The sequence below is a fragment of the Paroedura picta genome, chromosome 3 (genome assembly GCF_049243985.1).
Source record: "Paroedura picta isolate Pp20150507F chromosome 3, Ppicta_v3.0, whole genome shotgun sequence".
Taxonomy (NCBI): Eukaryota; Metazoa; Chordata; class Lepidosauria; order Squamata; family Gekkonidae; genus Paroedura; species Paroedura picta.
Genome location: NC_135371.1, coordinates 156,487,966 through 156,558,981, shown reverse-complemented (window position 1 = coordinate 156,558,981; position 71,016 = coordinate 156,487,966). Strand labels below are relative to the sequence as shown.

At 45.7% G+C, this 71,016-nt stretch overlaps 2 protein-coding genes and 1 long non-coding RNA gene across 3 annotated transcripts in view; 1 reads left to right on the top strand and 2 right to left on the bottom strand.

Moving 5' to 3' along the window:
• Window positions 1-5,006, bottom strand: part of LOC143833270 (keratin, type II cytoskeletal 75-like) — a 25,682-nt gene extending 20,676 nt beyond the window's left edge. The window contains exons 1-2 of the mRNA XM_077328881.1: window positions 4,308-5,006; window positions 1,426-1,640 (exon numbers count right to left, since the gene is read on the bottom strand). Of these exons, the coding sequence (XP_077184996.1) occupies window positions 1,426-1,640; window positions 4,308-4,907 (815 nt within the window). The 5' untranslated portion in view covers window positions 4,908-5,006. The remainder of the gene's footprint in view (window positions 1-1,425; window positions 1,641-4,307) is intronic.
• A 7,417-nt stretch (window positions 5,007-12,423) lies between these two features.
• On the bottom strand, window positions 12,424-28,387 carry LOC143833271 (keratin, type II cytoskeletal 4-like). Its single transcript, XM_077328882.1, has 9 exons — window positions 27,711-28,387; window positions 25,014-25,228; window positions 23,017-23,077; window positions 20,367-20,462; window positions 18,319-18,483; window positions 17,146-17,271; window positions 16,453-16,673; window positions 15,463-15,497; window positions 12,424-12,817 (listed from the first exon to the last, which is right to left on the bottom strand). The coding sequence occupies exons 1-9, from the start codon at window positions 28,188-28,190 to the stop codon at window positions 12,612-12,614; spliced, it is 1,605 nt and encodes a 534-aa protein (XP_077184997.1). The 5' UTR covers window positions 28,191-28,387; the 3' UTR covers window positions 12,424-12,611.
• An 11,463-nt stretch (window positions 28,388-39,850) lies between these two features.
• Window positions 39,851-43,466, top strand: LOC143831357 (uncharacterized). The gene is made up of 4 exons (XR_013228848.1): window positions 39,851-39,949; window positions 40,691-40,805; window positions 41,508-41,591; window positions 43,399-43,466. It is a non-coding gene; the product is annotated as an uncharacterized LOC143831357 (long non-coding RNA).
• The last annotated feature ends 27,550 nt before the right edge of the window (window positions 43,467-71,016 follow it).

Sequence of the window (71,016 nt, the reverse complement as noted above, 5' to 3'; positions counted from 1 at the left end):
AACATTTTTTGGTAGCCGATTTGGTTCTCATAAAACTCACAAGGGACAGAAATATATGAAAAGGGCAATGACCTTTGTCCAGAATCTTGGCCCCCATCTCTGAGATGACATTTCAACTCCAGTCTTCCAGCCGCCCAACCCAGCCACATCAAGGGTCCGTCCCCTTGCTAAATTGATTTGAAACCACTGCCAATATGAAATCCCGAACCAGAGGAGATGAAATGGAAAGAAAGGATTAGGTCTTGCTCTGCTTAATCAAAAAAAAAAACAAACAAGCCCATAAATGGACTTAGCACAGTTCTGCTTGCATAAGGTCTTCTGCAACGCCACAGGCTTTCTTTTCCTATATCTTACCGTGCCCAGAAATTGCTTAAACAAGTGTGTGTGGGAGGGGAGATAGCTATGTTGAACCTTGTGCCAAGGACTGCTTGTGCAAGGACCAAGCACACGTAGAACTCTTCCAGTGGGTCAAAGTCAAACAGGTGAGGAGAAGCTGGGCAAAGCAGACCTCATGTCATGACAACAGGAGCTGTGTGCATGGGGCTGGGGAGATCAAGTCCATTTATGGGAATCTTATAACATCTGTCTGAAGGTTTTTGCCTTAAGGATGCTTGGGGGAAAGCCCCATGGCTCATTCTCACCAAGACCGTTTACATGCTGGGAACGTCACTGTCCCAGCTCCCATGCAGGAGCACAAATCGGGGGGTGGATGAGGCACACCGGGCCAAATGCTCCGCAGTGTGGGTGCAGGAAGAGGTGGGGCAACCTGCCACGACTAAAACTCCAGCCTGCAGCCCGGCATGAAACCTCCAATGCGTAAACAGTCCAAGACTGCCTTCTTGGTGAAGAGCATGGTAGGAAAGTTTCTCTGGCACATCTTCAGCATTTGCTTTTAATGGGGTGAACGATCATCTTCTATATGATGGTAATTACAGCGCCTGGATTTTATTGCCCTGTTTCACAATTTTTACAGCCATTTAAATGCTTGTTCAAAACACCTTCCCTTCTTTAACGTGCAGTGAAAGCACCTCCCATCTTCTCCACCACAGCCTGGAGTTCGTGCCAGAACATCTGAGATATCATTGCCTGATACAAAGTCCCTAAGGCTGCAGCTCCACCTCAGTCTCATCGCTGGATTGACCTGAGGAGTGATGATGGACTGCTCCATTTCATGTGGTGGGAGGGAAGAAGGGGGTAGGAGTGCCCAACGTGCTGAATACAAGCACAGAAGGAAAACAGATGGGCTATATCTTTTTCCCAAGAAATGCTTGGGAAATGTTTCCCCTCTCAAGAGGGCCCAAAAAATAGGATCCCTTCTGTCAACTCTCTCAAGTAGCATAGTCCGAGCTACCTCTCCAGAATTCTACCACCTTGTTCTTCTAAGTGTCTCGGCCAACTTCCTGTATCATCCCCAGACTCACTTACTTCTTTCTGTAATCTTCCACAAGATCCTGGACATTTCTCAGCTCTCCGTCCAGTCTTCCCCGGTCATTCACCAGGCTATCCAGCTGCCTCCGAAGGTTGTTGATGCATGCCTCAAACAGGGGGTCGATGTTGATTTTCGTGGTCATGCTGCCATGTTGCTGCAGGAGATTCCATTTGGTCTCGAGAACCTTGTTTTGCTGCTCCAGGAACCGAACCTGAAATCCATCAAGAGACAATGAGGTAGCCTCAAAAGCACAGTGGGAACCCAAACACACAATGGTCCATGCATACAACAGCCAAATGAGAAATCTGTGATGGGTTCACAATAGCACTGTGGCCCCCTAAGACAAGTGGGCACACTGACGTCTAATTCAAGATTGACCCATGTTAGAATGAGGCAGGAATGACACAATGGCTCAGGAATCATGGCTTGGATTTCATTGCAGATACTGCAAAAACCACAGAAACTTCCCTTAACCACAGTAACTACCTCATGGTGCGGGATAGTGACTAGAACAGAGGTGGTCATTCTGCAACTCACAGAGATCCACATTTGTGATTACCGTCAAGCACAAGAGCCACAGTGTCTTCCATCCCCAGCTGAGGCCTATCCTCAGGGAACCTCACATCTTACCCATTCCTCCTGCACCAGCTTCTTCAAGGTGAGAACCACCTGCCGGCCACAAGCCCCACTAAATAAAAGCTTGGCCCACTTTCCTAAAACACACAGGAAATGCCACACCAGGGACAGATGCTCAGAAGAGCCATGAGTGGCATGCCCAAAAACCACTGAGGAAGTATCACTGAGTTAGAGTATCAGACTAGGGGCAGAGAGACCCAAGGTCAAAGGCCTGCTCAGCAGTTCCCCCTGTTGGGCCAGAGAAACCCATGGAAAAGATTTTTTTAAGTGGTTGAAAGATCTACTGGATTAGTGAAATAAGGGATGGTTAAGATCACCTGGATAGCAATTGCCTTTCTAATTATTTGTTTATTTTTACATTTATATGCTGCCCTGAGGCTTGGCCTCAGGGCAGCTCACGACAGTCATAGGTAATAACAATAAAATGATAAAACCAAGTTATAAAATCCTAAAATATGATTACGTTTAAAGCATTACAATTTCAGAAGAGCCACCTCCTCCCTTGCACGAGAGGGACACGTAAAGTGCATTCATTCTTAGTCATCCATAGCTGGTGTTAGACGATGTTTTGGGAGGCCGGAATTTTTGATGGGATTTCTAGGCCTCAACCATAGGCCTGGCGAAACACCTTACAGGCCCTGTGGAACTGGCTGAGGTCTCAGGGCCCTGATCTCATTGGGTAGAGTTGAAAAAGCCCTGGCCCTGGCTGAGGCCAGTTTAACCTCCTCAGGGATCTTGAGCAGGTTTTGCTCATTGGATCTTAAACTTCTTGGGCGGACATAGTGGAGGAGGCAGTCTCACAAGTACAAAAGTCCCAGACCACCTTTGCAAACTAGACCACAGTCTTGCAAGGTAGAACAGTATGATTATCCCCACATTGCTGTGGGGGAAGTGTACATGCCAACCAAGGCTTATATCCATAGAATCATAGAATCATAGAGTTGGAAGGTGCCTCCAGGGTCATCTAGTGCAACCCCCTGCACTATGCAGGACACTCACAACCCTATCGCTCATCCACTGTAAACTGCCACCCCCTTGAACCTTCACAGAATCCAAAATTAAACTTTATTGGTCTTAAAGATGTCACTGGACTCATTGTTCTTTTGCTTCAAACCAACACCTGAATCCGGCTTCAGATAGTCACTGATAGAACTACAAATCCAGGAAGTTCAAATCCAGGAAGTTTTTTGGGTGCAAGAATTGGGCCACGTGTCATAAGCTTTGTCACCAACACACCAGGAAAATTGATCTTGCTTGCTCTTGTGCCTGATTAATCAAAGCAAGGCAACCAGCAACCTGAAAATGGCGATGTTTGATAAAATAACACCTTTCTTAAAAGTTTTTACATTCAGAACTTAAAAAAAGCTACGCTCCGCAGCTGATCCTAGTTGTCCTCATGTCAGTCTGCTTTCATATTTGCACTTCTGAGAGCTCTCAAACTTCTAACCTTCCAACAGAAACAGCTGGGTGTGTTTCTCTGCCTCTACAAACAGCTTGAGGTACAGAAATCATCAGTTAAAACTTTTCTCAGCTCTCAAGGGGACCATCTTGCACATGAAGCTGCTCCTGCAAGCACAGCTGCAGTGACTGGTTGAAAAGTTGGCAAACCTAGAAGATTTTGTGTCATACTGCTCTTGTAGTTATTCCAGTGCATGTCCATGTTCCTCCCCATCATGTGAGTGGCTTTTCTTTAATCAACTCAGCCAGGGAATGAACAACTTGTTAGAGACAAGCAGGAATCTAGGCCTCACCCCATATCATAACCAGGCCTACCTGCCACAAATCCCTGCTATTTGTGGCAGTCATGCCATAAGATAACCACACATGATCTTACTCCATAATACCTTTGATATAGAGATGCCAGCCTCCATGTGGGATCTGGGGATGTTGCGTAATTAGAGCTCATTTCCAGACTACAGAGATCAGTTCCCCTTGTGAAAATGAATACTTTGGAGGGAGGATTCTATGGCATTGCAGCCCACTGAGATCCTGGTCCTCCTCAGCCTCCATCCCCAGATCTCCAGAACTTTTCCAATCTGGGTCTGTCAACCCTACCCCACATCCCTCACCAGTGGCTGGGAGAATCTGGCCACCCTATTTGGAAGCCACCGACTCAAGCTTTGATATTTGCTCTTACCCCTGAAAATGGGCTCGCAACCTTATCCCGTGCTTCATCTCCCTCCGACCTTGGAACACAACTCATCTCCTTGTAACCCAAAACCCATCCGCATAATCGACTCACCTTGTCAATGAATGATGCAAACTTGTTGTTGAGGGACTTGATCTGCTCCCTTTCGTGCACTCGCACTTTCTGGATCTCTGGGTCGATTTCGAGATTGAGTGGCGACAGGAGGTTGGAGTTGACCGTCACTTGTTGGATGCCTCCAGGAGGAACCATGGGGCCTACTCTTCCACCTCCAATAAAGCTCCCCATTCCCATACCACCCCCATATTCTCCAGCCCCAAAGCCCCCACCTCCAAAGCCCCCAGCTCCATAGCCTGCTACTCTATAGGCTCCAGTTCCAAATCCACCGCCACCAAAACCACTTCCACCGCCCCCAAAACCACTTCCGCCAAACCCAGCACTACCACCATAGAAGCCGACAGGACCACCAGGGCAAATGGCGGTGCTCTTGGTGCCCCCTAGGCTGTAGAGGCTTCTACTACCAAAGCCCCCTACCCCTACACTTCCTCTCCCACCTAACCCTACACTTCCACTTCGGGACAATGAAACTGAGCTGAAGCTTCCTCTTGTCCCGCCAGGAATGGCGGTGCTGGAAGAGGTGTAGCCACTGGAAATCCTGACCCCACTCCCAGATTTAGAGCTGAACTGCCTGCTCATTGTGTCTGATTCAAAAGATACAGAAGAGATTAGCAAAGAAATGGAAGGAGAGCGAGCGAGAGAGAGAGAGGACTCCGGACCCCTCTCTGAGGTGGGTCCTTGGCCTCCCCTCTATTTATACCCAGATGTGAAGAGATGGGCTTGGCTGGGATTAGGTGATTAATGAAGACTTAGATCTGACAGCAACAAAATCCTTTTCAATGTTCTTAAGTGTTTCTTTGAAGTCAAGCGAGACACAAAAATTGCTTGGCTTGCAGGCTCTAATGCCACACACAAAAAAAATTTGTGTACGCTAACAAATTAATTTTCCCACCACCGACACCACACCTAAATCAAATATAATTACTGCATCTCACCAAAGAGGATTTTTGTTTTCTTAAAAAAAAAAACCCAAAAAAAAAAAAAACCTTCCACTTTAATACTGTTCTTCAGTACCTGACTTCAAAGGTTCATTTCCCTCCCACCTCCCATCCGTTTTTTTAAAAAAGAACTCTATCTTTGGCTTGAAATCTGTCATTCCTCAATGATAATGAAGAGGGCTGTGAGGCAATTTCGGTTTGAGGGAAGTCTCTTCAAGCACCAACTGTCCTTTTGGAACATGAAGAAGTACATTTCTTAGCCCTTGGCTATTTTCAGGATCTGCCCTAGGCAAAAAACAAAAAAAAATCTACTTCAGTTGCTATTTGGAAGTAATGTGTTTTTCCCCCCTCACCACAAACTGAGTTTATTCTGCTTAATTATTTATTCTGCTTAATTATTTATTATTATTATTATATTTATATTTATACCCCGCCTCCCCCCGAAGGCTCGAGGCGGCTCAGTCAACTGTGTTCTTGGCAGGGTGGCCAGCTATGAATGACCAAAACCAAGGATACCTCAGAGGACAACACAGAAACAATCTGATTTGTATTCATACATGCAGATTTGCGCATACTTATGTACATGAATGCTGTCAAGTCACAATGAACTTACGGTGACTCCTGCAAGGGGCTTTCAAATGGCAAAGGCTGTTTGCCATTTCCTCCCTCTGCAGAGTCTTCCTTGGTAACCCCCTATCTAAGAACAGAGGGTCCCTTCCCAGTAGATCCTTGAGAAAAGATATAAAAAGGGACATTTGAGAAAGGGAAGCTATAGAATGGATGTGGTTGGTAAAGTTCCACTTAAAAGTCAGAAGGGTTTTTGTTGTCTCCTGCTGTAAACTTCCAACCTTTGCTAACCCTGATGCAAGTGGGTTTGTATGAACAGGTAAATGAATTCCGCTAGCAGCTGATAAGTAAAAGAGATCTGTCTGAAATAACAGGGGGGAAATCTATTAGCAACCAGTTACTAAAACAGAATACAAAGGCAAGTTGAAAATGGCTTTTGTATCTTAGAGCATTTTTGCAAGGCCTGCAAAAATAAAGCTCTTCCGCCAGGCGTTTGGTTGAGGACAGGTAAAGCCTGCCGGGGTATGTGAATGGGCCTTTCCCTCCCCCTTAGCCCCCCTTTCTGTGATGCGGGCCAACATTTATCATTCTAATTAGCAGCCATTTTAATCATCTACACCAAGCTTGATGCCTTGAGGCGTTAGATGGATTCTATTTTAACCATGGTATTCCCACTGTCATGATGGTCAGTTCATAGTCTGAGGAAGAGTGCTTGCACTTGAAAGTTCATGCGTTGAATAAATCTTTGTTGGTCTTAAAGGTGCTACTGGACTCTGATTTTATTGTTCTATTTTAACCAGTTAGATACTGCCATCTTTTGTGATTGGGGTGTTTTTAAGGGGGTTTTACCGTATGTTTTATTGGTTATTATGTGACTTCTTTCATTTTTCTGTAAACCGCCGTGAGACAGTTTTTACTGAGAGCGTTTAGGTTTAGAAGCCTAAACATAAATAAATAAATACATTTCCCCAAATCCTCTCAAATGTGGTGAAGTCTCAGAACCGATGCTTAATGGTCTGTAAGCCGGCAGGTTGACATGGAAAAAAGAACAGTGTCAGGCTCTAAATCTTGAAGGCCACTGTTGTAAGAGACCGGTAGAAACGTCTGGTCAACGGATAAAAAGCTCCCCAAATGGCTGTTAAACTGCAGCAGGAACGCTCCAGGAGAAAGGGAGCACTGGGACTTTCTAAAGAGGTGGCTGATTGGCTGTTACAGATGCCCGTTTGCAAGGGCAGCATTTCCCCTCCCCACTTACCTCTCCAGGCCCGTTGCCCAAGGAAACGTGCACATTGTGGTACTACAAGCCTGTGGTTGATTGCCACCGGTGGATTTATTAATGTATACACAAATTTTAAATGATATTATAGGAATTACCATAGCAAAAGAGCTAGTCTTGCAATGTGTATTCTGATGTATGCCACGTGAACATCTACAGAAATGAAGTTCACAGACATTGGCAAGAAAGCTGCCTTACACAGAAACAGACCATCTTCATGGTCTGGTGTAACTGCAAACAGCTCTCCAGCATCAGAGGCAGAGGAAGCTCTTTCCCCTAGTACAGGGGTGGCCAGACTATGTAGGGACTCATGGGAATTGTAGTCCATGGACATCTGGCAAGTCACAGTTTGGCCACCCCTTACCTAATACTTTAGCACCAGTACCTTAGATCCTTCAGTTTTAGATGCTAAGGACTGAACCAGGGACCCCCTTCACACAAGGTAGATGCTCTGAGGATGAATGAGGGTCCATTCCCAGTAGATTCTTGAGAAAAAGATATAAAATAGAACATTTGAGAAAGGGAAGCAATAGAATGGATGTGGTTGGACCCCAAGGTAAAGTTCAACTTTTGCTGACTCCTGTTGCAAACCTCCAACCTTCCCCCATGCTGTTTCTGAGGGTCTCCCAGGGTTGTTAGCTTTGGGTTGGAAAATACCTAGAGATTTTGGAAGCTGAGCCTGAGGGTGTGGGGTCTGGAGAGAGGAGAGAATTCAATGGAGTATAAGGCCATAGAGCAGGGGTAGTCAAACTGCGGCCCTCCAGATGTCCATGAACTACAATTCTCATGAGCCCCTGCCAGCAACCGCTGGAGGGCCACAGATGCCATGGACATCTGGAGGGCTGCAGTTTGACTACCCCTGCCATAGAGTCTACCTCTCAAAGCAGCCACTCAGCTTCTACCCCCAAGTCCCAGACATGCCAGAAGTGGTGTATATAATAATAATAATAATAATAATAATAATAATAATAATAATAATAATAATAATAATAATAATGGACCTTTATTGCCATAACAATAAAAGGCAAATACAGCCAAGCAGGGTAAAAATATAATAGGGTAAAATAAACTATATTATAGACTAAAATATAGTAAAATCAGCTGATTAAAATATCTTAATTCTGGCTCGATAATCAGCCATTAAAAATTCAGCTGCACACAATGTGGTATCTGCAGAAAGATAATTAAGCAGAAACTGTAGCTTCATCATTTACTAAACCCCGGTGACTTCTGGGTCATGTATGTGCATCGTGTTAATTTCTGGCATTCTTCCCAGGTGCGTAATGGGAGGAGGTTCAGCCTGAAAGTGGGAGAACTAGGAGGTCTGCCATCCCCTTTTGTACATGATAGTTTTCTAAGTCTGCATATGTCCCTCAACTGTCCGTTTATCTAGACCTTCCCAGCGCCACCACATGTATTCTGGTCTATACCCCTGTGAGGTTGAGATCTCACAGATAGCAAATGAATAAAAGGAATGGCAGCTTCAGAGGGCAGGGACTACAGTATAGCATGGAGTCTAGGAGAAACAGATTATGTACATCAGTGGTCCCCAACCTTTTAATCACTGGGGACCGGTCAACGCTTGACAATTGTACTGAGGCCCGTGGGGTAATCTTTTGCCGAGGGGCATCGCCGCCACCTGAGCCCCTGCTCCACTTGATTTCCTGCCAGCGCCCCTGACTTCCAACCACCCGCTGGGGGGGCGCTGACAGCAGCAGCTGCCACACCAAGGGGGAGCCCCAGCCATGGCGGCCACTGGAGAACACCAAAGGTGAGCCAGCGGCAGAGTGGCAGGGCAGCCTCCAAGGCAGCAGCCAGGGAGGAGGACAAGGAGGAGCTGCGGCCCGGTACCGACTGATCCATGGACCAGTACCGGTCAGTCATTCTTATGAGTTCTTCTCTCCCTTTGTCATCTCCCTTGTGTCAAATATTTAGATTGTGAGCGTCTCAGGGCAGGGATTGGCTTTTTGTACCCTGTCCAGTGTAAATGAAACCAAGGCTGATTCAGCACCAAGCATTTATCAAATTCATTTGGGTCACAAAGACCGTTTATGCACTGGTGGTTTCATGCCGGGCTGCAGGCTGGAATTTTAGTCGTGGCAGGTTGCCCCACCTCTTCCTGCACCCACATGGGGGAGCATTTGGCCCGGTGCACCTCATCTGCCCCTGATTTGTGCTCCTGTCAAAGTCAGGACAGAATAACAACATAAATAAGGGAATATCTGAACCGCGTAGCACAAAAACAAAATCCAAATTTGTAGCATGGCGGGTTTACTGACACACATTCTCCAACATATATATCTCAGATCATGGTTTTCTTTTTCTTTTCTTTTTTAAGTGGCATATAATAACTAGGGGCTTGTTGGGTTTTGAATCAGAGTCATAAAATAGGTACCAGAGTCATTTATCATTTATATTTATTTATATTTCCATTTCTATACCGCCACTCTCGAGTACCCAAGAGGACTCTGGTTTTTAAGACTTTGTCAGGAATTACTAACATGTTTCTGAGTTTTTGTATGCATCCTTGAGGGCTAGAGAGATTAATCTTTTCAACATAAGAGGCAAGGGGGAAATGATACATATTGTTCAAATGGGTGTAAGGAAACCTTTACAAAAAAAAATGCAGTTTTGAGTAGCAGGCTGGGGGACAGAAGGATACACGACCCATTCCCCATTATTGTTCTACTTAGAACGCCCCCTTGCAAATCAGCCCTCCTCCATATTTAAGAAGGCAGCCATCCATTTGGAACTCTGTGTTGGCAGAGAAAATTGGCATTCTTCTTAACAGCCAGCAAGAAAACAGTTAGTCTACCAATCTCTTCCCTCCGTTGTTCCTCCACCCAAAACCGCATTCTGCTGAAGGAGCTTTTCGTTTAACTAATCCACTGGGGCTTCCTTGCATGGGTTTGCACGTAATGTACGGTTTCCCCCAAGGATCTTTTGGGATTCGGTGAGCGTCTTCTGATGTTGTGTGCTGAACACTCCTGTACTTGGCTTCTTAAGTAACAGGTAAAGATGCCTGTGCCAGTTCGGTCTAAAGAACTGGCACAAGACGTACACCTTGATAGAGAGATTTCAGGGAATTAATCTCCTCTTTTGAGACGAAGCCACCCTTGCCTTCAGCAATGCTTTCTCTGAGTATGCCGCAGTGCTGCAATCCGGCGCACCATCCGTCAGAAGCTGCCAAAAGTGGGCGATGGCATCACTGGCAGGTGGGTCTCCCAAAAACCACCCCGAGGCGTTTTCTTTAGCAGTTCCAGATTGGTGTTATTTCAAACTGTCATTTGCCTGAGGTGAAAAGCTTATTAAAAAAAAATCTAATGAGATGTGGGGGGGGGATTCAACACCTGTTGTGGCCCCCACCTGGCATAACAGCCTGCCTGATTGTGTAAAAAAGAATCACAGAATCATAGAGTTGGAAGGGGCCATACAGGCCATCTAGTCCAACCCCCTGCTCAACGCAGGATCAGCCCTAAGCATCCTAAAGAAGTGTTTTGTAACCTGCTTTGCACTACCCAAAGGAGTCTCAAAGCGACTTACAATCGCCTTCTCTTCCTCTCTCCATAATGGATACCCTGTGAGGTAGGCGAGGCTGAGAGAGCTCTGAGAGAACTGCGACTGACCCAAGGTCACCCACCTGGCTGCATGCAGAGGAGGAGTGGGGAACCAAACCCATTTCTCCAGATCAGAGGCCGCCGCTTCTAACTACTACGTCTACACTTCTGTCTTGTAAACTGTGTAAAAGTCGCATTTTTATAAAGGGAATAGGGGTGTAGTAAAGCAGAGTTTTGTAGGGAAAGGCTCTTTCTATTTGCGTAATAAAGTTTTCATTTAATTTCCTGTGACATTTTAGGTAACTTGCCTCCCACCCCATACTGCATTATTTCTTGAATGCTGCCATTTAGCATTGCCTCCTTGTGGAATCCATTTTATTGGTTTGTTTTTGTGAAATCCAGCTTTTGTTAGGTAATGTGTCATTTTTTTAAAGGTAATGGGCCTTTTTTTTAAGGTAATATGTCTCTGGTGGCGCAGAGTGGTAAGGCAGCAGACATGCTGTCTGAAGCTCTGCCCATGAGGCTGGGAGTTTAATCCCAGAAGCCAGCTCAAGGTTGACTCAGCCTTCCATCCTTCTGAGGTCGGTAAAATGAGTACCCAGCTTGCTGGGGGTAAACGGTAATGACTGGGGAAGGCACTGGCAAACCACCCCATATTGGTGTAGAGAGCCAGTTTGGTGTAGCGGTTAGGAGTGCGGACTTCTAATCTGGCGAGCTGGGTTTGATTCCCTGTTCCCCCACATGCAGCCAGCTGGGTGACCTTGGGCTTGCCACGGCACTGATAAAACTGTCCTGACCGAGCAGTGATATCAGGGCTCTCTCAGCCTCACCCGCAGGGTGTCAGTTGTGAGGAGAGGAAAGGGAAGGCGACTGTAAACCGCTTTGAGCCTCCTTCGGGTAGGGAAAAGCGGCATATAAGAACCACTCTTCTTCTTCTTCTTGTATTGAGTCTGCCATGAAAACGCTAGAGGGCGTCACCCCAAGGGTCAGACATGACCCGGTGCTTGCACCGGGGATACCTTTACCTATGTCATTTTTGAAATTTAATTTTTCCTTGCTTTGTGTGACCCAACATACTTTATGTGATCCAGTTTTCCTGTCTTTGGTGCTGTGGCCGGTGTGCACCAGAGGTTTCTTCCTTTGCTCCCTACACAGAACATATTGATACCATGGCATTGCATGAACACAGAACTTACCCCTTTTCCAGTAAAGTTTTGAAAAGTAACTCATGAGACAGTGAATATGAAAGCAACCTGCAAGTGGTGAGATTTCACCACCACTCTTAATTGGCTGTGAGTCCAAAAACTTGTTTACCAGAAATATTTGCTGTGGCAAGAACTGCCGAGGGGCACAGACTTTGCTTTTAGTGGCGAGGTACGCACATGCACATACATGCTCCCTTATCTTCTGCAGCATCATACCCTGGAGGCCCCAGCTGTTTGAAGAAGAGACAAAAGCCCCTGCCCCCCCCCCCTTGAAATCCTCTTTACTGAGTCAGCATGCGGGCCCACCCCACAACACTACAATGCATATGAAAACGAATTTGGCTGCATATTCTGTCACCAGTTTATAGGCAACAAGTATCCCCTTCTTCCAAAGCACCCTGGGAGTTGTAGTTCTGTGGACGGTTTGCTAGAAATACCTACCAGAGGGTTTAAAAAAAAAAAAACCTAGAATTCTCAAGGGTCATACTAATAGGTTTGTGGTAAACTATTACATTAAGCTGATCATTTCTTATAAACAAGAGCTATAGTTAGTTCCATGAAAATGCATTTTATTTGATACAAATTGCTTACTACAAAGCAGGGGGTTGTTTTTTTTTCTTTTCCCAAAGCCATTTAAAGAAGAGTTTTTGCACCCAGTGGACAAGCTACTCCACAGCACACATTTTGTCTCGAGAAGACCTAGAGCTTTTTAAATGGTCAACCTGGCCCTTCAGGGAGAGTCATCTTATGGTTGTCCTTTTGCTTGTAGAAGTTGTTATGATTTTCAGGCCGGAAGAGCAACCACCGCCTCCTCCTCCTCCTGTGCCTCCTCCAGAACCATATCCCACAATGCCCCGGCCACTTCCAGAACTGGAACCGCCTCCTCCGACTACTCCTCCGTAGCCTGGGCCACCTCCACCTGTGGGATGGTTGTTGCTGACTACAGCTGGAAAGAACAGGCAAAGAAAGCCACCAAAAAAATGATTACTCTTATTTGAGAGAAAAACCCACACAAAGGAGGGTCCTCCAACATCCCCCTCGAGTTATTCCTGGGAGTCCTCTGTCCCCCACGAAGAACATCTTTGGCTGCACCAAGAGGGGGAAGGCAAGGAACACTCTCTTAATTGGTGGAAATCTGTTTTACCAATATTTATTTAGAGCAGGCTTTCTCAGTCAGGGTTTTGTGAAATCCTGGGGTTTCTTGATAGCCCTGAAAGAGTTTCTGAATGGGTGGGAGTTGATATTTATATATATACATATATAATTTGGCAAACATGTATTGGGTGATATGACCATGTATGGTCATGTTGACCTGCCCTCCCCAAATGGCCAATGATGGACCTGATGGGGATGGGAAGAGGAGGGGCCCTGAGTGGAGGAAGGGCCCTGAGTGTACGCAGGAGGGGCCCTGAGTGTACGCAGCTATGCTTCCTAGCCATATTCTACACCAGGGGTAGTCAACCTGTGGTCCTCCAGATGTTCATGGACTACCATTCCCATGAGCCCCTGCCAGCGTTTGCTGGCAGGGGGCTCATGGGAATTGTAGTCCACGAACATCTGGAGGACCACAGGTTGACTACCCCTGTTCTACACGATTACACCTGAAGAATGTTTCAGGGGTATTTCAAGGGTTAAAAAGTTGAGAATGGCTGCTGTATACAATAGCCCTGGGAGTACTATTTTCCCCACTGGGCCACATGAGGGATTCAACCCACTTCTTGTTTAGAATAGGGCCAAAGTCTTGTTTCCTGATGATATCATTGCAGATCTGGGGAGGGCCCAGACCTGGTACAACTCAGCCCCTCAGTTAGTCCATGGCAAGGGAACACAGATAAATCCACATTTACTTTTTGACTCAGGCCTAAGGCATCCCGAAGGGGCGAAATGAAGCCGTCCTGGCCTGGCTTTTCCCCACCCTTTTTCAAAATAATGAACATGCCCCAGGCGGCTCTGCAGTGCGGTGTAGAATGACAGAGCTGCTTGAGGCATTTCTTTTTATTTTTAACAATGTGGTATTGCATGGTTACGCAATCACACATTCTTACTTTTTTTTAAAGGTTCACACTGCCCTGCAGCGTGGCGGAATCTCACCGCCTCAGCTGCCTCGTGTGGGAGTGCAAATCTGGGGCGGATGGGATGCAGGGGGCCAAATGTTCTCCCATGTGGTACCAGAAAGAGCCAGGGTGACCTGCCCTGTGCCAGAAGCCAGGCGGCAGCGCAGCAGGACACCTCCCATGTGGTAACAGTCTGAGACTCCATGAGCTATGATGAAGTACATGTAGGTTTTCCAAATGCAACAAATAACACCCCTGTGGGGCTGTTTTGGATCAATAGAAAAGGGGAAAGCATGTCCCCTTTTCCTACAGACTTTTGTCCTCATCCAAGTCAGGACCCCATTTACCCAGAAACTGAGTTCTATGCATGGCACTTGTGCAGCACATCAGAGTAAAAGTCCTATGAGCCAATTAGGAAAAACATTTTGAGTACAGGTTCTGAAAAATGGCACATGACTGTGGTTTGAAACCAAAGCTCACAGTGTGGTATATGCCAAAGACCAGATGGCCCAAGCTAGCCTCGTCTTGTTGAATCTCAGAAGCTAAACAGGGTCAGCCCTTGATGAAAGACCACCAAGGAAGTCCAGGGTGACTCCACCCAGGAATGACCAAACTGTGGCTCTCCAGAGTCCTATGAGGGGCTTATGGAAATTGTAGTCCATGGACTTCTGGAGAATCACAGTTTGGCCCTACCTGCCATAGAGGCAGGTCATGGCATACCACCTCTATTAATCTCTTGCCTTGACAATTGACAGCACTTTACACTTTACACATACAAGAAGCAACAGTGTGAAGAAGCAGGCATTGGTGTGCATGTGAAGAACTGTACGCCCATCAGATCAACATAAGAATGAATGAATGAATGAATGAATGAATGAATGAATAAATAAATAAATAAATAAATAAATAAATAAATAAATAAATAAATAAATAAATAAATAAATAAATTTGGTCGCATTGAACAAAAAGCAGTTGGATAAGGGCCACGCAAACTTTGGCAGCCATTATAGAATCGTGGTTCTAGTATTTTCTGGATATTTGACCTTGATCTAAATCATGGGTCCAGAAGATGGAGAGAGTCACAAAGTATAGCCTCCGTTGTGCACATCTTAACCATATGCTTTGGCACGCATTAGAGGTACTGGATGCAAAGGCCAGGCCCAGTGTATTAATCTCAAGGATTTGGGGGAGAAGAGAGGGGAGGGAGGCAGATTCCAACGGCCTCTTGGATGGTGACCACCAAAGGGCACCTGAGTGTCCGTACCTCCCCTGCAGCTACAGCGCTGCCAAAACAGAGAATCAAGAACATGTCTGGGTGTGTTTAAAGCACGTTAAGCCTTGACATGCCAAGCATAAAATGCCAGTTTAGATGCGGTGGCATGAGTGTCTACTTGCATCTTGGTAACCTAGCAGCCCAGAATCAAGATTCTTTTTATCATGATTGATACCCCACAGTCCCTTTTCTATGCATGGACTTCAGGAAGATGCCATTAGTGCACACCCCCAAATACCAGAACCAAATTCTTCCGTGACTTACATATATTTACAGCACTGGTGCATTCTCCAGACATCCTGTTGGGCAAAAGAGCAAAGTGAGCAAAACAACGTATCTCCTTTGGCTACCTTAAAATTAGGCAAACTATCCTAAGCAGGCGTTAGTGGGCATCTAGAAGGATGCAACTCATTTTAGGATAGCACGGTTAATTGCTAAGTGCACAGTCAGTTGTTCATTGCACTGTTGTGTTGTCTGTACATGCTCAGTAGGGCCCCTGAACATATTTATGATATCTCAAGGTGTCGTTACAGCAAGATCTTACAAGACTCAGCAAGTGAAGAGAAGTAACCAAGAGAAGATGTTGCGTCGGGATTAAGAGTGTGAGCTCTGAGCCGGGAAGTGTCAAACTCACCTGAGCAGCCTTAGGCGAGGGCCTGCTCTCTCAGGTGTTATAATGGGGGGAAGTTAATCATTCAGGGCTCCTGAACAGAATTGTTGTTGGAGTACGGAGTAACCTATCCCTTGATATGTGCTAGTGAAATAGTTATCGTTAATTTATGGAAGTACTAATACATGGAAAGGACAAAATACTAGATTCCAGATTCTAGTCTTGAGTTCTTTCCACTGATGGCGGTATATTTCTGAGGATTTTCCCTCTAGCATACACTCTCGATGACTCATTGTGAAAATCAGCCATTTTCTCCAGGGAAATTGTCCTCTATATCAGGGGTAGTCAACCTGTGGCCCTCCAGATGTCCATGGACTACAATTCCCATGAGCCCTTGCCAGTATTTGCTGGCAGGGGCTCATGGAAATTGTAGTCTATGGACATCTGGAGGACCACAGGTTGACTACCCCTGCTCTATAGCCTAAAGATCAGTGGTAAGTCTGGGAGATCTCCAGCCACCAGCTGAAGTTTGGGAACCCCAACAGTCAACAGTACGAGAGTGGAGGGAGGACTCTGATTGCATAATGCAGTTTGTCTGGATTTCATAATCATCCCTGAACCATTTGCTCCATCATCTTACCCACCTGAATTCCTCCCCTTCCAGGAGTGTCCTGTAGGTGGCAATCTCAATGTCCAGGGCTATTTTAACATTCAGGAGTTCCTGGTAATCACGCAGGAGTCGAGCCAGTTCTTCCTTGGATTTCTGGGTGGCATTCTCCAGATCCATCAGTTTTCCCTTTGCATCCTTGATGGCGGTCTCTCCACGGTCTTCAGTCTCAGCAACGGCTGACTGAAGATGAACACACTGTGGGGAAAGTGCAAAGAACAGTAATCAGCGTATATGGATTATATACTGTAAGACAGTGAAGGCTACAGATGGACTGCTTCATCAAGAGAGAGGAAGGACTCATTTTTCATGACTTTAACTATTAGGCTAGCCTTATCTTGTCTTATCTTAGAAGGTAAACAGGGCAACCACTGCTTGGTGTAGTGGTTAGGAGTGCGGACTTCTAATCTGGTGAGCTATGTTTGATTCCCTGCTCCCCCACATACAGCCAGCTGGGTGACCTTGGGCTCACCACAGCACTGATAAAGCTGTTCTGACCGGGCAGTGATATCAGGGCTCTCTCCGCCTCACCTATCTCACAGGGTGTTTGTTTGCTAATTTTTCTCCTATGCTGCTTAAATTATTCTGCAGCCAGTATATGGAATCCCAAAGGCAGAGACTGCCACATTATTTGGTTGAGAAAGCCTGACTTAGGCAGTGAAAAAATTACCTGTTTCTTTACATTTTCAGTTTCTCCTCTCAGTCTGTGGATGAGCCTGTTCAGCTCAGAAATCTCCACCTTGGAATTCTTCAAGGCTTCATCATGCTCTCCAGCTGTGAGTTGCAGTTCCCGAAACTGGTACGTGCCAAGATATTAAAACAGTAGTCAATAACTGCTTAGCCTCAGGTTAAATCAGTGGGCAAATACAGCCGCTGGAAGGGTTGCCAACTTCGGCTTGGGAAAATCCTGGAGATTTAGGTGTGGAGCTTGTGGAGGATGGATGCCGGGGAAGGAAGGAACCACATTAAGGGATTCACAGAATCACAGATTCATAGAGTTGGAAGGGGCCATATAGGCCATCTAGCCCAACCCCCTGCTCAATGCAGGATCAGGATCTGATTCCATAGAGTGGATTTCAGGCAAAAGGCGGAGACAGGCAGCCTTGTCTCTTGACCATCCAATGCCCAGAGTTCTACACGACACACAGAGGGAGCCTGTGTGACAGTTGCAAACACCACACAAATGGAAATGTCTACAGTGTGCTGTTAGCCTAAGTCATGATTTGCCTTACAGACTGAATAGATTGGACCCAACAGAGCATTCAACAAACACCACTACAGATTATCAATATGACCGTTTATGCATTGGGAAATTCACTGCCCCACCCCCGTCAGGAGCACAGATCGGGGGCGGATGAGGTGCACCAGGCCAAATGCTCCCCCATGTGGATGCAGGAAGAGGTGGGGCAACCTGCCACGACTAAAACTCCAGCCTGCAGCCCGGCATGAAACCTCCAGTGCATAAATGGTCTATGAGAGCCATTTTGATCAAAGAAATATCTTATAACTGGTCTTTTTGCTACTCGACATCAGAAGTCCACTTCTCAAGGGAGCCTGATGTGAAGAACGTTTTTGCTATGGACCATTTTATAAATGGAGCATGAAGTTCCTTTGAGAAGGAATAGTGCTGCCAATATCTAGGTGAGGCCTGGAGATCTCCTGGAATTGTAACTGATCTCCAGCTGACAGAGATCAATTCCCCTGAAGTAAATGGCAGCTCTTGGACAATATCTCCTGCTGTGGTCCATTCTGCATCCAAATTCCACCTGTCCAGACTGAACATGGGCCAATATGAAGAAATAGTTAGAAGTCTGAGTTTCAGGTCCAGGCCAGGAGCACATACCTTATTCTGATACATAGCATCAACCTCAGCTCGGCTCCTACTTGCCATCTCTTCATATTGAGCTTTCACTTCTGCAATGATGCTATCCAGATCCAAGTCCCGATTGTTATCCATGGAAAGGATGATGCTGGTATCACTTATCTGTCCTTGCATATTGTCCAGCTCCTGGAAGCCACAGAGATGCATATGAACGAATGCATATAAAGTTTTTTTTTATCGTGACTGGTAGCAGCTCTCCAAGGTCTTAAAGTCATTCGTATCATCTACTAGATCAGGGGTAGTCAAACTGCGGCCCTCCAGATGTCCATAGACTACAATTCCCAGAAGCCCCTGCCAGCATTTGCTGGCAGGGGCTTCTGGGAATTGTAGTCCATGGACTTCTGGAGGGCCGCAGTTTGACTACCCCTGTACTAGATGATCCTTCTAACTGGGTAGTAGAGAAAAATGCTTTCAACTTGCAACTGACCCCAAAGAGTTTTCAAAGTAAGAGACATTCAGAGGTGGTTTGCTATTGCTTGCCCTCTGGCTGGCAAAAGAACACTACATCAGGAGGAAGAGAAAAGTCAGTGTGATCTTGAGGTAACGGCATAGTAGTTCAAGTGTCAGTGCCACATTATCACTGCTTGACCTCTTATAGGCGGGTAATTGATTAACAGCCTGCCCCAAGCCAGCCAATCACAGCATTGCATCTGCAACCTGAGCTCTTTGCAAGTGAGCTAGAGGCTTCCAGTTAACCTTTGCCTTCTGCAAAGATCTTAAAAACTAAGCTCTTTACAAGTGAGCTAATTGCTTCCAGCTAGTCATTGCCTTCTGCAAAGATCTTGAAAGCTTACTCTGGCAGCTTGTAGGACATCAGTGGTTTGACAGAGGGATTCTGATATTTTCCCCCTTCTTTTCCTAATCATTTCTTGCAAACTATTCTTTTGGCTTCTGGGGGTTGGGGTAGGTTTTGGGGGTGCTTTGGGATTTACTGTTTTTTTAGTGTTTCTTCTTTTATCTGAGGGGCAGCATTGTTTGCCTTTTCTTCTTGGGGTTGTGTTTCTTTTAAAAGTTGATTTTTACAGTTCTTTCTTTCAGTGTTTTGTTCTGGGGGGCATTGTGGCCCCCAGTTTGGTAGCTGTTGTACTTGTTGTAGTAGGTTGCCAACTTTGGGTACTATTGTTCTGCTCTGGTTTGCTGGCCTGGGGGGCACTATTTGGTTCCTCTGTCAGAGCTGTTCTCACAGAGCAGTTCTGTCAGTGCTCTCTCAGGATATCTGGCATCAAGAGAGGAAGGGAAGACAATTGTAAGCTGCTTTGAGACTCCTTTGGTTAGTGAAAAGTGGGGTACAAAAACCAGCATCTATTCATCCTCTTGACTTTTCTGTATTTGTTGGGAGGGAGGCTGGATGGGAAAGCCTTTGATGATTGAGCATGGATAAAGCACTTAGGCCACACTGTAAATTTACCAGTAGCCTGCTGCATTTCCCAACCTCGGCTTATATGTGAGTCAATAAGTTTGCCCAGATTTTTTGGTGAAATTAAGCGCCTCGGCTTATATGCGAGTATGTACGGTAAGTACAATTTGCCAGGTACCCTCAGATGTCCCTCCAAAAGTGGGGCAATCTGGTCACCTTATCATAAGTATTAACCATGACCAACTCTGATCTGACAAGAGTGGACTAGTCTGGGCCATCCAGGTCAAGGTCTTTTAACTGGAGATGCTAGTAATTGGACCTTCTGGAAGCAAAAGAGATGCTCTACCACTGAGCTGCTCTTATACCAGTAAATCACTGCTCCTCCACTTAAACAATAAATGTCTTCCACCTTTTGGAATTCAACTAAAGGCACATTTAAGGCCCAGTCTTAAAGTTTGGGTAATTGAAGGATGAGCAAATACATGCTGGTGGATGGTATCCAACTTTACCGTGCCAGTAACTTTGCAAGTGAAATACTATGCCTACAGCTACTTTTTGCTTTGAAGTGTGAGTGAGAGTTTTTAAAAGTTAAGGTGATTTTTGGAAAGAACACAGTGCACTTCCAAATGGACTTCAAGAAAAGTTTTCTCACCACATCGTAGAGGCGTCTCAGGAAGTTGTGTTCATCAGTGAGAGAAGTTACCCTGGCTTCCAGCTCCACTTTGTTTATATAGGCAGCGTCCACATCCTGAAAGAAATGCAAATGGACAATAGAGTTTTGGAAATTGTCCAATACAAGCAATAGCTTTAAATTTTCAAAAAGATCCAGCATACATTTTAATCTTTGAGAGCCACCAAATCCTTGCCCACGAGCCACACCCAGTCCATTAAGGCCTCCATCAAGATAGTTTCCACACTAGTGAGATCGTTCAGATTTCCATTTTTAAAGGGCTGGGTTTTCTGTCCATTGATACATTAAAATCCAGCTTTCCAAGCGCATATCCAAATTGCCCTCTGACTTACCGTGTGTTTTGGAAATTCCCAATTACAGCAATTTCATCAGTCAAAGCAGAATCTAATTCAGGGCTGCCCAATGGAAAAATGCATACACCCACCATTTTAAGTCATTGTGCATTCCCCTTTCCTCATCATCTCCTCACATGAGCCTTTTTTATTTAAAGGGGGGTTATCATGTTACAACGCTGTTTCTAGCAATAAAAAGCATGGCACCAGTCTTCCACATTTCACTGCAACAGCGTTGTAACTCAATAACCCACAGTTTAAAAAAAAAACACTCCCAGTATATTTTGGAGGGGAGGCAATCAAGGGTGAAGAATGGTGGAAGTAAGGGACATAACAAAATGAAAGGCGCAAGCAGGCAACATTTTGTGAAAATGTGGGAAAGGGGAAGGGAGCAAAGAATCATGGGAGGCTGCCTCCATCTGACTCTGATGTGGAAAGCATATGGTGAATTTTAGTCTGGGAAATGAGGAGAGGAAAGCCCTGCAGAAAGCCTAGAGTCGATTCACAGCATCTAAATGAAATCCAAAGTGAGACTGTGTCTCCTTATGTGGAAAAGGTCCAGGTCTACCCCTGGATTAGGCAGGGGAAATCACTAAAAATATATCACCCTTTTCTCTCAGAAACAGTGGTTTCCAGGTTGAGGAAAAGGAGCAATGTAAATAAAGTGGGCTTCCACCAATATCTTGTGCTGATGGTGCATAAGACCTAATTACGGGGCACACAGTTATTGCCTAGGGTGCCAGCCTTGGAGGGGCACCAAATAGGCCATCCACCACCAGCTCTCCCCTGCCCAGTCACAACTCTGGGGAGGTAGCATAAGCCCAAGCAGAATTCCAGCAACAGGGAGTGCTATGTATGTGGAAGTATCTGAGCTTGTACCAGGACCTGGCTCCTCAATCCGCAATTGTGATTCGCTAGATTGCTGCAAGCAGACATCCTTTCTCAGCAGACCCAAAATCTGCAGGGAAGCCTTGCTCATTCACCTTCACTGTCCCCAACCCAAGTCCCCATAACGGAGAGGGAAAGCACTGAATCAGTTTTCCCCTTTGCTTTCCCCAAGCTGAATTTGAAAGGGGAAACCAGAGATGCAGTGAGGGTTAACATGACTGTAATGGCCATCCATATTCAACATACATTGGTACAGAATGCTGAGACCAGAATGTTAACTTGAGTGGGTCATAGAGGCAATACCGCTTCAATCTTCTTCCATCTCCAGGGCCTCCCAGTGTGCTCCTGGGCCCAATGCAATGTGCTGGCATTTACCATTAAAATCCTATATGACTTGGGATGAACATACCTTAATGACTGCCTTCTCCCTAATGAACCTAGCTGTCCCCTTCCAGTCACCTTCAGAGGGCCAGCTTTACATGTCCCAGCTGTCTGAGGCTTCATGAGTGGCATCCCAAATAATAGCCTTCTTGGCTCCTGGTGCCAAAGCTCTTTTCCCAGCAAGATTCGGCTGTCCCCGTCAATCTCTACATGCCAGATCAGCCCCTCATTCTGTTGGCTGAATGTTTTTGCTCAGATTCAAACGTACTAAGCAGCTTCATGCCTGCACATTAGCTATTTCGGGAGGTTTTCCTTCATGTGGCTTCATATGGGGTTTTCTCAGCCAATCAGAGTAGCTCATCATTGTGGTACAGGGAAAAAGATCACATGGTCGCCTAAGGAAGTGCTTCCAAAATGACTGCGCTTCCTGTGAGGCAGTGCAACAATATGCAGGTCCCTTTCAATTCAGGACAATTTGCCTGCATTTCCTGGAAAAAAATATTGGGTCACTGAAATAAACCATGTCACTCAGCCCTGAGGCACGTCATTTGCTCGTCAAAGAAATTCTGGAAACATGTTTATAGCAGACTGGGGAGGGGACTACAATTCCCATGAAGCACTGCAAGTTCTTCATAAATGTATTCAGAATCATTTCGCCATATCAAAGTCACACTGCAAAGGACACAGGGAGAAAGCTCTCCAGTGTCGCTAACTGTGGAAAGTTGCTTTTGTTTGATATAAATAATGTAGTGAACAGCAGATGGGAAGTGGTAGCAGCACTGTGAATGTACAATCCTCTCTTTTCCACAGTCATGGCCGAACCATTTGAACATAGCTTTGTCAACGTTTCTGCTGTGATTATTCCAGTTTGCAAGCAGGCCACAGACCAGTCTAGGGGGTCATTTTGAGGAGATTGTGTCATCCTTAGACCCTGGACTCAAAAATTCACCCCTCCACTTTTCATTTACAGCTGCCGCAATTGGTTGGAGCCTGCATCATGACTTACTTACCTTTTTCAGCAGTACAAACTCATTCTCAGCCGTTGTACGTTTGTTAATTTCTTCTTCATACCTGTTAAGACAAAAAAGACGAGGGGGAGGGGAGTTAAAATGCACTCCATTGTGACTATTATTCCGTGCAAAGTGTCTCGTAAAACGAATGACACAGGTGGCATATTCCCAATAGCTGTTCCACCACATTTCCCTCTTGGAACCACATTAAACCCAACCTGTGCCATTTTCTAGAACTAGCAGACGAGATATGTAAGATAACACACAGTTCTGTTTTCCCTTGTTGTGTGCTTCAGGTGCAGTATGATTTTCTGACGAATAGCCTGAGGTCAGTAACTGATTGGGTGAAGGTAAGAACACTGCTCAGGTAAGAACTGTCAAAATGCTTGTGGGTGGATGGGCACATATAAGGCGGATATTTCAGCTCTAGTCCAACCCCCTGCTCAACGCAGGATCAGCCCAAAGCATCCTAAAGCATCCAAGAAAAGTGTGCATCCAACCTTTGCTTGAAGACTGCCAGTGAGGGGGAGCTCACCACCTCCTTAGGCAGCCTATTCCACTGCTGAACTACTCTGACTGTGAAAATTCTTTTCCTAACATCTAGCTTATATCGTTGTACTTGTAGTTTAAACGCATTACTGTGTGTCCTTTCCTCTGCAGCCAACAGAAACAGCATCCTGCCCTCCTCCAAATGACAACCTTTCAAATACTTAATGAGGGCTATCATGTCCCCTCTCAACCTCCTTTTCTCCAGGCTGAGAAAAGGTAAAATGGATTACATAGGCTATGTGAAAGCCATCATAACCAGGAGCTGACTCAGAAACTCACATAATGCTCAGTTCCCCGTCCCCCCACCCCTGGTAATCAGGGCCAGATTTTCCCTGCGGGATTTGTCAGCTTTCCGCAGGGCCTGTAAAATGGAGCTCTTCCACCAGGTCTATGGTTGAGGCCAGGGTCAGCGAATCACGGACATCGCTCCCCCCCAGGAGTCAGAGTGTACGCTATTCCCCCCATCCTTTCCTCTTCACCTCTTCGATAATGGGGGAGGGATGGGATTTTTAACCGTCATGTTAGTAGTTGATGTTGGCAGCAACAAAGAAGGGGAGATAGGCCCCACCAAAGGACTGAAGGGGAAGGCTGGAACAGGGCCCACAGGTGGGCTATCAGCTGGGCAGGTGGCCCATTCTGCCATAAAACTCTTGACTCTTCCATCCTCTTTTAATTGTGCAGATGGGCAGGGATTGGGGGGAGGGCTCACAAATGGAATCGCCTAGGGCCTTTCTTCATCAAAATCCAGCCTTTCTGGTTATCCATTTGTTTCTTAACTAAGTTCAGTTTGCTCTAAACAGACCTTACAGAGTGTCTCCTCTCTTATCTCCGCTACTCTCATGAACTTACACAACCTATCAAGAACGTCATTTCAAATGCCGCCATAATTTTCAGTGACTTGATCTTCTGCTAAGAATATGGATTTTTTTTTATTGGCAGCACTTGTAATATGGAACTCCCTCCCAATCTGTCAAAATGTTAGACTTCTGAAGGAGAGAAAGAGAGCCTGTTGCTACATAAACAAACACAGTATACAGAAGGTGAAAGGAGAGGAAAGTGCTCAGGCAGTAATGTGAGAAGAAAGTGAATTACAATACACAAAAGCATATTATTTTCCATTGTGAAATGCTGGAGGGTCTGAATGTACATAGTGGTGGCCAGTCCCCAGGCTGGACTTGGGGATCCCCTGGAATTATAGCTCATCTCCAGGCAACAGAGATCAGTTCCCTTGAAGAAAATGGCTGCTTTGGAGGAGGGACTCCAGCATTATAGTACACTGAGGACCTGCCCACCCCAAATCCCACCCACTCCCAGCTCCACCGCCAAAGTCTCCAGGCATGGGCCTTTAAACTTTGTTAATAATTATGCTCCAGCACTTTGCTGAAACCTGATATGGCATTACTAAAAGGGACAGAAGAGCATGGTTGATCTGGCCCTCCCCCCCTTACCTGCACTTAAAATCTTCCACTAAGTCCTGCATGTTCTTCAGCTCAGAACTCAGCCTTCCCTTTTCACTGTGTAGTGAGTCCAGGTGCTTCTGGATGTTGTTGATGTAGACCTCAAAGAAAGGTTCAGTGCTGTTCTTCATTTGGGAGATAGGGTGCTGTTGCAAGAGGTTCCATTTGGTCTCCAGGACTTTATTCTGCTGCTCGAGGAATCGAACCTGAGGAACCATTTTTTAAAAAAAATTAGTCAGCCAACTTTTATGATGAGTTCTTTGCAAGCATCCTTCAGAGACCAGACTATCAACAACACAAAAGCTGGACCCTAGATAAGGAGGCCATGTTATCATTCAAAGCCATTCCGGAAAAGCTTGGAAGCCAACCGCAACATAATTTGACACACTTTTCCTTTCATTGTCTGAAAATTTCAGCGTTTGTCTTAAAAATTTCATTTTGTGGAGCAAGTCCCCTTTGAAAAACAAAATCTTATTGATAAAAGGTAATTGTGTCTAAGTTCTCTACCACGTATTTAATTTACTTATTCATTCGGAGCCTGTGTCCTCAGTAAGGGACCTAAAGTGGCTTATGTCATTCTTCTGTCTTCAGTTTGGTCCTCATAGCAACCCTCTGAAGTAGTTTGGGCTGGCAACAGCCTGTCATAATAATTAAATTCCTAACCAAAATGATGTAGTCACTTAACTACTTTTAGCTGCATCTCCTAATAAGGGAAAACAGGAAAGGCATGGAAAAGAAAATAAGAAAAGGGTGGGTGGGGGATATATATATTATACTAATACAGTTGAGTCCAGGGTAGATGATCCAGTAAACTTGCATCTCCATCATAGCAAGTTCAGTTCGTGAACCAAGAATGTGGCTAGATTGGCTACATACCCCTAACTATGTTTAGCACGTGGGGCTAATTTCACTTGTGACCATTTTTGTACTCCTTCTAGATCAGCCTTGATATCTGGATTGACTACTTTTTGTTGAAAGTGTACATTTGGTAACCCTGGTGGAACTCTGAAATAGTACAATTCTTGTCAGACTGAGTACATTAACAGAATAGTTGGGTTTTCTGAGTTTCCCCCATGGTCTATTTATTATGAGAAATGTTATAACTTTCTAGTTGTGGTTAGAAAATGGGTTTATTGGGTATATTTTACCTCTATTGTTTTATAATGAAGTGCCATAATAATAGATTTAAAGTGTAAAAACTGGGAGCTTTTGTTTGTTTATTTATTTAATTCATTTATTTTATGTACTGCCCCCACTGTGACACTTTAAGCCAGCCTTTCTTAACTTTTTTTTACTATTGAGAAACCCTTGAAATATCCTTCAGGCTTTGAGAAACCCCAGAAGTCGTGCAGTTGTGCAGAATATGGTTAGGAAGCATAGGTGTGTACATAGCCACTTGGGGCCCTTCCCCTTCCCACCCCCTCCAGGTCCATCATTGGCCTTTTGGGGAGAGAAGAGGAGTTGACATGACTATGTATGGTCATATCACCCAATAAATGTTTAACAAATTTTAAAAATATATACAAAATTAATTAACTGCCACCCATTCGGGAAACGCTTCCAGGGCTGTCAAGAAACACCAGGGTTTCATGAAACCCTGGTTGAGAAAGTCTGCTGTAAGTGGCATATGAATCATGCCTGATGTATCTGGGCATGATGATCTAGCCAAATTTGTTTGTCTGAGCAACCTTCTGCAGAATACTCCAATCTAACCCCACTGAAACTGAGTATGTACACAGTGTCATTGATTTCAATGAAATATAAAAGTGTTTAACTTTGGTGGGAGCAAGCCTGCATCACAAGCAAATGAACAATGAAAACATTAACTTTGTGAAGAAAAAGTCAGGAGAGAAAAATACCTCCTGAGTCAACCAACTGTACAATGTGCCCTTGATTGACTTGCAGGGGTGAGACTTCTCCAAAATGGTGCTGATGAACATGGAATGCACACACAACCATGCAATTCCATATGCAACCAATTTGATGTCCATAACTGAGTTCAGTGATGTTTACTCCCTAATTTGGGAATGGAATCTGGGAGGACAGGGACCTCAGTTGGCCAAATGCCACAGAGTCAACCCTCTAAACTTAAAGCATCCATTTTCTCCAGGGAAACTGATCTCTGTAGTCCTGAGAGGAGTTTTAATTCCAGTGGATCCTCAAATCCCACTTGGAAGCTGGCATCCTTAGGTTTGGGGCATAACTAGGGATGTCAAGAATAAGGTAGGTTATTCAATAGAGGTAAAGGTAAAGGTATCCCCTGTGCAAGCACCGAGTCATGTCTGACCTCTAGCGTTTTCATGGCAGACCCTCTAGCGTTTTCATGGCAGACTCAATACAGGGTGGTTTGCCAGTGTCTTCCCCAGTCATTACCGTTTACCCCCAGCAAGCTGGGTACTCATTTTACCGACCTCGGAAGGATGGAAGGCTGAGTCAACCTTGAGTTGGCTGCTGGGATTGAACTCCCAGCCTCATGGGCAGAGCTTTCAGACTACATGTCTGCTGCCTTACCACTCCGCGCCACAAGAGGCGCTTCAATTATAGGTAGGACAACTTAAAAAGCATCCTAGAGCATTGAATGATGGAAGGTAGCAAAATACTGTCTCCAAGATCTACTGGGCCATGAGGGGACTTGATCTTTGCAATGTAGTAACAGAAAACAACAGTAACGGCAATTAGACATCTCACCTTGTCGATAAAGGAGGCAAACTTGTCATTGAGGTTCTTGATTTGCTCCCTTTCTGTTTTCCGCACTTTCCGGATCTCAGGATCAATTTCCACATTAAACGGTGCCAGGAGGCTGTGGTTAACAGTCACTGCATGGATTCCACCCGGTGGACCACAAAGAAAGCTGGGACTATTTCTTCCGTTGCCAAAATTGCCATTGATAAACCCACCGCCAGCAAAACCACTATAGCAAAACCCACTACTGCCGCCAAATCCTCCTCCATGTCGGGTGCTTCCTGGAAACACACTCTGGGAAATACTTTTCGTCCCTCCGAAATTGTAAAGGCTTCTGCTGCCAAAGCCACAGGTTCCGCTTGCTCCTCCCACGCCCCTACGGCTCGGAAGGAATGTTGTGCTCCTAGACCCTCCGAAAGCTATAGCCGAAATGGCGCTGAATCTCCTTCCTCCTCCCAAAGGCTTGGCATTGACCTGCCGGCTCATGGTAGCATGAAGAGTGAAGCCAAAGGACAGGTGAGCAGCACAAGGTCTCTCCTGAAGAGTCTTTCAGGATCTGGTTGTCCTTTATATAATTTTCAGTTGGACAAGTGAAACGACAGAAATCTGAACTATTTGCAGGCTTGGTTGGCCAGACGTCAGCCCAACCTTCTCTGGAGCCCACTAAATAATGTGCTCACACCTAGCTCACTCAGACGAAATGCGAAAAAATGACATTCATTGGGATTCCCAAATGTTCATTGTTAGCACCTGGCAAGCATTTCGACTCCAAGAATCTACCTCTGTATAATTAACAGATGAGTCTCTGCCTCTTGACGGCCCTCATTTATCCTATTTGTCAATCATGGCTGACGCAGGAATTCAAATGTCAACCATCACGTTTTGAGAAACTTTGCTTCTTTTCTTCTTTTCTTGGCTTATTTTTATTATTTTGTGCTGTTGTGTAAACCTCTTGCTGGTAATTTATGGGAGCGGTTGACAGTTGGCGCAGGTTGACTCCTCCTTTCTAGAATGTCAATTTCTAGGCAAAGAAGTTTACTGTATCTTGCTCTCTGATAATAGGTCTTGCAGGCTACCAAAAATGGGCCTCTAAAAGTTGGCCCATCTTCTAAAAATTGTGTACTTACCTGGCAGATAAGGTGGAGGCTGGGACCTTCCTTTGTCAAAATTGCCATTGATGCCACATCACCAGCAAGCTAAAGAGGCCTGCCCCCAGGTGGGACCTGGGGATCCCCCAGAATTACAGATTATCTCCAGACTATGGAGAGCAGCTCACATGAATAAAATGGCTGTTTTGGAGGGTGGACTATGTGGCAATATACCCCACTGAGGTTCTTCACCTTCCCAGGTACCACCTCTAAATCTCCAGGAGTTTTCCATCCTTGATTGGGCAACTCTACCCTTCCACTGGGGGGGGGGGCAGGAAGGACCTGGCAACCCTACAGCAAGCCCATCAAAGCAAAATCAACCACTTACATTTCCATGTGGGTAACTCCTGGCTCCAGGCATTGGTGGAGGAAACTGAGCAAAATGTTTCTAGGGTTCCCTCCCTGTCCACTACCAGGCACTCATGCCCTTCTTCCCTTTCACCCACTTGCATGTCCTTCCTGTTGTGTATTGGGTCATCAGAAATTGAGAGCTTGGGTCCTAAGACTAGCACCAGCTAGTTCACAGGATCCAGCTTCTATTGGTTGTCATAATTGTCCAATCAGGGGGCTCCCTTTAGGGCCAATCACAGGCTTTGGTGGGAACTGCTGAACCGTATATAAGTCTAGGTGGCGAGCTTTTGTTTTAGTTCAGTTGAATGTGATCAATAGAGAGCTGATGTTTTCGCACATGAGCAACTCTGCACCTTATTGAACCCACTATTCAGTACTTCCCTTGTCTGCTCTCCCACTGCTTCCTGCAGCTCTTCCCTCAGTGGTGCCCTGACCTGGATAGCTTAGACAAGCCCAGTCTTGTCAAATCTTGGAAGCTAAGCAGGATCAACCCTGTCTAGTATTTGGATGGGAAACCTCCAAGGAACACTTGGGTCATGACATAGAGGCAGGCAATGGCAAACCACCTCCAAAAATCTTTTGCCTGGCTGCCAGACAATACTAGGATATCCTGGCTACATGACCCTTCATATGATAAATAATAAATAACCCTTGGTGACACCAGGAAGTGCGCGCAACACGGAACATGGGTGGTGGAGTGCTAGCAAATGAGTGGGGAGGGGGGTATTGGCAGCAATAGAAGCCTCAGCTCCTGGCAGCTGCCCCTCCACAGGGTAATATTACTTTACACAGAGAGTAATTAAGATGTGGAATGCACTGCCAGAGGATGTGGTGATGGCCACAGGAATAAGCAGCTTTAAAAGGGGACCAGATTCATGGAACATAAGTCTATCAATGGGTCCTAGCCATGGTGACTGAGGGGAACCTCCACATTCAGGGGCACTAAGCCTCTCAGAGTCAGGCCACATCTGTGGAAGGCCTCATCCTCTATGTCCTGTTGTTGGCCCTCCAGAGTAACTGGTTGGCCATTGCGTGAGACAAGACACTGGACTAGATGGACTATTGGCCTAATGCACTCGGCTCTTTTTATGGTCTTAATGTTTCTGGAGAGGGTAAGGGATGCATGGCAAACCCTAGAGACCATGTATAAACTTGATCTGAATCATAGTGATTGTGCAGTTGGACTCTTTCGCAGCAAGTGGGATGTCAGGCCAGTAAGTCCAGCCTTATTAGGGCCCAGGGGAAGGGGAGGGGTGGAAACATGGGGCAATTCCGTACAACGGGCAATGTTGCTAAATCTGAGCGCCATTGAAAAGCGCTGCAATCAATAGCGGCAGGTCTCGGTAATGCACACAGTCATTTCTATAGAAAAAAAGGCTCTCCCACTAGCGTTGTTCCCGTAATGCACAAGTTTCCGGTCCCACCAAAATTGCAACAAAGGAGGCAATATTTTTCCACGCTTCCTCCTGCTCCAGGCCGTCAATCAAACAGAACAGCCAATTAACAGTTGTGTTCGTGCTTTCCCTTAAAAACTGTTTTTTAAAAACCCGAAAACACCTGTAGCAACGCATATTTGTTCATTCCATGTATCAGAAAGTCCTTTTTCGCTGGCGTAGGAGCTGGCGCTTAATCGTTTACATGCTCTTAAAGTTTTTTTAAAAATCCCCCTTTTGTGGATTCCCTGAAAAGCGTGACAGCGAAGTGATTTCTGCGGAAGTGTTGCAGGAGAGTTGCAGATTGTGTATGATGTCGTGTGTAACATTAAAAAAATAGCGTTACATAGTGGTAAGACTTCAGCAACATTAACGCTGTGCGCAATGACCCTAGATAAACGGTGTCCTATTTTTTCCATTAAGCTCACCTCACCCACCTTAAGAGGACCAGTATGCTTGTAGATTTCCAAAAAGACTAGCACAATTTGCTTCTTACAGCCTTTGAGCTCTATTGAAACCAATGGGCTTAGAAGTGTTTAACTCTGTTTAGGATTGCACCAAAAGAGTCTTCCTGTTCAGGGTTGAAAAATATTGACAGAATATAAAGAGTGTCCCACAGGGAGCATCGAAGGAGACATATATTTAGCATAGGATAGGAACTCCTTGATGATTTTCAATTTATCTCCTCCAGTGTCCTGATTGGCTCAGCAGGAGCCTTCCTGCTTGTTTGAGCACACTTCCTCCCTGCTTGCCTCCAGAACAGCAGCTGAGCAGAAGAGTGAGTGCAGCTAGATAGTTTGGTCTTTCTCTATCCCTATACATAAATAAAACTATTCATAAATAAAACTATTTTATTCTTTAAGCAGCCTGGTGCTTTGCCCTCTCTGCATCTTCAAACTCTGCCAAGATGAGATCATTGACACAGTGAAGGCTGTCCTGTCTGTTACAAGAGTTTTTCTGGAGCTGCCTCTCCCTTTCGTCACAGGCCCTTGAGCCAGAAGTACAGGTCTGCGTTGTTCTCTAATATATATATAGCTCTTAGGTGGGTTATTGTATTTGTCTGCTGGCTAAACACCCTAGAGTGTCCATAAATCCACTAAATGAGCTGACAGCGCCTTTCATGTAGCTAAGCAGGGCCAGCCCAAGGGTTTTTAGGGCTCCTCGTGAACTATGACTTCAGCACCCCACCCCAGTTCATTGGAGAGGAAAGTGAGAAGGCCACCAAGGCATCATTCTCTGGATGCTGCAGAACGTGTATCGTTTCCTTACCATTGCCGCATCTTTTCTCAGTCCTTCCATAATGAAGCATTCAAAATCCTCAATGAACTTAGGCCAGTTCCGTGCCTGGGTGAACTGATAGTTGTAGAAGAGGGCAAGCAAGGTCCCTGGGGGAGCCTGTTTCTGAACACCCCCTTGTCTTCCCCCTGCTAGTTCTGCTGCCCACTAGTTTAGGGAACAGGTTTCATTTGGCGTTTCTGTTCTATGGTGCAAGGGGAAGAAGAGAAAAGGAAGAAGAAGAACTAGGATTTTGTAGCAGCTTGCAGTCGCCTTCTCTTCCTCTCCCCACAACAGACACCCTGGGAGGTAAGTGGGGCTGAGACCGTTCTGAGAGAACTGGGACTGGCCCAAAGTCATCCAGCAAGATGCATGTGGAGGAGCGGGGAATCAAACCGGTTCTCCAGATTAGAGGCCACCTCTCTTAACCACTACTACACCCATCTGGCCCTTGTGTATCCGTGATGCATCTCTTTGTGTTGTTGTGCTCCTTTTTGCTTTTGAGCAGTTGAAGACCCTGTTTGGGCTTGGGGGCAGAAAGATCTTCACAGGGAGGGCACCCACCCACCCACCCATGCTGCTTGCCTTCCATGCTCCTCCTAGCCTTCCACACATGCAGCTGGCACCAGGAGGCCTTCTCTTGCAGAGCTCCACCACAACCACTAGACATATGTTATACCACGGGATGAGTGATGTCTCCAAGTTAGACAGGGCCATGCATGCCTCTTCTGCCTGCCTCCAATCCCAAGAGCCTCCCCTGCACCTTTTATTCCTTCATTGTCGAATCACTGGGCAGGCTCATGCCAAAGACTCCAAATAGACTGGAGGTGGCCCTCCTCTCCTCTCCGCTCCCCCACCCCCTACTTCACTTTCTCTCTTTTATTTCTTCCCTGCCCAGTAACCAACCCTGGTGTTGGGGGAGGCAGGCCATGTGCATCTATGGTGAGCCTCTTTTGGCATTAGTGGCATAGCTCTAGTGCCCTAGGCCATATCCTATGGACACTAACAGACAAGTCAACTCCATAGCTTATGATGTGGGATTCACTGCCAGAGGATGTATTGATGGCCACAGGCACAGAGAACTTGAAACAGGATTATACAGATTCATGGATCTAGGGCTATAAGCCATAGTGACTAAAGGGATCCTCCGCATTCAGAGGCAGTAAACCTCTGGACATCAGTGCTAGGAGGCCACATCAGGGAAGTCTTCAGGCTGATTGATAGCCCTCTGGGGCAGCTGGTTGACCACTATGTGAGAAGGATGCTGGACTTGAAGGACCTTTGGTCTGATCCAGAAGGGCTCTTCTTACGTTCTTAGCTATACCATTGTTAATCTTCCTCCTTCAACTGCTCTTCTAGTGATCCAGTTGATGCACTACAAGTATTTTTTCAGAGTAGCCCTCTTTCACATAGATTCTCATACAGGATTTCTTATTTTCATACGGGACTTCTTATTCATGTGCAGTCTGAGAACTGAACGTAATGCAGGTGAAGATGATATTGACTATCCTAGAAAATCAACCCAACTTTTAAAAAAAATCATAGGAGCACTCTTCTTTTGCATAAGCTAGCCTTTTGTTAATAGCTGCCATTTAATAGCAGATCAAGACAATGGCTGTTTTCACATTCTCAAAGTAGACTTGATGAAAGCCCTGATGCATTCCTGAGAACTAACACAAAAAGAATCATGACCTCTTACTTTTTCCAATGAGTGCATTGCAGTTTCCTTTATACGCTTTCTGTCCAAGACATACAACAAAGCTATGCTATTCAATGTATCTTCAGTTTATTTAGAATGCAACTCGAACAATTAAGGAGGATGAAACACCTTCCCTGTAAAGAACGATTCAAGAGGAATCACAACTCCAGATTGCCACCTGGTGAGCCTAGTTTGGTTGCTGTGGCTGAGACAGGGAAATGACAGCAGCTGCTGATCCTCAGGCCACTGGGCATGCGTGAGACTGCAGGCTGTTGAATAGCATCTTGGCATATGTGTGGATATATTTCTTCATGCAACTACTTCTGTATTTGCTAGTGGAGACTCTCCTGCCGAAGTGCTGGACCTTTTGCTGCTGCTGGAACCAGAGCTTGAACTGGGAGAAGAACTGGATTTGCTTCCTCTGCTGCTGGTTCCATAACTCTCTGTTGTTCCTCCTCTGGCAGGAACTCTTCCTCTGCAACTTGCTGTTTTCCTGTCAAAACTGCTGCCTCCGGAACTTGTGATCCTCTTGTTCCACACAGCTACAAATCAGGAAAGCATGGGGGACTAGTGACCCTAAATGTGATGACAGCCCACATTCCAGGCATACCCTCAAGGCTGCCAGGGTGCCGCAGACAATTATCTGAGAGTCAGGGCCCATACAAGGTGCAAGTAGATCATCAAACAAAATGTGAATCAAATGCATGAACCATAACCCTATAACGAGGTTGATGACTCAGGATGTCCCTTCCAACTTTATTATTCTATGATTCTTTGATTCTAATGGTCTACAGGTGCATCAAAATATCTAATCATGAACTTGGCTCCACTGGTGGATACAAAAAGCAATCAAGTAGCTTGTTCAGAAAAGATACAGAAATCACAAAGAATCCTGAACAGGGGATGAATAGAGAACAATAAAAGTAAAGCATTCAACTGATGGGTTTTTTGCTGGGGGGGGGGTCCCCTTATTTCTAAATTATTTTTAGTGTTCAACAAAGTGCCATCCAGTAACAACCGCTTTCAAAGTGTTTTCCTCAGTAGCAAAGACCTCACAAAAATTCTAAAAGACCCTGGAGTACATTAGAAAACAGTAAATACCAATTTTCTCAAAAGTGGTGTCATAGAAGACACCTACAAACCATGTGCAAGCAAAGGTTTGTAGGTGTCTTCTATGAAACCACTTTTGAGATAATTGGTGTTTACGGTTGCAGTGGCATGAGGAGGAGATGGAGATGGCTCTGGAGGGGTGGGAAGGGGAGGAGCCTGGGTGGGCGTGTCCACAGCCGTGCTTCCCAACCATATTCTACACCAGTGGTCCACAACCTTTTTCAGGCTGCGGACTGGTGGGGGAGGGTGATCCGGGCCCATGCGCATGCGCAGCAGCCCATGCGCTTGCTGCATGTGTAGCAGGTTTGCGTATGCATGGACCTGCCATACATGCACACATGCATGAAATTGCGGTGCATGGCGCAAGCACGCATGCACGGATCTGCCACGCATGCGCGTTTGCGCCAGCAGCCACACTTCCTTCTCCCCCCCCCTCCTGCAAAAAGAAGGTTGCCTGGCCGCAAGCTAATAGGCCGCTTTTGTGGCCGATTTGCTTGCAGCCTGGGAAGTTTCTCACTGCGGGGGGGAGGGCGGGGGTGAGCCGCGGCCCGGTGGTTGGGGACCACTGTTCTACACCACAGTGCTACTTCTGGGGTTTCTTGAAGTCTGAATAATGTTTCTCAATGGTAAAGAAGTTGAGAAAGCCTGGCTTATTGCAAATCTGTTTCAGTTGCAGTTGTAACCTGTTATATTTCAGATTTATTATAAATTATGCTATGATGTGCTATTTTTGGATATCTTTCTTGGAGCAATTTTATAATTGACTGCCAAAGCCAGGTGCTTTTCTTGCAGGAATGCATAAGTATCAAACGTGAGCATAATCAGGGAAACTAAAATATAGAATGGGGGGGGGAGAGAAAAAGAGAGTCAGAACCTTTCCCCATATCTAGGCATCCCTTTGGCATCTGCAGTTCCTTATACAGGCAATTTAGACATGAATAAGGCAGACCCTGTTTTATACACGTGGATCCATTGGCATAAGGTTTGCCAATAACTTGGCACTGGAGGCCGTAAAGCGGGCCAGGGAGAGGAGGGGGCCAGGCTGACGGTGATGTTGTGCATCGGGGGATTTGCACAACCCGAATCCCCCAGGCTGGGCTGGCTTGTCCCTCCTGTGCATAATCGGTGCCTAAGAAACCAAGAATATGAGCCTGGATCCCAGGGATTCTTGCATTTAAAGGAGTGAATTACAAAAAAAATCAGCCTGATCGCTAGTGAAAATTGGCCCAACCTTGATCTTGCCCATGCTATTCAATAAATATTTTTAATCCAAATCTACCTTTTATTCACCTTCATCTCTCCATGTGCTTTACAGGAAGGAAACTGGAAAGAACCTCATTCTTCCATCTTAGGAAGTATAAAGGAAGCTTCATCTTGGACCTTCTTCAGTAGAATAAGCTGGCCCCCCGCATCTATGTGGCTTTTGATTCCATCTTCATACCTTTATGCAGAGAGAGAGAGAAATGTAGGGGAGTTTTAGTTTTGAGCTAATGTTATTATAGTTTTCATGTTAAGGTTATTGTTGTTATAATGTTATTGCTCTTAGCACATGTTGTTACCATATCTGTATCTTTTTCCTGTTTCCTGTTTCCTGTTTCCTGTTTCCTGTTTCCTGTTTCCTGTTTCCTGTTTCCTGTAAATATAAATATAAATATAAATATAAATATAAATATAAATATAAATATAAATATAAATATAAATATAAATATAAATATAAATAAATAAAAATGAATAAAAGAACGCAAGATGTTTCTCATCATTTTTGTTTCTTAAAACAACCTTTGTTTGGCCTGCATTTTTTTGGGGGGGGGAGGGGGATCACAGAGCAAGTGGCACAAAAGCAGATGGTCTCCAGCATGCCAGAAGCAAACTTTTAAAATAGCCTGGTTCCTAATTTAAATTCACTTAATTGGAATTCAAATTCAAATAAATACAAGATCAAACTTATGATTATTGGGCTATTTGACCAATATCGCTCATTTCTAAAAAAATTAGCCCTTGGTTTAGCTAGGAGGGTTCTTTCAGCAGGTCATGCACATTAACGAGAGAACAACAAACTGTACACCATGTGCTTTTTGTATTCTGTATGCTGTTCTTCAATTTGCAACTTTGGTGAGATTCCTACACCTGCTGCCTGTTTGGGACACCTCCCCCCAAGCACACACATATGGTTTTCCTGGGAGGGGTTGGGGCATCAGAATGGTTCTAGAAAAGGGCCTGGTCTCCTCCCATGACCACACACACACCCCTCGCTGATACAGTCTAAAAATCCAGCTGGGAAGGAAGGAAGGAAGGAAGGAAGGAAGGAAGGAAGGAAGGAAGGAAGGAAGGAAGGAAGGAAGGAAGGAAGGAAGGAAGGAAGGACTGTTGTACTCCTCTTTGCCAGCTGCACTGTGCCCAAACTGGGATGGAATAAAGCCAGTACACTGTGCCCATTCTTCTCTTGCCAGCTGCACAAGGTATAGGGCAAGATAAATGCTACCCTACCTCCTCTTTGCTGGCTGTGTCAGGTCCCGGTCAGCATGGGGCACCATTGTTCCTCTTCACTGGCCACACAGAGTTCAGATCAGCCTGAGAGAAGCTGGGCACTTTGATGCTGCTTTTGTGAGCCCCGCCAAGGCTAAGTGAAGCTGGATGCCTCTGTGCCCATGATCTTTCTTGCTGGAGGTAAGGGGAGACATGCTGGGATTTTTCCTGATAAAGTCAATGGCCAATCCCTTCAGCAGAATTTTCACCTCAAGGACAGAAAATTACGAATCTTTGAAGTGTGACAGTACCTTTGGGCAATTAATTCCACAACTTAATTCCCTATTACATGAGGAAATGGGGAAATGGTCTTTGACTAACATTCCCCAATACCTTTGAGGCAATGGCGCATTGATATTAAAACACTATTATAAAGAAATATTGTAGGATTTTTCCGCATTGATCTTTCACTGTTGTTACAACAATCTTATATTGGAGAACTCAACCACTGAAGAAGATATTGAAAATGGAAATTATCTAGAAACCATTATGGTTGATTCCATATTTTAGTTTCATGCAGCAGTGATCTCTGTGAGAAACCTCTTTGAGCATGGTTTAATAAAAAGGAAGTACACAAATTGTACATACCTAAATTGCTCTTAAGTCCTTTAGACATTTATCCACTTAAGCATGCAGTACAAAATGAAATTGAAATAAATATGCAGGCAGCATGACTTCCTGTCCTGACATCTCACCTTGTCTACGAAGGATATGCATTAGTTGTTGAGATGCTGGATCTGTTCCTTTTCTTGATGATGCACTTGTTTCAAATGTCAATCTAGATCCACATGGAGCTGCTGGAGAAAGGCTACATATATTTGGATGAGCTGAATTCCAGGGCTGCTAATAGATTTTCCAACAGATCTGTCTCCATTTCCTCCACCAAAAGAGCCACCAAATTCTCCACCAAAGTTCTCCTCCAAAGCCACAAAATTCTTTGAACAAGCTCCCACTTATATGCTAGCTGCTTCTACAACCTTCTTACAGGTGACAGAGACTCCCGTCACCCCTTAAAGTAGAACTTAAACATCTTCCTTTGCCGATTCCACTAGCTCTAAAGCAAGCCACCGTCTTTGAGCTGAAGTCTCCTGCCTCCCAGAGGTTTACTGCCAACTTGGAGAAACATCTTAGCAGGTCATCAATGGCGAAAGGCACTAGGTAGTCTAGGAGAAGGCAGATGCCAGGAAAGTCAACCTCTGGATTCAAGTCTTGAAGCTCAGCCCTTTTATCTGCTCCAAAAGATGGGCTTGGTTACACGGGGGCGATGAGGAGTCATTGCATTTATAAGCCTATTTATGTGCACTATAAAGCTTCACAAGGAGTTTTCCTAATGCTGCTCTTTGTGGCAATACAGTTCTGTAAGCCTAATAAAAGAATCCTGCTCCTGGCAATTGACTAAGATAGCAAGGTCATCAGGAGCCTACAAGATACCAGGTTTGCTTGAATTTTATTAATGTTTCAGCAGTAGCAATCTAGCTAATAAGGGAAATATGGCTTGAGAGGCTCATAGATCGCTAATAGCCAATGAAGCTGTTTCAAAATAGGTGACACATTTTCCAGCAACAAACCCCTTGACAACAGTCAGGTTTCCACATTCTGAACCAGTTGTCATTTCTGGGTTAACAAATAACATTAAAGGAAAACAAAGCCCACCCTGGGAAATAGGCAAGAACCAAAAAGGTTAGGGATACGACCATACATAGAAAAACAGAAACAATTTATTATTAGAGCTGTTTTGAAGACATAAAAGAATATCTCTAATACTCAGAGGAGGAATAAGAAATATTTGCCAGTTGAAGGTTCTGCAGGACCAAAACCACCCTTAACAGACCAAAGACGGGTTTTTTAAAGCCCCTGTTGAAAATTGTAAAAAAAAAAAAAAAAACTGGTTATATGCAACTGTGTGTATCTGTGTATCAACCTCTGATGAAGATCAATATGATCAAAATGTGTTAGGTCTCAGCTTGCTGTTATTACTGGTATATTCACTGAGATGTTTTAGTGTACCAATATATATTATTGTATGGTTTCTAAACAATTTTGTAGTTTCTGAGTTCTCTGCAAAGGCAGCCCCGCTTAGCATGTGTTGCAGTAATCCAGCCGGGAGGTTATGTGAACAAAGGGTTTCATTTTAGATACAAGAAAGGGGATTTTAGGAATGGATGACAAACCCAGCCAGCCTAGGACCTCCTCAGGAGTTCCTAAACAAGAATATCACTCTGATTTAGGCCAGGTATAAAGATCAAGATACTGGCCTCCCTTTTGGAGAACCCATCCACCAATATAAGGCCCCTCCAAGCCCTGATCAACTTCAGTTGTTACTAGGAGGAGGCAGTTCATTGTTTTAATGCTTTTATTGATTTACATGTTTTTTTTTTAATTTGGTTGTTATCCGCATTGAGCAGACCAGGGAAAGGTGGGATAGAAATGTTGTTGTTGTTGTTGTTGTTGTTGAGTCAAATTTCCCTGAAAGATTTCCTGTATCCCATGGCAACCTGGTTGTGTCTGTCAAAAAATGAGAGGCAGGGAGCCCCACTACATCTGTCATAATGCTTTGTGTGATGTTACTGTATCGTCATGGCAATGCTGAGACCAAGCATTTGGCTTGGTTCCATCATACTCACACATTTCCTCCAATGGGGACACAAAGCAGCTGACATTCTTCTCTTCTCCATTTTATCTTCACAAGAATCCTCTGAGAAGGTAGGTAATGCTGAGAGTGTGCGACTGGACCAAAATTACCCACAGCAAGTTACCACAGTGGAGTACAGATGCCAAGGCTAGAGAGAAAGGAATATGGGTAGAGAATGAGAGAACTGAACCCTGGGAACAAGCTGGGCTTCTACGGGATGAAATACAGCAGAATGAAAACTAAGGTAGCTCTTAGACTATTAGATAAGATCCCAAACAAGGAGCTGGATTTCAGGGGGGGGGGTATGGATCAGTGCTAGAGCCTCTGCTTTACATGTGGAAGGTCCCAGGTTCAATCCCTGGCATCTCCAGCTATGGTTTCAGACAGTTGAGTATCTCCTTGCCCAACTCCCTCCCCTGACTCTGGGTCTTCCCCTTGTTCTGCACAAGGGTTTCTGAGATGGGGGAGCTCTATGTAGACCAGAGAACTACTGCCAGCTCCAAATTTATGAAGGATTTATAAATAGAACTAGGTTCATAAGCATATATTTGGCACAGCACAGATTTAAGCAAATGTGTCAAAAAAAATTGGATAAATCACAATCCTTCTTATCCCGCTACTAAAACATAACCGTATCTGATGTTAAAATCAGAGTAGACACCACACTTAAGAAGCTCCCCTAGCAGCCACATGGTCCAAGATGGCTGCCTACCTCTTCCCAAACCAGAGCAAACTGGTTTTGATGGTCAGCAGACAAAAGAGCTCCCCCTGGTTCCAGCGGCTTAAAATCACCTGTGTCCTACCTCCTCCAGGGCATTCTGGAAAGAAGACAACCTGTTCGCCTTTCAAATGCCTGCCTCCAGGAAGTGGAAGCAGCTGGAAGAACCCCTTTATATCCTGATTAGATCAACCCGCAGCTGAAGGAAGGTGAGCAAGTGATTAATGTCCCCTTTCTCCAGAGCTCAGAGAAGAAGAAAACACTTCCCAGTGGTCATTTTGAAATAGTCTAGAAGGGGGCATTTTGCTACAGGATGTATGTATGAAGTTGTCTTAAGACTGAGTCAGGTTGTGGGAAAGAGACTCTGCCTCCATGACAGAGCACCTATTTGGCACACAGGAGGTCCCAGGTTCATTCCTCGACATCTCTACTTGAAAGGATCAGGCCATAGATATTGTGAAAGACTTCGGCCCGAGTCCATGGACAGCCATTCCCAGTCTCAGGAGAGAATCAAGATACTGACCTTGATGGACCAAGGGTCTGGAGCCGTAGAAGGCAGCTTCACATGTTCACGGGTCTGTCTAAGGCAATATGTTCAGCTCAGAGAGGTTTGCTACTATATTAGAATTAAGTGATTTCTGCTGCCTAACAAGGTAGGGATGAGAAAGGCTGGAGACCAAAACTTGAAAATAAATGGGTGGGGACATGGAAAAATTAAGTGGAGGGAGGGAGAAATGCATGAGAAAAGTGTTGGAAAGGTAGAGACAAATTAAGGTAAAGAAAGGTACAACATCCTAACTCACTCTCTGCAATATCTGGCTGAGCTGGGTGCAAGGGAAGGAAGAGGAAAAGGCTAGATCAGCCTTTTTCAACCTTTGGATGATGAAGGAGCTCCTGAAATTATTTTTCAGATTTTGAGGAGCCCTGCAAGTGATGTCAGCGGATCATGCCTCCCTACCTAACCCTGCCCCAAAGAAGTTAACCCACATTAACAGGTAGGCTCAAGGAGGATGGGGGGCGGGAGAGATGGGAGGTGGTTTAAGCGGGGAGTAGGCATGAAGGTTCTGCTCTCTCCCAGATGTAGAAACCATGAGAGAACTCTCTCACACAAGTCCATTAAGGCAGGAGGGAAAGGCTGCAGACCCCTTCCAGAAGTCATGTGAACCCCTAGTTGGGAACCCCTGGGCTAGACTGAAAAAATGACCTGCTACTGGCTGAGAATTACTGTAAGGCAACAGTGTGCTTGCTTGTCTTGCTTCTGAGTTGGCTAGCTTGATGATCTATTAGACAAATTTGCTTCAGTCTTCGAGAAGGCCTATGATAGAGTACCATTAACTGTTCTCAGACTTCCCTAAGTACCTAGTGGGTGCTGCCAGAGCTGTTTAAAAATGGCTCGATTCTAGAAGTTTTCTACAAGTGTTCTGTTCTGCTGAGCTCATCAACTAAGCCAGCATAGGAGCAAGACAAAACCAATTGGCACATCTCTTGGCTACTACAGCCAGTCTCCATCCCCCTAATAAAAGAATAACTCTTCCTATGAACAAACTAGAGAATCTGTTTTTTTCCTCATCTTATGAAATAATGGAAATCAGACAGGGCATCCTCTTGGGTTGTCCCTAGAATTGGACCACCTGATCCAATCTTTTTGCAACTTGGGAGTTCTTTTAAGAAGAGGCCTCTGCAGCTATGCCACAGGTTTGGTGCTTCAATCTCCACAATGCCCCCCCCCCCAAGCCCAGGAAAGAGAAAAGGGGCAACTTTTCCTGCTTTCTCTTTCTCTTTCAAGTTTAATTTGACGATCTGAGCAAGATTTATTCAGCCTTTTATATGTATTGGTAACTGAATTTGGACTGAATTTGGCTGATTCAGGTACTTTTGGGCCAGATCAAATCAAATTGCACATGCCTGATATGTACCACAAGCCTAATGTGCATCAGTATAAAATTACAAAATGACTTGCATGGTTTGGATCAGGGACCTATGAGTTGGAATCTTTCTCCAGGGACCCATGGTGGTCCTTTGCAGGCCTGAATGGCAGGGAACCTGGCCATGGGGGCAAGTCAGGATGGATAAATACTCTCCTTAAAAACTGGTGAGCAGGGCAGGAAATCAGGATGCTGTCTCTCCCAGGGGGGAAGGAAGGAAGGGACAATATTGCCCAAACCAGGCTTTTTTCTACAAAACCAACAATATGACACTTGTTCTGTATTAACAGTCCAAAGAATGTGACTCCTTCAAACCATAATGTCAATAATTAGTAGTTGGAAATGTCCAGGAAGATCCTACTTTCTCCTTTTGTACAAACAGAACAGGAAGGGGCTGGCTTGTTGAGGACGGGGGTTGGGTGGGATCACAATGAGCAACCAACAGCTGGGAAGTGTTGTTTCCCATACAGCCCAAAGAATATTGTGGGGAGTGACGGTGAATGCTTTGGAAGTAGGTTAAGGAGAGAGCAGCCAAAAGAACAGCAGGGGCTGAGGAGGGGAAAGAGGAGGAGTAGGAGATAGAGCACCTCAGTGGAGTAAGAGAAATATGGGAATCTAAAAGGCAGATAGTGAAAAGGGTGTTTATTCCTTGGCTGAGTAATAATTGATAGCATCCCCAGTGTCACCTGGGATAGTTCTCTAGCAGCCAAGCTATCTGATATTAGTATTCTAGGAGGGGATAGGTTCATAACCTCAGCTCAGGAAAGAGGGGAAATTTCCACAACAGATACCCCCCTACAGGATGCTATGGGTTCCCAAATTGGGGGGGTGTATTTAAGGGTATTTAAATTGTGTTTTTTTTTCTGCCAACACTCAGAAGGAGGGACAGGCCAACTGCCAAATCCAGGAAAAGCAGCAGGGGAGGCTGACGGTGGCAGATTACAGTGTAAGAGTTCAAGCAACTGGCACAAGACCTTCAGTGGAACACCTCATCACTCTGAGGTCAATACCTGGAGGATTTCAATGAGGGTGTTCTGGTTGAGGAGGCCACCTTGACTGACTTGATGGTTCTGTGTCTCTCCATAGATAGATAGACTGTTGGAGAACTGACAGTGGACCAGGGGCAGAACGTGGATGCAGGTTTGAAACTGTACCACCCCAGTCCCATCCGTCACTGCCCCAAGAACCAACAGTGATGTGTTACAACCTATGCAGTTTGGGACTGCCCGGCCACACCTCACACCAGAGGAAAAGGAACACCAGTGGGGCTGGACACTTTGCTCATGCCTGCCCCAAGGAGCAATGGCATCTGTTAAACAACTGGCCCCAAGTGAATGTGAGCCTCTTAGCTTGGGGGTCTGGGACTCATTGCATCAGAGGCTCCTACTCCTGCAGCTTCCAGCATACCCTGATATCAGTCTGGATTCTGCTCCCTGAAAACCATTGGCACAGCTCAGGCCCACATTTATTCTGACAATTCCCAGTTGTATATGGATGTCTTCTGACGAGGAGCCATCAATAGCTGGCTCCTCGTCAGGCCCGACGACCCAGGAAACTGTACCTATCACCCTCTATGTGCAGCAACAAAAGGAACAAGAGTCCCTGGACACATGCTTTTATTTTAGGCATGACCTGACTGATCCAGAACACCCCCTGGATCAATTGCAAGAGCCAAGAACTCAAGTTCCTCCCACTGCCAATATGTGTCCCAGATTGAGTGTTACTGAGCTCAAAGCCATCTGAGATATGCAGCTACCTCTGAATATTCCAAAGACATATTTGAGGAGCAAGGGGCAGACCAATTGCTACCACATAGCCCATACGATTGTGGGAGCAACCTCAAGCCTGATGCCCCCCTATACTAGTGGAGTGCTTGTATTCCCTCTTGGAACCCAAATGCACTGCTCAGTGAGAAAGTCTGATCCATACCACAGTGGCAAGCACCAAGGAATGAGAAGGAATTGCAAGGGTTCTTGGGGTTTATGGCAGTTTGCAGAACAGGCTCACTCATTGACCCAGATTCTCCAGCCAAAGATGACCTACCGCTAGACCACTGACACCCAGAAAGCCTTCTACTCATTGAAGGATTGCTTTCCCTGTGAACCAGTTATGGCCCACCAATGCTCCAATGCTCTTGTTCATGGTCAAAACTGATGCCTCCAACCAGGTAATTGAGGCTCTCTTGCCCAACTAGCAACTGATATCATAAGACTGTGACCACGTATATTCTATTCCTGGCAACACTACTCAGTGAAGAAGAACTATACGATCTGGGAGAAGGAACTCCTCACCATCAAGGTGGTGTGTGATGTCTGGTGCCACCACCTAGAGGGCTCCTGGAATCCATCACTGTCCCGATGGAGCATAAAAACTTGAAACACCTACAGATACACACTGCCTCAGCCAAAGCCTGGTTAGCTGGTCCCTGTTCTTAACCCAGTTCAATATCAGGATCTAATACATCCCAGAGACTCAGAACAAATGAGCAGATGTTCTCTCCCAAAAGAGTGACTTTGGAAAAAGCCAGTCTCCTGATCTCCCAATTGTACCTGTCTGGCTCCAGAGGTCTTTGCCACCACAGGTGAAGCCCAGACATTGGAAGACTGAATCTGGGCACAGCAGTGGGTAGAACCCCATACCCAGGCCAAAGTCAAGGAGCTTCAATGGAACCTCAGAAAGACCTCTGATTTTACCAAAGAGGGGAATGACGTGCTTTCACAGTGGGTTATACTTGCCTCTGTCTCCTTGTGAGAAGATCATCCAGCTGCACCATGACACATCTGCAGCCAGACATTTTGGCCATTTCAAGACCACTCATCTGATCAGCAATGCATTCAACTGGTGAAGCCTGCAGAAGGATGACCTCTGACACATCCAGAGGTATTCCACATTGTTACCAGGCCAAGTACACTGTCAGGAAACCATCCAGTTTACTAGAGCCACTCCCAATACTGCTGCAGCCATGGCAAACCATAACTCTGGACTTCATCACAGACCTCCAAAAAGTCCAGATGCATACTGGTGGATTGTTCCACAAGAAGGCACACTTTGTCCCATGCCCTGGACTCTGGACTACCCAGAAGACCACCCACCTGTATCTCCACCATATGTTCTGGCTACATGGGAACTCAGAGTATGTAATCTCTGGTAGGGGATTGCTGTTTACCTCCCATTTCTGGAGAGCCCTGCACAAGCATCGAGGCATCCAACTACACCACTCCTTGGCCGACCCTGCAAAGTCTGATGGGCAGACCATCCTGGAACAGTACCTCCAGTGCTACAATAATTATTACTAGGACAATTGGGTGCAACTGCTACCCCTCCCTGAATTCACATACAGTAATGCGGAGCATACCTCCATGGGACAATCACCATTTTATGACAACGTTGGCAACCATCCTCATTTCTGGCAGGCAGCATCCATGACCTACTTTGTGCCTCTGGCCAAAGAATTCATCCAAGAGTTCAAAGCCCAGCATGCCCTGTTATGGGAACATCTAAACAGTGTGAAGATGACTTCTAAAGTTGAGACACCACCTCCAGCACCACCAGTACTGGTTTACAGGCAAGAGGAGTTTAAAGTAGTACATAACCTGGAATCCTGGGTGTGATAGGGAGTCCAGCAGTGCCTTGTAGATTGGATTGGTTATGGCCCAGATCAGCACTCCAAGTAAGGCCTTCTCCCAAGTGGTGCAGAGCCCATGGGAGTCTGAGATGCCACTGGCTCTCCTCCCAGGATGTGAGGAGTGAGAGAGTCAGTCCTAGCTGCCATTGGTCCCTCTCCCAGTTGGTGCAGAGCAGATGAGAGTCTGAGATGCCACTGGCTGCCCTCCCAGGATGTGAGAGAGTCAATCCAAGTTGCCATTGGTCCTCCTCCAATTTGGTGCAGAGCAGATGGGAGTCTGAGATGCCACTGGCTCTCCTCCCAGGATGTGAGAAGTAGGTAGTCTGATCTGCCATGGGTCCCCCTCCCAGGTGGTGCAGAACAGATGGGAATCTATGCTACTGGCTCTCATCCCAGGATGTTAGGGATTCAGTTTGAGTTGGCATTGATCCCTTCCCAGGTGGTGCAGAGCAGATGAGAGTCTGACATGCCACTGGCTCCCCTCCCAGGATGTGAAAGTCAATCTGAGGTGCCATTGGTCCCATTCCCAGGTGGTACAGAGCAGATGAGAGTCTGAGATACCACTGGCTCTCCTCCCAGAATGTGAGGGAGTCATTCTGAGCTGCCCTTGGTCCCTCTCCCTAGTGGTGCAGAGCAGGTGGGGGTCTGAGATGTCACTGACTCTCCTCCCAGTATGTGAGGGTCAATCTGAGCTGCCATTGGTCCCCCTCCTAGGTAGTGCACAGCAGATGAAAGTCTAAGATGCCACTGGCTCTCCTCCCAGGACATAAGGGAGTCAGTCTGAGCTGCCATTGGTCCTCCTCGCAGGTGGTGCAGAAGAGATGGGTTTCTGTGATGCCACTAGCTCCCCCCCCCCCAGGATATGAGGAGGTCAATTTGGGCGGTCACTGGGACCCCTCCCAGGTGGTTCAGAGCAACTAGGACCACTTTCTAGTGGTGCAAAGCGATTGGGAGAGGCAGTGCGAGTGTCCACCGCAACTGGGCCCCTTCCCTGATGGTGGAAAGATATTGAAAGAGGGAATCTGATTGCCCACTGGTAATGCAATTCAGCAGAAACATTGGGCCTCTTTCCAGGTGGTGTCAAGGGGAAAGAGGGTAAGGGTGAGCTGCAATTTGGTTCCCTGCCCAGTGCTGCAATTCAGGAGAGAATTTTTCTATGATAGGTTGCCTAGGCAGGTGGTGCAAAACGGGTAACAATGTAAGGCTGAGCTTCAAATAGGACCCATTCTGAGTGGGTGGGAAAGTGTTTGAGAGAGCCACTGAGAGCAATCACTGAGGCCACTTCCTGCTGGGGCAATTTAGGAACAAATATCAGTCCGACATGCCATTTGGCCACCTACCAGTTTTTGCAAAGAAGGTAATAGAATACGGCTGAACAGCAGCGCAATTGAGTGCAATTGAGAAAAGATTGTCACTCTAATAGGCCCATTGGCCCCCATTTCAAGAAGGGAGAAAATAGGAAAGAGTGTCAGGCTGATCTGCAATTAGGACCCCTTCTAAATGGTGCAAATTCGAAGAAAGACTGGTAGATGCCACTGCCCTGCCCCTAAAGAGTTCAATACAGAAAAGATTGTCACTCTAATTGGCCCATTCGAAGAAAGACTGGTAGATGACCCTACCCCCCACTTAAGAGTGCAATTCAGTAAAGATTGTTACACTAATTGGCCCATTGGCCCCCATTTCAAATAGGGACAAAACAGGTAAGAGTGTCAGTTTGATCTGCAGTTAGGACTCCTTCTTAGTGGTGCAAATTCGAAGAAAGACTGGTAGATGCCACTGCCCTCCCCCCCACTTAAGAGTGAAATTCAGTAAAGATTGTCACTCTAATTGGCCCATAGGCTCCCAGTTCAAGTAGGAACAAAACAGGTAAGTGTGTCAGGCTGATCTGCAATCAGGACTCCTTCTTAGTGGCGCAAATTCGAAGAAAGACTGGTAGATGCCACTGCCCCCCCTTAAGAGTGCAATTTAGTAAAGATTGTCACTCTAATTGGCCCATAGACTCCCATTTCAATTAGGGTCAAAACAGGTAAGAGTGTCAGGCTGATCTGCAATTAGGACTCCTTCTTAGTGTAGCAAATTCAAAGAAAGACTGGTAGATGCCACTGCCCCCCCCTTAAGAGTGCAATTCAGTAAAGAATGTCACTCTAATAGGCCCATTGGCCCCATTTCAGGTAGGCACAAAACAGGTAAGAGTGTCATTTTGATCTGGAATTAGGACTCCTTCTTAGTGTAGCAAATTCGAAGAAGGACTGGTAGATGCCATTGCCCCTCCCCATAAGAGTGCAATTCAGTAAAGATTGTCACTCTAATTGGCCCATAGGCTCCCAGTTCAAGTAGGAACAAAACAGGTAAGTGTGTCAGGCTGATCTGCAATCAGGACTCCTTCTTAGTGGCGCAAATTCGAAGAAAGACTGGTAGATGCCACTGCCCCCCCTTAAGAGTGCAATTTAGTAAAGATTGTCACTCTAATTGGCCCATAGACTCCCATTTCAATTAGGGCCAAAACAGGTAAGAGTGTCAGGCTGATCTGCAATTAGGACTCCTTCTTAGTGTAGCAAATTCAAAGAAAGACTGGTAGATGCCACTGCCCCCCCCCCCTTAAGAGTGCAATTCAGTAAAGAATGTCACTCTAATAGGCCCATTGGCCCCATTTCAGGTAGGCACAAAACAGGTAAGAGTGTCATTTTGATCTAGAATTAGGACTCCTTCTTAGTGTAGCAAATTCGAAGAAGGACTGGTAGATGCCATTGCCCCCCCCCCCCATAAGAGTGCAATTCAGAAAAGATTGTCACTCTAATTGGCCCATTGGCCCCCATTTCAAGTAGGGACAAAGCAGGTAATTGTGTCAGGCTGATCTGCTATTAGGACTCCTTCTTTGTGGCGCAAATTCAAAGAAAGACTGGTAGATGCCACTGCCCCCCCCCCCCTTAAGAGTGCAATTCAGTATAGATTGTTACTCTAATTGGCCCATTGGCCCCCATTTCAAGTAGGGAAAAAACAGGTAAGAGTGTCAGGCTGATCTGCTATTAGGACTCATTCTTAATGGCGCAAATTCGAAGAAAGACTGGTAGATGCGACTGCCCCCCCCCCCCCTTAAGAGTGCAATTCAGTAAAGATTGTCACTCTAATTGGCCCATTGGCCCCCATTTCATGCAGGGACAAAACAGGTAAGAATGTCATTTTGATCTGGAATTAGGACTCCTTAATGTAGCAAATTCGAAGAAGGACTGGTAGATGCCATTGCCCCGCCCCCCATAAGAGTGCAATTCAGAAAAGATTGTTACTCTAATTGGCCCGCTGGCCCCCATTTCAAGTAGGGAGAAAACAGGTAACAGTGTCAGGTTGATCAGCAATTAGGAAGCCTTCTTAGTGTAGCAAATTCGAAGAAAGACTGGTAGATGCCACTGCCCCCCCCCCTTAAGAGTGCAATTCAGTATAGATTGTTACTCTAATTGGCCCATTGGCCCCCATTTCAAGTAGGGAAAAAACAGGTAAGAGTGTCAGGCTGATCTGCTATTAGGACTCATTCTTAGTGGCGCAAATTCGAAGAAAGACTGGTAGATGCGACTGCCCCCCCCCCTTAAGAGTACAATTCAGTAAAGATTGTCACTCTAATTGGCCCATAGGCCCCCATTTCAATTAGGGCCAAAACAGGTAAGAGTTTCAGGTTGATCTGCTATTAGGACTCATTCTTAGTGGCGCAAATTCGAAGAAAGTCTGGTAGATGCCACTGCCCCCCCCCCTTAAGAGTGCAATTCAGTAAAGATTGTTACTCTAATTGGCCCATTGGCCCCTATTTCAAGTAGGGACAAAACAGGTAAGTGTGTCTGGCTGATCTGCAATCAGGACTCCTTCTTAGTGGTGCAAATTCGAAGAAAGACTGATAGATGCCACTGCCCCCCCCCCCCTTAAGAGTGCAATTCAGTAAAGATTGTCACTCTAATTGGCCCATTGGCCCCCATTTCAAGTAGGGAAAAAACAGGTAAGAGTGTCAGGCTGATCTGCTATTAGGACTCATTCTTAGTGGCGCAAATTCGAAGAAAGACTGGTAGATGCGACTGCCCCCCCCCCTTAAGAGTACAATTCAGTAAAGATTGTCACTCTAATTGGCCCATAGGCCCCCATTTCAATTAGGGCCAAAACAGGTAAGAGTTTCAGGTTGATCTGGTATTAGGACTCATTCTTAGTGGCGCAAATTCGAAGAAAGTCTGGTAGATGCCACTGCCCCCCCCCCTTAAGAGTGCAATTCAGTAAAGATTGTCACTCTAATTGGCCCATTGGCCCCTATTTCAAGTAGGGACAAAACAGGTAAGTGTGTCTGGCTGATCTGCAATCAGGACTCCTTCTTAGTGGTGCAAATTCGAAGAAAGACTGATAGATGCCACTGCCCCCCCCCCCTTAAGAGTGCAATTCAGTAAAGATTGTCACTCTAATTGGCCCATTGGCCCCCATTTCAAGTAGGGACAAAGCAGGTAATTGTGTCAGGCTGATCTGCAATTAGGACTCCTTTTTAGTGGCGCAAATTCGAATAAAAACTGGTAGATGCCACTGCCCCCCCTTAAGAGTGCAATTTAGTAAAGATTGTCACTCTAATTGGCCCATAGACTCCCATTTCAATTAGGGCCAAAACAGGTAAGAGTGTCAGGCTGATCTGCAATTAGGACTCCTTCTTAGTGTAGCAAATTCAAAGAAAGACTGGTAGATGCCACTGCCCCCCCCCCCTTAAGAGTGCAATTCAGTAAAGAATGTCACTCTAATAGGCCCATTGGCCCCATTTCAGGTAGGCACAAAACAGGTAAGAGTGTCATTTTGATCTGGAATTAGGACTCCTTCTTAGTGTAGCAAATTCGAAGAAGGACTGGTAGATGCCATTGCCCCTCCCCATAAGAGTGCAATTCAGTAAAGATTGTCACTCTAATTGGCCCATAGGCTCCCAGTTCAAGTAGGAACAAAACAGGTAAGTGTGTCAGGCTGATCTGCAATCAGGACTCCTTCTTAGTGGCGCAAATTCGAAGAAAGACTGGTAGATGCCACTGCCCCCCCTTAAGAGTGCAATTTAGTAAAGATTGTCACTCTAATTGGCCCATAGACTCCCATTTCAATTAGGGCCAAAACAGGTAAGAGTGTCAGGCTGATCTGCAATTAGGACTCCTTCTTAGTGTAGCAAATTCAAAGAAAGACTGGTAGATGCCACTGCCCCCCCCCTTAAGAGTGCAATTCAGTAAAGAATGTCACTCTAATAGGCCCATTGGCCCCATTTCAGGTAGGCACAAAACAGGTAAGAGTGTCATTTTGATCTAGAATTAGGACTCCTTCTTAGTGTAGCAAATTCGAAGAAGGACTGGTAGATGCCATTGCCCCCCCCCCATAAGAGTGCAATTCAGAAAAGATTGTCACTCTAATTGGCCCATTGGCCCCCATTTCAAGTAGGGACAAAGCAGGTAATTGTGTCAGGCTGATCTGCTATTAGGACTCCTTCTTTGTGGCGCAAATTCAAAGAAAGACTGGTAGATGCCACTGCCCCCCCCCCTTAAGAGTGCAATTCAGTATAGATTGTTACTCTAATTGGCCCATTGGCCCCCATTTCAAGTAGGGAAAAAACAGGTAAGAGTGTCAGGCTGATCTGCTATTAGGACTCATTCTTAATGGCGCAAATTCGAAGAAAGACTGGTAGATGCGACTGCCCCCCCCCCTTAAGAGTGCAATTCAGTAAAGATTGTCACTCTAATTGGCCCATTGGCCCCCATTTCATGCAGGGACAAAACAGGTAAGAATGTCATTTTGATCTGGAATTAGGACTCCTTAATGTAGCAAATTCGAAGAAGGACTGGTAGATGCCATTGCCCCGCCCCCCATAAGAGTGCAATTCAGAAAAGATTGTTACTCTAATTGGCCCGCTGGCCCCCATTTCAAGTAGGGAGAAAACAGGTAACAGTGTCAGGTTGATCAGCAATTAGGAAGCCTTCTTAGTGTAGCAAATTCGAAGAAAGACTGGTAGATGCCACTGCCCCCCCCCCTTAAGAGTGCAATTCAGTATAGATTGTTACTCTAATTGGCCCATTGGCCCCCATTTCAAGTAGGGAAAAAACAGGTAAGAGTGTCAGGCTGATCTGCTATTAGGACTCATTCTTAGTGGCCCAAATTCGAAGAAAGACTGGTAGATGCGACTGCCCCCCCCCCCCTTAAGAGTACAATTCAGTAAAGATTGTCACTCTAATTGGCCCATAGGCCCCCATTTCAATTAGGGCCAAAACAGGTAAGAGTTTCAGGTTGATCTGCTATTAGGACTCATTCTTAGTGGCGCAAATTCGAAGAAAGTCTGGTAGATGCCACTGCCCCCCCCCTTAAGAGTGCAATTCAGTAAAGATTGTTACTCTAATTGGCCCATTGGCCCCTATTTTAAGTAGGGACAAAACAGGTAAGTGTGTCTGGCTGATCTGCAATCAGGACTCCTTCTTAGTGGTGCAAATTCGAAGAAAGACTGATAGATGCCACTGCCCCCCCCCCCTTAAGAGTGCAATTCAGTAAAGATTGTCACTCTAATTGGCCCATTGGCCCCCATTTCAAGTAGGGAAAAAACAGGTAAGAGTGTCAGGCTGATCTGCTATTAGGACTCATTCTTAGTGGCGCAAATTCGAAGAAAGACTGGTAGATGCGACTGCCCCCCCCTTAAGAGTACAATTCAGTAAAGATTGTCACTCTAATTGGCCCATAGGCCCCCATTTCAATTAGGGCCAAAACAGGTAAGAGTTTCAGGTTGATCTGCTATTAGGACTCATTCTTAGTGGCGCAAATTCGAAGAAAGTCTGGTAGATGCCACTGCCCCCCCCTTAAGAGTGCAATTCAGTAAAGATTGTCACTCTAATTGGCCCATTGGCCCCTATTTCAAGTAGGGACAAAACAGGTAAGTGTGTCTGGCTGATCTGCAATCAGGACTCCTTCTTAGTGGTGCAAATTCGAAGAAAGACTGATAGATGCCACTGCCCCCCCCCCTTAAGAGTGCAATTCAGTAAAGATTGTCACTCTAATTGGCCCATTGGCCCCCATTTCAAGTAGGGACAAAGCAGGTAATTGTGTCAGGCTGATCTGCTATTAGGACTCCTTCTTAGTGGCCCAAATTCGAAGAAAGACTGGTAGATGTCACTGCCCCCCCCCTTAAGAGTACAATTCAGTAAAGATTGTCACTCTAATTGGCCCATAGGCCCTCATTTCAATTAGGGCCAAAACAGGTAACAGTGTCAGGTTGATCAGCAATTAGGAAGCCTTCTTAGTGTAGCAAATTCGAAGAAAGACTGGTAGATGCCACTGCCCCCCCCCTTAAGAGTGCAATTCAGTATAGATTGTTACTCTAATTGGCCCATTGGCCCCCATTTCAAGTAGGGAAAAAACAGGTAAGAGTGTCAGGCTGATCTGCTATTAGGACTCATTCTTAGTGGCGCAAATTCGAAGAAAGACTGGTAGATGCGACTGCCCCCCCTCCCTTAAGAGTACAATTCAGTAAAGATTGTCACTCTAATTGGCCCATAGGCCCCCATTTCAATTAGGGCCAAAACAGGTAAGAGTTTCAGGTTGATCTGCTATTAGGACTCATTCTTAGTGGCGCAAATTCGAAGAAAGACTGATAGATGCCACTGCCCCCCCCCCTTAAGAGTGCAATTCAGTAAAGATTGTCACTCTAATTGGCCCATTGGCCCCCATTTCAAGTAGGGACAAAGCAGGTAATTGTGTCAGGCTGATCTGCTATTAGGACTCCTTCTTAGTGGCCCAAATTCGAAGAAAGACTGGTAGATGTCACTGCCCCCCGCCCTTAAGAGTGCAATTCAGTAAAGATTGTCACTCTAATTGGCCCATTGGCCCGCATTTAATGTAGGGACAAAATAGGTAAGAATGTCATTTTGATCTGGAATTAGGACTCCTTAGTGTAGCAAATTCAAAGAAAGAATGGTAGATGCCATTGCCCCCCCCCCCCATAAGAGTGCAATTCAGAATAGATTGTTACTCTAATTGGCCCGCTGGCCCCCATTTCAAGTAGGGAGAAAACAGGTAACAGTGTCAGGTTGATCAGCATTTAGGTAGCCTTCTTAGTGTAGCAAATTCGAAGAAAGACTCGTAGATGCCACTGCCCCCCCCCCTTAAGAGTGCAATTCAGTAAAGATTGTCACTCTAATTGGCCCATTGGCCCCTATTTCAAGTAGGGACAAAACAGGTAAGTGTGTCTGGCTGATCTGCAATCAGGACTCCTTGTTAGTGGTGCAAATTCGAAGAAAGACTGATAGATGCCACTGCCCCCCCCTAAGAGTGCAATTCAGTATAGATTGTTACTCTAATTGGCCCATTGGCCCCCATTTCAAGTAGGGACAAAACAAGTAAGTGTGTCAGGCTGATCTGCTATTAGGACTCATTCTTAGTGGTGCAAATTTGAAGAAAGACTGGTAGATGCCACTGCCCCCCCCTTAAGAGTCCAATTCAGTAAAGATTGTCACTCTAATTGGCCCATTGGCCCCTATTTCAAGTAGAGACAAAACAGGTAAGTGTGTCTGGCTGATCTGCAATCAGGACTCCTTCTTAGTGGTGCAAAATCGAAGATAGACTGATAGATGCCACTGCCCCCCCCCCTCTTAAGAGTGCAATTCAGTATAGATTGTTACTCTAATTGGCCCATTGGCCCCCATTTCAAGTAGGGAAAAAACAGGTAAGAGTGTCAGGCTGATCTGCTATTAGGACTCATTCTTAGTGGCCCAAATTCGAAGAAAGACTGGTAGATGCGACTGCCCCCCCCCCCTTAAGAGTACAATTCAGTAAAGATTGTCACTCTAATTGGCCCATAGGCCCCCATTTCAATTAGGGCCAAAACAGGTAAGAGTTTCAGGTTGATCTGCTATTAGGACTCATTCTTAGTGGCGCAAATTCGAAGAAAGTCTGGTAGATGCCACTGCCCCCCCCCTTAAGAGTGCAATTCAGTAAAGATTGTTACTCTAATTGGCCCATTGGCCCCTATTTTAAGTAGGGACAAAACAGGTAAGTGTGTCTGGCTGATCTGCAATCAGGACTCCTTCTTAGTGGTGCAAATTCGAAGAAAGACTGATAGATGCCACTGCCCCCCCCCCTTAAGAGTGCAATTCAGTAAAGATTGTCACTCTAATTGGCCCATTGGCCCCCATTTCAAGTAGGGAAAAAACAGGTAAGAGTGTCAGGCTGATCTGCTATTAGGACTCATTCTTAGTGGCGCAAATTCGAAGAAAGACTGGTAGATGCGACTGCCCCCCCCCTTAAGAGTACAATTCAGTAAAGATTGTCACTCTAATTGGCCCATAGGCCCCCATTTCAATTAGGGCCAAAACAGGTAAGAGTTTCAGGTTGATCTGCTATTAGGACTCATTCTTAGTGGCGCAAATTCGAAGAAAGTCTGGTAGATGCCACTGCCCCCCCCTTAAGAGTGCAATTCAGTAAAGATTGTCACTCTAATTGGCCCATTGGCCCCTATTTCAAGTAGGGACAAAACAGGTAAGTGTGTCTGGCTGATCTGCAATCAGGACTCCTTCTTAGTGGTGCAAATTCGAAGAAAGACTGATAGATGCCACTGCCCCCCCCCCCTTAAGAGTGCAATTCAGTAAAGATTGTCACTCTAATTGGCCCATTGGCCCCCATTTCAAGTAGGGACAAAGCAGGTAATTGTGTCAGGCTGATCTGCTATTAGGACTCCTTCTTAGTGGCCCAAATTCGAAGAAAGACTGGTAGATGTCACTGCCCCCCCCCCTTAAGAGTACAATTCAGTAAAGATTGTCACTCTAATTGGCCCATAGGCCCTCATTTCAATTAGGGCCAAAACAGGTAACAGTGTCAGGTTGATCAGCAATTAGGAAGCCTTCTTAGTGTAGCAAATTCGAAGAAAGACTGGTAGATGCCACTGCCCCCCCCCTTAAGAGTGCAATTCAGTATAGATTGTTACTCTAATTGGCCCATTGGCCCCCATTTCAAGTAGGGAAAAAACAGGTAAGAGTGTCAGGCTGATCTGCTATTAGGACTCATTCTTAGTGGCGCAAATTCGAAGAAAGACTGGTAGATGCGACTGCCCCCCCTCCCTTAAGAGTACAATTCAGTAAAGATTGTCACTCTAATTGGCCCATAGGCCCCCATTTCAATTAGGGCCAAAACAGGTAAGAGTTTCAGGTTGATCTGCTATTAGGACTCATTCTTAGTGGCGCAAATTCGAAGAAAGACTGATAGATGCCACTGCCCCCCCCCCCTTAAGAGTGCAATTCAGTAAAGATTGTCACTCTAATTGGCCCATTGGCCCCCATTTCAAGTAGGGACAAAGCAGGTAATTGTGTCAGGCTGATCTGCTATTAGGACTCCTTCTTAGTGGCCCAAATTCGAAGAAAGACTGGTAGATGTCACTGCCCCCCGCCCTTAAGAGTGCAATTCAGTAAAGATTGTCACTCTAATTGGCCCATTGGCCCGCATTTAATGTAGGGACAAAATAGGTAAGAATGTCATTTTGATCTGGAATTAGGACTCCTTAGTGTAGCAAATTCAAAGAAAGAATGGTAGATGCCATTGCCCCCCCCCCCATAAGAGTGCAATTCAGAATAGATTGTTACTCTAATTGGCCCGCTGGCCCCCATTTCAAGTAGGGAGAAAACAGGTAACAGTGTCAGGTTGATCAGCATTTAGGTAGCCTTCTTAGTGTAGCAAATTCGAAGAAAGACTCGTAGATGCCACTGCCCCCCCCCCTTAAGAGTGCAATTCAGTAAAGATTGTCACTCTAATTGGCCCATTGGCCCCTATTTCAAGTAGGGACAAAACAGGTAAGTGTGTCTGGCTGATCTGCAATCAGGACTCCTTGTTAGTGGTGCAAATTCGAAGAAAGACTGATAGATGCCACTGCCCCCCCCTAAGAGTGCAATTCAGTATAGATTGTTACTCTAATTGGCCCATTGGCCCCCATTTCAAGTAGGGACAAAACAAGTAAGTGTGTCAGGCTGATCTGCTATTAGGACTCATTCTTAGTGGTGCAAATTTGAAGAAAGACTGGTAGATGCCACTGCCCCCCCCCCTTAAGAGTCCAATTCAGTAAAGATTGTCACTCTAATTGGCCCATTGGCCCCTATTTCAAGTAGAGACAAAACAGGTAAGTGTGTCTGGCTGATCTGCAATCAGGACTCCTTCTTAGTGGTGCAAATTCGAAGATAGACTGATAGATGCCACTGCCCCCCCCCCTCTTAAGAGTGCAATTCAGTAAAGATTGTAACTCTAATTGGCCCATTGGCCCCCATTTCAAGTAGGGACAAAGCAGGTAATTGTGTCAGGCTGATCTGCAATTAGGACTCCTTTTTAGTGGCGCAAATTCGAAGAAAGACTGGTAGATGCCACTGCCCCCCCCCTTAAGAGTGCAATTCAGTATAGATTGTTACTCTAATTGGCCCATTGGCCCCCATTTCATGTAGGTACAAAACAGGTAAGTGTGTCAGGCTGATCTGCAATTAGGACTCCTTCTTAGTGGCGCAAATTCGAAGAAAGACTGGTAGATGCCACTGGCCCCCCCTTAAGAGTGCAATTCAGTAAAGATTGTCACTCTTATTGGCCCATTGGCCCCTATTTCAAGTAGGGACAAAACAGGTAAGAGTGTCAGGCTGATCTGCAATTAGGACTCCTTCTTAGTGGTGCAAATTCGAAGAAAGACTGATAGATGCCACTGCCCCCCCCCCTTAAGAGTGCAATTCTGTAAAGATTGTTACTCTAATTGGCCCATAGGCCCCCATTTCAATTAGGGACAAAACAGGTAAGAGTGTCAGCCTGATCTGCAATTAGGACTCCTTTTTAGTGGCGCAAATTCGAAGAAAGTCTGTTAGATGCCACTGCCCCCCCCCTTAAGAGTGCAATTCAGTAAAGATTGTCACTCTAATTGGCCCATTGGCCCCTATTTCAAGTAGGGACAAAACAGGTAAGTGTTTCTGGCTGATCTGCAATCAGGACTCCTTCTTAGTGGCGCAAATTCGAAGAAAGACTGATAGATGCCACTGCCCCCCCCTTAAGAGTGCAATTCAGAATAGATTGTTACTCTAATTGGCCCGCTGGCCCCCATTTCAAGTAGGGAGAAAACAGGTAACAGTGTCAGGTTGATCAGCAATTAGGAAGCCTTCTTAGTGTAGCAAATTCGAAGAAAGACTGGTAGATGCCACTGCCCCCCCCCTAAGAGTGCAATTCAGTATAGATTGTTACTCTAATTGGCCCATTGGCCCCCATTTCAAGTAGGGACAAAACAGGTAAGTGTGTCAGGCTGATCTGCTATTAGGACTCATTCTTAGTGGCGCAAATTTGAAGAAAGACTGGTAGATGCCACTGCCCCCCCCCTTAAGAGTGCAATTCAGTAAAGATTGTCACTCTAATTGGCCCATTGGCCCCTATTTCAAGTAGAGACAAAACAGGTAAGTGTGTCTGGCTGATCTGCAATCAGGACTCCTTCTTAGTGGTGCAAATTCGAAGAAAGACTGATAGATGCCACTGCCCCCCCCCCTTAAGAGTGCAATTCAGTAAAGATTGTAACTCTAATTGGCCCATTGGCCCCCATTTCATGTAGGTACAAAACAGGTAAGTGTGTCAGGCTGATCTGCAATTAGGACTCCTTCTTAGTGGCGCAAATTCGAAGAAAGACTGGTAGATGCCACTGGCCCCCCCTTAAGAGTACAATTCAGTAAAGATTGTCACTCTTATTGGCCCATTGGCCCCTATTTCAAGTAGGGACAAAACAGGTAAGAGTGTCAGGCTGATCTGCAATTAGGACTCCTTCTTAGTGGTGCAAATTCGAAGAAAGACTGATAGATGCCACTGCCCCCCCCCCTTAAGAGTGCAATTCAGTAAAGATTGTTACTCTAATTGGCCCATAGGCCCCCATTTCAATTAGGGACAAAACAGGTAAGAGTGTCAGCCTGATCTGCAATTAGGACTCCTTTTTAGTGGCGCAAATTCGAAGAAAGACTGCTAGATGCCACTGCCCCCCCCCCTTAAGAGTGCAATTCAGTATGGATTGTTACTCTAATTGGCCCATTGGCCCCCATTTCATGTAGGTACAAAACAGGTCAGTGTGTCAGGCTGATCTGCAATTAGGACTCCTTCTTAGTGGCACAAATTTGAAGAAAGACTTGTAGATGCCACTGGCCCCCCCCTTAAGAGTGCAATTCAGTAAAGATTGTCACTCTTATTGGCCCATTGGCCCCTATTTCAAGTAGGGACAAAACAGGTAAGAGTGTCAGGCTGATCTGCAATTAGGACTCCTTCTTAGTGGTGCAAATTCGAAGAAAGACTGATAGATGCCACTGCCCCCCCCCCCCTTAAGAGTGCAATTCAGTAAAGATTGGTACTCTAATTGGCCCATAGGCCCCCATTTCAATTAGGGACAAAACAGGTAAGAGTGTCAGCCTGATCTGCAATTAGGACTCCTTCTTAGTGTAGCAAATCCAAAGAAAGACTGATAGATGTGACTGCACCCCCCCCCCTTAAGAGTGCAATTCAGTAAAGATTGTCACTCTAATTTGCTCATTGGCCCCCATTTCATGTAGGGACAAAACAGGTAAGTGTGTCAGCCTGATCTGCAATTAGGACTCCTTCTTAGTGGTGCAAATTCGAAGAAAGACTGATAGATGCCACTGCCCCCCCCCCCTTAAGAGTGCAATTCAGTAAAGATTGTAACTCTAATTGGCCCATTGGCCCCCATTTCAAGTAGGGACAAAGCAGGTAATTGTGTCAGGCTGATCTGCAATTAGGACTCCTTTTTAGTGGCGCAAATTCGAAGAAAGACTGGTAGATGCCACTGCCCCCCCCTTAAGAGTGCAATTCAGTATAGATTGTTACTCTAATTGGCCCATTGGCCCCCATTTCATGTAGGTACAAAACAGGTAAGTGTGTCAGGCTGATCTGCAATTAGGACTCCTTCTTAGTGGCGCAAATTCGAAGAAAGACTGGTAGATGCCACTGGCCCCCCCTTAAGAGTGCAATTCAGTAAAGATTGTCACTCTTATTGGCCCATTGGCCCCTATTTCAAGTAGGGACAAAACAGGTAAGAGTGTCAGGCTGATCTGCAATTAGGACTCCTTCTTAGTGGTGCAAATTCGAAGAAAGACTGATAGATGCCACTGCCCCCCCCCTTAGGAGTGCAATTCAGTAAAGATTGTTACTCTAATTGGCCCATAGGCCCCCATTTCAATTAGGGACAAAACAGGTAAGAGTGTCAGCCTGATCTGCAATTAGGACTCCTTTTTAGTGGCGCAAATTCGAAGAAAGACTGGTAGATGCCACTGCCCCCCCCCTTAAGAGTGCAATTCAGTATAGATTGTTACTCTAATTGGCCCATTGGCCCCCATTTCAAGTAGGGACAAAACAGGTAAGTGTGTCAGGCTGATCTGCTATTAGGACTCATTCTTAGTGGCGCAAATTCGAAGAAAGTCTGGTAGATGCCACTGCCCCCCCCCTTAAGAGTGCAATTCAGTAAAGATTGTCACTCTAATTGGCCCATTGGCCCCTATTTCAAGTAGGGACAAAACAGGTAAGTGTTTCTGGCTGATCTGCAATCAGGACTCCTTCTTAGTGGTGCAAATTCGAAGAAAGACTGATAGATGCCACTGCCCCCCCCCCTTAAGAGTGCAATTCAGTAAAGATTGTCACTCTAATTGGCCCATTGGCCCCCATTTCAAGTAGGGACAAAGCAGGTAATTGTGTCAGGCTGGTCTGCAATTAGGACTCCTTTTTAGTGGCGCAAATTCGAAGAAAGACTGGTAGATGCGACTGCCCCCCCCCCCCTTAAGAGTGCAATTCAGTAAAGATTGTCACTCTAATTGGCCCATTGGCCCCCATTTCATGCAGGGACAAAACAGGTAAGAATGTCATTTTGATCTGGAATTAGGACTCCTTAATGTAGCAAATTCGAAGAAGGACTGGTAGATGCCATTGCCCCGCCCCCCATAAGAGTGCAATTCAGAAAAGATTGTTACTCTAATTGGCCCGCTGGCCCCCATTTCAAGTAGGGAGAAAACAGGTAACAGTGTCAGGTTGATCAGCAATTAGGAAGCCTTCTTAGTGTAGCAAATTCGAAGAAAGACTGGTAGATGCCACTGCCCCCCCCCCTTAAGAGTGCAATTCAGTATAGATTGTTACTCTAATTGGCCCATTGGCCCCCATTTCAAGTAGGGAAAAAACAGGTAAGAGTGTCAGGCTGATCTGCTATTAGGACTCATTCTTAGTGGCGCAAATTCGAAGAAAGACTGGTAGATGCGACTGCCCCCCCCCCCCTTAAGAGTACAATTCAGTAAAGTTTGTCACTCTAATTGGCCCATAGGCCCCCATTTCAATTAGGGCCAAAACAGGTAAGAGTTTCAGGCTGATCTGCAATTAGGACTCCTTCTTAGTGGTGCAAATTCGAAGAAAGACTGATAGATGCCACTGCCCCCCCCCCCTTAAGAGTGCAATTCTGTAAAGATTGTTACTCTAATTGGCCCATAGGCCCCCATTTCAATTAGGGACAAAACAGGTAAGAGTGTCAGCCTGATCTGCAATTAGGACTCCTTTTTAGTGGCGCAAATTCGAAGAAAGTCTGTTAGATGCCACTGCCCCCCCCCTTAAGAGTGCAATTCAGTAAAGATTGTCACTCTAATTGGCCCATTGGCCCCTATTTCAAGTAGGGACAAAACAGGTAAGTGTTTCTGGCTGATCTGCAATCAGGACTCCTTCTTAGTGGCGCAAATTCGAAGAAAGACTGATAGATGCCACTGCCCCCCCCTTAAGAGTGCAATTCAGAATAGATTGTTACTCTAATTGGCCCGCTGGCCCCCATTTCAAGTAGGGAGAAAACAGGTAACAGTGTCAGGTTGATCAGCAATTAGGAAGCCTTCTTAGTGTAGCAAATTCGAAGAAAGACTGGTAGATGCCACTGCCCCCCCCCTAAGAGTGCAATTCAGTATAGATTGTTACTCTAATTGGCCCATTGGCCCCCATTTCAAGTAGGGACAAAACAGGTAAGTGTGTCAGGCTGATCTGCTATTAGGACTCATTCTTAGTGGCGCAAATTTGAAGAAAGACTGGTAGATGCCACTGCCCCCCCCCCTTAAGAGTGCAATTCAGTAAAGATTGTCACTCTAATTGGCCCATTGGCCCCTATTTCAAGTAGAGACAAAACAGGTAAGTGTGTCTGGCTGATCTGCAATCAGGACTCCTTCTTAGTGGTGCAAATTCGAAGAAAGACTGATAGATGCCACTGCCCCCCCCCCTTAAGAGTGCAATTCAGTAAAGATTGTAACTCTAATTGGCCCATTGGCCCCCATTTCATGTAGGTACAAAACAGGTAAGTGTGTCAGGCTGATCTGCAATTAGGACTCCTTCTTAGTGGCGCAAATTCGAAGAAAGACTGGTAGATGCCACTGGCCCCCCCTTAAGAGTACAATTCAGTAAAGATTGTCACTCTTATTGGCCCATTGGCCCCTATTTCAAGTAGGGACAAAACAGGTAAGAGTGTCAGGCTGATCTGCAATTAGGACTCCTTCTTAGTGGTGCAAATTCGAAGAAAGACTGATAGATGCCACTGCCCCCCCCCTTAAGAGTGCAATTCAGTAAAGATTGTTACTCTAATTGGCCCATAGGCCCCCATTTCAATTAGGGACAAAACAGGTAAGAGTGTCAGCCTGATCTGCAATTAGGACTCCTTTTTAGTGGCGCAAATTCGAAGAAAGACTGCTAGATGCCACTGCCCCCCCCCTTAAGAGTGCAATTCAGTATGGATTGTTACTCTAATTGGCCCATTGGCCCCCATTTCATGTAGGTACAAAACAGGTCAGTGTGTCAGGCTGATCTGCAATTAGGACTCCTTCTTAGTGGCACAAATTTGAAGAAAGACTTGTAGATGCCACTGGCCCCCCCTTAAGAGTGCAATTCAGTAAAGATTGTCACTCTTATTGGCCCATTGGCCCCTATTTCAAGTAGGGACAAAACAGGTAAGAGTGTCAGGCTGATCTGCAATTAGGACTCCTTCTTAGTGGTGCAAATTCGAAGAAAGACTGATAGATGCCACTGCCCCCCCCCCTTAAGAGTGCAATTCAGTAAAGATTGGTACTCTAATTGGCCCATAGGCCCCCATTTCAATTAGGGACAAAACAGGTAAGAGTGTCAGCCTGATCTGCAATTAGGACTCCTTCTTAGTGTAGCAAATCCAAAGAAAGACTGATAGATGTGACTGCACCCCCCCCCCCTTAAGAGTGCAATTCAGTAAAGATTGTCACTCTAATTTGCTCATTGGCCCCCATTTCATGTAGGGACAAAACAGGTAAGTGTGTCAGCCTGATCTGCAATTAGGACTCCTTCTTAGTGGTGCAAATTCGAAGAAAGACTGATAGATGCCACTGCCCCCCCCCCCCCCTTAAGAGTGCAATTCAGTAAAGATTGTAACACTAATTGGCCCATTGGCCCCCATTTCAAGTAGGGACAAAGCAGGTAATTGTGTCAGGCTGATCTGCAATTAGGACTCCTTTTTAGTGGCGCAAATTCGAAGAAAGACTGGTAGATGCCACTGCCCCCCCCTTAAGAGTGCAATTCAGTATAGATTGTTACTCTAATTGGCCCATTGGCCCCCATTTCATGTAGGTACAAAACAGGTAAGTGTGTCAGGCTGATCTGCAATTAGGACTCCTTCTTAGTGGCGCAAATTCGAAGAAAGACTGGTAGATGCCACTGGCCCCCCCTTAAGAGTGCAATTCAGTAAAGATTGTCACTCTTATTGGCCCATTGGCCCCTATTTCAAGTAGGGACAAAACAGGTAAGAGTGTCAGGCTGATCTGCAATTAGGACTCCTTCTTAGTGGTGCAAATTCGAAGAAAGACTGATAGATGCCACTGCCCCCCCCCCTTAGGAGTGCAATTCAGTAAAGATTGTTACTCTAATTGGCCCATAGGCCCCCATTTCAATTAGGGACAAAACAGGTAAGAGTGTCAGCCTGATCTGCAATTAGGACTCCTTTTTAGTGGCGCAAATTCGAAGAAAGACTGGTAGATGCCACTGCCCCCCCCCCTTAAGAGTGCAATTCAGTATAGATTGTTACTCTAATTGGCCCATTGGCCCCCATTTCAAGTAGGGACAAAACAGGTAAGTGTGTCAGGCTGATCTGCTATTAGGACTCATTCTTAGTGGCGCAAATTCGAAGAAAGTCTGGTAGATGCCACTGCCCCCCCCCTTAAGAGTGCAATTCAGTAAAGATTGTCACTCTAATTGGCCCATTGGCCCCTATTTCAAGTAGGGACAAAACAGGTAAGTGTTTCTGGCTGATCTGCAATCAGGACTCCTTCTTAGTGGTGCAAATTCGAAGAAAGACTGATAGATGCCACTGCCCCCCCCCCTTAAGAGTGCAATTCAGTAAAGATTGTCACTCTAATTGGCCCATTGGCCCCCATTTCAAGTAGGGACAAAGCAGGTAATTGTGTCAGGCTGGTCTGCAATTAGGACTCCTTTTTAGTGGCGCAAATTCGAAGAAAGACTGGTAGATGCGACTGCCCCCCCCCCCTTAAGAGTGCAATTCAGTAAAGATTGTCACTCTAATTGGCCCATTGGCCCCCATTTCATGCAGGGACAAAACAGGTAAGAATGTCATTTTGATCTGGAATTAGGACTCCTTAATGTAGCAAATTCGAAGAAGGACTGGTAGATGCCATTGCCCCGCCCCCCATAAGAGTGCAATTCAGAAAAGATTGTTACTCTAATTGGCCCGCTGGCCCCCATTTCAAGTAGGGAGAAAACAGGTAACAGTGTCAGGTTGATCAGCAATTAGGAAGCCTTCTTAGTGTAGCAAATTCGAAGAAAGACTGGTAGATGCCACTGCCCCCCCCCCTTAAGAGTGCAATTCAGTATAGATTGTTACTCTAATTGGCCCATTGGCCCCTATTTCAAGTAGAGACAAAACAGGTAAGTGTGTCTGGCTGATCTGCAATCAGGACTCCTTCTTAGTGGTGCAAATTCGAAGATAGACTGATAGATGCCACTGCCCCCCCCCCTTAAGAGTGCAATTCAGTAAAGATTGTAACTCTAATTGGCCCATTGGCCCCCATTTCAAGTAGGGACAAAGCAGGTAATTGTGTCAGGCTGATCTGCAATTAGGACTCCTTTTTAGTGGCGCAAATTCGAAGAAAGACTGGTAGATGCCACTGCCCCCCCCTTAAGAGTGCAATTCAGTATAGATTGTTACTCTAATTGGCCCATAGGCCCCCATTTCAATTAGGGACAAAACAGGTAAGAGTGTCAGCCTGATCTGCAATTAGGACTCCTTTTTAGTGGCGCAAATTCGAAGAAAGTCTGGTAGATGCCACTGCCCCCCCCCTTAAGAGTGCAATTCAGTAAAGATTGTCACTCTAATTGGCCCATTGGCCCCTATTTCAAGTAGGGACAAAACAGGTAAGTGTTTCTGGCTGATCTGCAATCAGGACCCCTTCTTAGTGGTGCAAATTCGAAGAAAGACTGATAGATGCCGCTGCCCCCCCCCCCTTAAGAGTGCAATTCAGTAAAGATTGTCACTCTAATTGGCCCATTGGCCCCCATTTCAAGTAGGGACAAAGCAGGTAATTGTGTCAGGCTGATCTGCAATTAGGACTCCTTTTTAGTGGCGCAAATTCGAAGAAAGACTGGTAGATGCGACTGCCCCCCCCCCCTTAAGAGTGCAATTCAGTAAAGATTGTCACTCTAATTGGCCCATTGGCCCCCATTTCATGCAGGGACAAAACAGGTAAGAATGTCATTTTGATCTGGAATTAGGACTCCTTAATGTAGCAAATTCGAAGAAGGACTGGTAGATGCCATTGCCCCGCCCCCCATAAGAGTGCAATTCAGAAAAGATTGTTACTCTAATTGGCCCGCTGGCCCCCATTTCAAGTAGGGAGAAAACAGGTAACAGTGTCAGGTTGATCAGCAATTAGGAAGCCTTCTTAGTGTAGGAAATTCGAAGAAAGACTGGTAGATGCCACTGCCCCCCCCCCCTTAAGAGTGCAATTCAGTATAGATTGTTACTCTAATTGGCCCATTGGCCCCCATTTCAAGTAGGGAAAAAACAGGTAAGAGTGTCAGGCTGATCTGCTATTAGGACTCATTCTTAGTGGCGCAAATTCGAAGAAAGTCTGGTAGATGCCACTGCCCCCCCCCTTAAGAGTGCAATTCAGTAAAGATTGTCACTCTAATTGGCCCATTGGCCCCTATTTCAAGTAGGGACAAAACAGGTAAGTGTGTCTGGCTGATCTGCAATCAGGACTCCTTCTTAGTGGTGCAAATTCGAAGAAAGACTGATAGATGCCACTACCCCCCCCCCTTAAGAGTGCAATTCAGTAAAGATTGTCACTCTAATTGGCCCATTGGCCCCCATTTCAAGTAGGGACAAAGCAGGTAATTGTGTCAGGCTGATCTGCTATTAGGACTCCTTCTTAGTGGCCCAAATTCGAAGAAAGACTGGTAGATGTCAGTGCCCCCCCCTTAAGAGTGCAATTCAGAATAGATTGTTACTCTAATTGGCCCGCTGGCCCCCATTTCAAGTAGGGAGAAAACAGGTAACAGTGTCAGGTTGATCAGCAATTAGGAAGCCTTCTTAGTGTAGCAAATTCGAAGAAAGACTGGTAGATGCCACTGCCCCCCCCCCCCTAAGAGTGCAATTCAGTATAGATTGTTACTCTAATTGGCCCATTGGCCCCCATTTCAAGTAGGGACAAAAAAGGTAAGTGTGTCAGGCTGATCTGCTATTAGGACTCATTCTTAGTGGCGCAAATTTGAAGAAAGACTGGTAGATGCCACTGCCCCCCCCTTAAGAGTGCAATTCAGTAAAGATTGTCACTCTAATTGGCCCATTGGCCCGTATTTCAAGTAGAGACAAAACAGGTAAGTGTGTCTGGCTGATCTGGAATCAGGACTCCTTCTTAGTGGTGCAAATTCGAAGAAAGACTGATAGATGCCACTGCCCCCCCCCCTTAAGAGTGCAATTCAGTAAAGATTGTAACTCTAATTGGCCCATTGGCCCCCATTTCAAGTAGGGACAAAGCAGGTAATTGTGTCAGGCTGATCTGCTATTAGGACTCATTTTTAGTGGCGCAAATTCGAAGAAAGACTGGTAGATGCCACTGCCCCCCCCCCTTAAGAGTGCCATTCAGTATAGATTGTTACTCTAATTGGCCCATTGGCCCCCATTTCATGTAGGTACAAAACAGGTAAGTGTGTCAGGCTGATCTGCAATTAGGACTCCTTCTTAGTGGCGCAAATTCGAAGAAAGACTGGTAGATGCCACTGGCCCCCCCTTAAGAGTACAATTCAGTAAAGATTGTCACTCTTATTGGCCCATTGGCCCCTATTTCAAGTAGGGACAAAACAGGTAAGAGTGTCAGGCTGATCTGCAATTAGGACGCCTTCTTAGTGGTGCAAATTCGAAGAAAGACTGATAGATGCCACTGCCCCCCCCCTTAAGAGTGCAATTCAGTAAAGATTGTTACTCTAATTGGCCCATAGGCCCCCATTTCAATTAGGGACAAAACAGGTAAGAGTGTCAGCCTGATCTGCAATTAGGACTCCTTTTTAGTGGCGCAAATTCGAAGAAAGACTGGTAGATGCCACTGCCCCCCCCCCCTTAAGAGTGCAATTCAGTATGGATTGTTACTCTAATTGGCCCATTGGCCCCCATTTCAAGTAGGGACAAAACAGGTAAGTGTGTCAGGCTGATCTGCTATTAGGACTCATTCTTAGTGGCGCAAATTCGAAGAAAGTCTGGTAGATGCCACTGCCCCCCCCCTTAAGAGTGCAATTCATTAAAGATTGTCACTCTAATTTGCCCATTGGCCCCTATTTCAAGTAGGGACAAAACAGGTAAGTGTTTCTGGCTGATCTGCAATCAGGACTCCTTCTTAGTGGTGCAAATTCGAAGAAAGACTGATAGATGCCACTGCCCCCCCCCCTTAAGAGTGCAATTCAGTAAAGATTGTCACTCTAATTGGCCCATTGGCCCCTATTTCAAGTAGGGACAAAGCAGGTAATTGTGTCAGGCTGATCTGCAATTAGGACTCCTTTTTAGTGGCGCAAATTCGAAGAAAGACTGGTAGATGCCACTGCCCCCCCCCCTTAAGAGTGCAATTCAGTATAGATTGTTACTCTAATTGGCCCATTGGCCCCCATTTCATGTAGGTACAAAACAGGTAAGTGTGTCAGGCTGATCTGCAATTAGGACTCCTTCTTAGTGGCGCAGATTTGAAGAAAGACTGGTAGATGCCACTGGCCCCTCCTTAAGAGTGCAATTCAGTAAAGATTGTCACTCTTATTGGCCCATTGGCCCCTATTTCAAGTAGGGACAAAACAGGTAAGAGTGTCAGGCTGATCTGCAATTAGGACTCCTTCTTAGTGGTGCAAATTCGAAGAAAGACTGATAGATGCCACTGCCCCCCCCCTTAAGAGTGCAATTCAGTAAAGATTGTTACTCTAATTGGCCCATAGGCCCTCATTTCAATTAGGGACAAAACAGGTAAGAGTGTCAGCCTGATCTGCAATTAGGACTCCTTTTTAGTGGCGCAAATTCGAAGAAAGACTGCTAGATGCCACTGCCCCCCCCCCCTTAAGAGTGCAATTCAGTATGGATTGTTACTCTAATTGGCCCATTGGCCCCCATGTCATGTAGGTACAAAACAGGTCAGTGTGTCAGGCTGATCTGCAATTAGGACTCCTTCTTAGTGGCACAAATTTGAAGAAAGACTTGTAGATGCCACTGGCCCCCCCTTAAGAGTGCAATTCAGTAAAGATTGTCACTCTTATTGGCCCATTGGCCCCTATTTCAAGTAGGGACAAAACAGGTAAGAGTGTCAGGCTGATCTGCAATTAGGACTCCTTCTTAGTGGTGCAAATTCGAAGAAAGACTGATAGATGCCACTGCCCCCCCCCCTTAAGAGTGCAATTCAGTAAAGATTGGTACTCTAATTGGCCCATAGGCCCCCATTTCAATTAGGGACAAAACAGGTAAGAGTGTCAGCCTGATCTGCAATTAGGACTCCTTCTTAGTGTAGCAATTCCAAAGAAAGACTGATAGATGTGACTGCACCCCCCCCCCCCGTTAAGAGTGCAATTCAGTAAAGATTGTCACTCTAATTTGCTCATTGGCCCCCATTTCATGTAGGGACAAAACAGGTAAGTGTGTCAGCCTGATCTGCAATTAGGACTCCTTCTTAGTGGTGCAAATTCGAAGAAAGACTGATAGATGCCACTGCCCCCCCCCCCTTAAGAGTGCAATTTAGTAAAGATTGTCACTCTAATTTGCTCATTGGCCCCCAATTCAGGTAGGGACAAAGCAGGAAAGAGTGTCAGGTGGATCTGCAATTAGGACTCCTTCTTAGTGTAGCAAATTTGAAGAAAGACTGGTAGATGCCACTGCCCCCCCCTTAAGAGTGCAATTTAGTAAAGATTGTCACTCTAATTTGAACATTGGCCCTCATTTCAGGTAGGGACAAAACAGGTAAGAGTGTCAGGTTGATCAGCAATTAGGACTCCTTCTAGTGTAGCAAATTCAAAGAAAGACTGGTAGATGCCACTGCCCCCCCCCCTTAAGAGTGCAATTTATTAAAGATTGTCACTCTAATTTGCTCATTGGCCCCCATTTCAGGTAGGGACAAAACAGGTAAGAGTGTCAGGTTGATCAGCAATTAGGACTCCTTCTTAGTGTAGCAAATTCAAAGAAAGACTGGTAGATGCCACTGCCCCCCCCTAAGAGTGCAATTTAGTAAAGATTGCCACTCAAATTTGCTCATTGGCCCCCATTTCAGGTAGGAACAAAACAGGTAAGAGTGTCAGGTGATCCGCAATTAGGACTCCTTCTTAGTGTAGCAAATTCGAAGAAAGACTGGTAGATGCCACTGCCCGCCCCCCCCCCCCTAAGAGTGCAATTTAGTAAAGATTGTCACTCTAATTTGCTCATTGGCCCCCATTTCAGGTAGGGACAAAACAGGTAAGAGTGTCAGGTTGATCAGCAATTAGGACTCCTTCTTAGTGTAGCAAAATTCGAAGAAAGACTGGTAGATGCCAACTGCCCCCCCCCCCTTAAGAGTGCAATTTAGTAAAGATTGTCACTCTAATTTGCTCATTGGGCCCCCCATTTCAGGTAGGGAGCAAACCAGGTAAGAGTGTCAGGTTGATCAGCAATTAGGACTCCTTCTTGGTGTAGCAAATTCGAAGAAAGACTGGTAGATGCCACTGCCCCCCCCCCCCTTAAGAGTGCAATTTAGTAAAGATTGTCACTCTAATTTGCTCATTGGCCCCCATTTCAGGTAGGAACAAAACAGGTAAGAGTGTCAGGTAGATCTGCATTAGGACTCCTTTTTAATGGCGCAAATTCGAAGAAAGATTGGTAGATGACACTGCCCCCCCCTTAAGAGTGCAATTTAGTAAAGATTGTCACATCTAATTTGCTCATTGACCCCATTTCAGGTAGGTACAAAACAGGTAAGTGTGTCCAGGCTGATCTGCAATTAGGACTCCTTCTTAGTGGCGCAAATTTGAAGAAAGACTTGTAGATTGCCACTGGCCCCCCCTTAAGAGTAGCAATTCAGTAAAGATTGTCACTCTATTGGCCCATTGGCCCCCTATTTCAAGTAGGGACAAAACAGGTAAGAGTGTCAGGCTGATCTGCAATTAGGACTCCTTCTTAGTGGCGCAAATTTGAAGAAAGACTTGTAGATGCCACTGGCCCCCCCCTTAAGAGTGCAATTCAGTAAAGATTGTCACTCTTATTGGCCCATTGGCCCCTATTTCAAGTAGGGACAAAACAGGTAAGAGTGTCAGGCTGATCTGCAATTAGGACTCCTTCTTAGTGGTGCAAATTCGAAGAAAGACTGATAG

Coding starts and splice junctions, on each gene's coding strand:
- LOC143833271 (XM_077328882.1), bottom strand. CDS start 28,190: ATGAGCCGGCAGGTCAATGCCAAGCCTTTGGGAGGAGGAAGGAGATTC. Junction 15,498..16,452: donor CTGGAAGGGGAGGAATTCAG/GTGGGTAAGATG, acceptor TTTGCCCAACAG/GATGTCTGGAGAATGCACCA. Junction 12,818..15,462: donor CACCAGTGCTGTAAATATAT/GTAAGTCACGGA, acceptor TGTTCTTTCCAG/CTGTAGTCAGCAACAACCAT.